Genomic DNA, 72,089 nt, shown 5'->3' on the forward strand with positions numbered 1-72,089 from the left:
TCAATCTGCGCATCAGGCAGAAACTCCTCACCCTGGGCTTCCAGGCTGTCCATCCCCTCGCCCCCTCCTACCTCACCTCCCTTCTCTCCTTCTCCAGCCCAGCCCACACCCTCCGCTCCTCCACCACTAATCTCCTCACCGTACCTCGTTCTCACCTGTCCCACCACCGACCCCCGGCCCACGTCCTCCCCCGGGCCTGGAATGCCCTCCCTCTGCCCATCCGCCAAGCTAGCTCTCTTCCTCCCTTCAAGGCCCTACTGAGAGCTCACCTCCTCCAGGAGGCCTTCCCACACTGAGCCCCCTCCTTCCTCTCCCCCTCCTCCCCGCCTTACCTCCTTCCCCTCCCCACAGCACCTGGCTATATGTTTGTACATATTTATTACTCTATTTCATTTGTACAAAATTTATTCTGTTTATTTTATTTTGTTAATATGTTTTGTTTTGTTGTCTGTCTCCCCCTTCTAGACTGTGAGCCCACTGTTGGGTAGGCACAGTCTCTATATGTTGCCAAATTGTACTGCCCAAGCGCTTAGTACAGTGCTCTGCACACAGTAAGCGCTCAATAAATTCGATTGAATGAATGAATGAATTTATTCTATTTATTTTATTTTGTTAATATGTTTTGTTTTGTTGTCTGTCTCCCCCTTCTCGACTGCGAGTCCACTGTTGGGTAGGGACCGTCTCTGTATGTTGCTTAATAAAGCTTATTAAGTAAGCGCTTAATAAATGCCATTATTATTATTATTATAGTAAGTGCTTAACAAATGCCCCAATTATTATTATTATTTTTGTGAATGACTCAACTCCCAGAGGTTCCCACTCCACCTCCCATGGTGTATGCCTGGGGCTAGAACCATATTTACCACATTCTTGGTTCAGTCACGCTTATCCCTAAGAAACCAAAGCCACCTCGCTTCCTTACAGCTATCCCTGCAATGGAGGGATTCATGGGTTTACATCTAACCAGCAATTTCCACCTTAAAGAACATGTACATCAGTAATGAAAGAGAAAAGAGCTTGGGAGGGAGGTGGAGAGGGAAACAGATCATTGTCATGTTAATTCGGTAATTCAGCACCTATTCTGCCGCACCAACTGGGCATTTTTTTTTTTTGTAAAACAAAGACTACAGTAAAAGCGGTATTCTTGAAAGCCCAAACAAATGACAGGATCCATAAATTCGCTGGAGTCCTAAGGAACATCTGGTATTAATAGTGAAGAGTGCTTTTTGGAAATGACTGTGAAGCATTAACACGGAGGTAAGAGTGAATTTTAATGCCTTGCCATGGAGGAACTATTAACAACGAAGTTGGGATTTTCCTGATGAGAAAATGGGCTGTTTTTCACATTTCTCTGGGCCTGTTGGAGTTCTAGGTCTCTCTGTCCTTATAATAATAATAATGGCATTTATTAAGCGCTTACTATGTGCAAAGCACTGTTCTAAGCACTGGGGAGGTTACAAGGTAATCAGGTTGTCCCATGGGGGGTCCACAGTCCTAATCCCCATTTGACAGATGAGGTAACTGGGGCCCAGAGAAGTTGTCACCTGCCCAAAGTCACACAGCTGAGAATTGGCGGAGCCGGGATTTGAACCCATGACCTCTGACTCCAAAGCCCGGGCTCTTTCCACTACGCCAAGCATACTCGTTCCGGTGGGGGCTCCCTGGGCAAGGACGTAGGACTTGGGAGGGATAGGAAAAGCCAGAGATGGAAATCTAGAGGATATGTGGAGAAACCATGGAAGGGACCTTTGGGGCAGTCTCAAACTGTGTGGGACATTAGCTGTCTTAATAAACCGTGACCCATTTCTAGGGCTGTGTCAATCAATCGTATTTATTGAGCACTTACTGTGTGCAGAGCACTGTACTAAGCGCTTGGGAAGTACAAGTTGGCAACACACGGAGACGGTCCCTACCCAACAGTGGGCTCACAGTGGTTTCCCCCAGAGAACCAAGAAGTTTAGGAGAGAAATCTACCTGCTCTCAGGAATTGGGTGGGGGTGGACGCGTTGCTGAGGTTCAGTCGAGAAGCAGCGTGGCTCAGTGGAAAGAGCCCGGGCTTTGGAGTCAGAGGTCGTGTGTTCAAATTCCGCCCCCGCCACTTGTCAGCTGTGTGACTTTGGGCAAGTCACTTCACTTCTCTGGGCCTCAGTTCCCTCATCTGCAAAACGGGGATGAAGACTGTGAGCCCCACGTGGGGCAACCTGTTCACCTTGTAATCAATCAATCAATCGTATTTATTGAGCACTTATTGTGTGCCAAGCACTGTACTAAGCGCTTGGGAAGTACAAGTTGGCAACATACGGAGACAGTCTCTACCCAACAGTGGGCTCTTGTAACCTCCCCAGTGCTTAGAACAGTGCGTTGCACATAGTAAGTGCTTAATAAATGCTATTATTATTATTATTATCTGGACACCTTGGTGAATGGAGGTCATTTCTGCCATTTTTCCCCAAGTGGCACCAAAGAACAGGCATTCTGATCATCTCTTGTCAGTTCTGCTGTGCTTTTCCCCCCTCAGGTATTGACATGTCTCCCTAACTTTTTGGACATGGGAATTCAAGAGGAGTTAACAGTGTTTCCTGTCCAGAATCAGTTCTTTTTCTAAGGAAGAGAGAGTGGGTGACAAGTCATCGCTATTTAATATCTCTAAACCGTAAGCTCCTTGTGGGCAGGGATCACATCTACCAACTCCATTGTACTCTTAGAGAAGCAGCGTGGCTCAGTGGAAAGAGCCCGGGCTTTGGAGTCAGAGGTCATGAGTTCAAACCCCGGCTCTGCCAATTGTCAGCTGTGTGACTTTGGGCAAGTCACTTAACTTCTCTGTGCCCCAGTTCCCTCATCTGTAAAATGAGGATTAAGATTGTGAGCCCCCCGTGGGACAACCTGATCACCTTGTAACCTCCCCAGTGCTTAGAACAGTGCTTTGCACATAGTAAGCACTTAATAAATGCTTTCATTATTATTATTATTATTATTACTCTCCAAAACACTTGGAACAGTGCTGTGCACATGGTAAGCACTCAGTAAATACCACTGAGGGATTGGATGCCCATAATGTGCTGTGTTAGAACGTACTGAAGTCTCATTCTCTTCTGGTAGAATCTAGCCTTAACACATTTTTACACCTAAAGTCTCATCTCTTGTACCTAACCAGTCAGTCAATCCTATTTATTGAGCGTTTACTATGTGCAGAACAGTGTACTAAGTGCTTGGAAAGTACAATTCGGCACCAGATAGAGACAATCCCTACCCAACAACGGGCTCACAGTCTAGAAGGGGGAAACAGATAACAAAACAAAACAAGTAGATAGGCATCAATAGCATTAAAAATTGATAAATAGAATTATAGGCATATACACATCATTAATAAAATAGAGTGATAAATACGTACAAATATACCCAAGTGCTGGGGGGCAGGGAAGGGGGTAGAGCAGAGGGAGGGAGTAGGGGCGATGGGGAGGGGAGGAGGAGCAGAGGAAAAGGGGGCTCAGTCTGGGAAGCCCTCCTGGAGGAGGTGGACTTCCTGGAATAAGCCCTCTTTTCCTCTTCCCCCACTCCCTTCTACGTTGACTTGCTCCCTTAATTCATAATCTCAGATCTGTGCTCTTTCCACTAGACCATGATTGAGTCTGTGACTCCCATGTGGGCCCGAGACTGTGTTTTCAACCTGATTATCTTATTTCTTCCCTAGCACTTAGTACAGTTCCTGGCACACAGTAGGCACTTAATAAATACCATTAATAAAAAGTCTGCCAGCCTGGAGCCATATTGGGATTCCAGGTACCCACCAAAATGTCCTGGGATAGAGAAGCAGCGTGGCCCAGTGGAAAGAGTCCGGGCTTTGGAGTCAGAGGTCATGGGTTCAAATCCTGGCTCCGCCAGTTGTCAGCTGGGTGACTTGGGCAAGTCACTTCACTTCTCTGTGCCTCAGTTACCTCATCTGTAAAATGGGGATTAAGGCTGTGAGCCCCACATGGGACAACCTGATCACCTTGTAACCTCCCCAGCGCTTAGAACAGTGCTTGGCACATAGTAAGAGCTTAATAAATGTCATTATTATTATTATTAACCCATTCCAAGAGGAGAGCCTGAAGGAAACAATAGCATTGTTGAACATGAGGTCTGGGAGATGAGGACAAGAGGGGAACAGGTCTATGTAATCCATCAGTGGCATTTATTAGAATAATTATGGTATTTGTTAAGTGCTTACTATGTGCCAAGCACTGTTCTAAGTGCTGGGGTAGGTACAAAGTAATCAGGTTGCCCCACATGGGGCTCACGATCTTAATCCCCATTTTACAGATGAGCTAACTGAGGCACAGAGAAGTTAAGTGGCTTGCCCAAGGTCACACAGCAGACAAGCGGTGGAGCCGGGATTAGAACCCGATTCCGAAGCCCGTGCTCTTTCCACTAGGCCGTGCTACTCCTCTTTTTACAATGTATGCATTGGGAAGCTATTTATTGAGCTCTTATTGTGAGCACAGCACTGTAGTAAGCACTCGGGAGATTATAATACCTTTGGTAGGGACGATTCCTGCCCTCTGGGAGGAGGAGAGAGCGGGAGAGAAAGGCCTTAAAATAAATCACAGGTAAGAGGAGGTACGTCCTGGGCAGGAGCAGACGATCCCAGGGAGGGGAGTCCTAAAGGGTGTCTTTCTTGGCACTGTGCTGTGTTTGTCTCTGGGCACAGGCTGCTGCAGCTGTTTAGTATGTGAAATTCATCAGTGCCCAGTGGGCCACAGTAAGCGTAAATAGGAACAGAGCGAACTGGCTAGGAAGCAGGCAGTCACTACTAGGACACTTTGTGCCTGAACAAACATTCGTCATTTCGACTCAAGTGAGTTGGTTCCTGGACCACTCTCTGGTGCTGGGACTTGACACTTGAGACAGACCGACACTTGGGGCTTTCAAGAGGTGACGTTCTTTCCGTTCTTCCGGAAGAAGCTGGGATGAGGACGTGATGGATGGTCTCTAGACCTAGCATGAGGAAACAACCTTGGAGATGGTTCTTTCCCAGGAGGAAGCAGAGCCCGGGGCTTATATCTTGACCTTCACCTGACCTGAGGAAGCTGTGGATGACATGAAACGTGCACTGTATATGAAAGGTTCAATCCCACAGATGGAAATCTCTTCAGAGGTAGAAGAAAATTTAAGAACCACCAGCATTAGAATAGGATCGGGATAGAAGACTATATACCTGCATATATGTATATACCTGTATATATGTTTGTACATATTTGTTACTCTATTTATTTATTTATTTTACTTGTACATATCTATTCTATTTATTTTATTTTGTTAGTATGTTTGGTTTTGTTCTCTGTCTCCCCCTTTTAGACTGTGAGCCCACTGATGGGTAGGGACTGTCTCTATGTGTTGCCAATTTGTACTTCCCAAGCGCTTAGTATAGTGCTCTGCACACAGTAAGCGCTCAATAAATACGATTGATGATGATGATGATGATTTATTTTACTTGTACTTATCTATTCTATTTATTTTATTTTGTTAGTACGTTTGGTTTTGTTCTCTGTCTCCCCCTTTCAAACTGTGAGCCCACTGTTGGGTAGGGACTGTCTCTATGTGTTGCCAACTTGTACTTCCCAAGCGCTTAGTACAGTGCTCTGCGCACAGTAAGCGCTCAATAAATACGATTGATGACAATAAATACGATTGATGAAGAACCAAGGGAATTGAGGGAGAGGCAAGATTGAGGATAGCATTTATTTCTTGAATTGACATGGGGGCCCCTGTCTGCTTATTCACTCTCCCAAGCACTTAGTACAATGCTTTGCACACAGTAAGTGCTCCATAATGAATGCTCAGCACTTAGAACAGTGCTTTGCACATAGTATGCGCTTAATAAATGCTATCATTATTATTAACGAATGTTCTTTGTGCCCGAGCGGGAACCTGACTGGCAGGGATAAGACTGCACAAGCCACTGGTACTATAAGCAATTCCTCTGTGTAGGTTCTTGGGCTTGAAGTCTCAGAACTGAGTTTTGCCTACAGTTCTCAATGGTGAGACTTCTTCTCCTTCATCATCATCCTTAACTTCATCATCACGAAGGTAACATTGCCCCATATAAAGGTGCAACTCTGAAAGGGAGGAAAAATAGTTCAGGTGAAAGAGTAAAGAGGCCAGAGAACTAGCAACAGAGGAGAAAGAACTAATGCTTCGATTGGGATATTATTTAATTAAATTTCGTGGCTAGCTGGAAGCCTACCAGGTTTCCTGATAAGGCTGGGACTCTAGCCGGAACTGACTGGTAGTAATAATAACGTTTATTAAGCACTTACTATGTGCCGAGCACTTTGCTAAGTGTTGGAAATGAGTGCACCGGGGGGGATGGAGTGGATCACAACCTCTCTGACCACTGACTGCACTTGAGGACATTTAAACACATGTGATGTCACGTGTGTGATGTCAAGCATGCGGATGGGGTGACATCTCACAAGCCATTTTGTGGCACTGCACAGAGCTCTCCTGAGTTTTATCTGGGATGGGGGGAACCCTGATTTCTCCATTGCTGCCCCTGCCCAGGGCCAGCATGGACAATGACTAAGCCTCCAGGTGAGGAACTTGGCATCATTCATTCATTCAGTCAGTCGTATTTATTCATTCAATCATATTTATTGAGCGCTTACTGTGTGCAGAGCACTGCACTAAGCACTTAATGGTATTTGTTAAGTGCTTACTATGTGCCGAGCACTGTTCTAAGTGCTGGGGGGATACAAGGTAATCAGGTTGTCCCACGTGGGGCTCACAGTCTTATCCCCATTTTACAGGTGAGGTAACTGAGGCACAGAGAAGTGAAGTGACTTGCCCAAAGTCACACAGCTGACAAGTGACAGAGCCGGGATTAGAACCCATGACCTCTGAATCCCAAGCCCGTGCTCTTTCCACTGAGCCACGCTGCTTGTGTGCACAGCACTGTACTAAGCGCTTAGCGTTATGGGCCAAGGAGAACGGAGCCTGGGAGCGAAAATTAAAAATGCCAGACCAAAAGGCACACAGGACTGTAACTGTAGTGCCTGGCATACAGACCAGCTGGGAACTGGGCTAGATGAATAATAATAATAATAATAATAATAATAATAATAACATTTGTTAAGTGCTTATTATGTGTGAAGCACTGTTCTAAGCTCTGGGGGGGATACAAGGTGATCAGGTTGTCCCACGTGGGGCTCACAGTCTTAATCCCCATTTTACAGATGAGGTACTGAGGCACAGAGAAGTTAAGTGACTTGCCCAAAGTCACACAGCTGACAAGTGACAGAGCAGGGATTAGAACCCATGACTTCTGAATCCCAAGCCCAGGCTCTTTCCACTGAGCCACGCTGCTTCTCTAGTCCGTGCTTCTCTAGTGAATGCCACCCTAGTCCAATCCCAGAGTTTAAGGAGGGTTTTAATCAGGTTCCAGGGACACGGTGGTAGGAGCCTGTCCCACTTCCCAGCGTGGGCATTGGATCATTTCAGTTGAAAAGAAAAAAAACAAGATTTCACTTACTCCCTCCGTCTCTTCGAGCCATTTTAGGAGGGAGGAGGCCACGTGCTCGGAGCCAGGGAAAGCTTGGAAGGACACGAGCCGTGTCCGTCGTGCTGTTTATTTTGGCCTTTGCTCTCAGACGCTCCTTGTCTTGCTCTGGTTCTCAAGAGCGGTAGCGCAGACCCCCTGCCTGGATTTGCTGCTAACACCGAAGGGAAATATCATCATCATCATCAATCGTATTTATTGAGCGCTTACTGTGTGCAGAGCACTGTACTAAGCGCTTGGGAAGTACAAGTTGGCAACATATAGAGACAGTCCCTACCCAACAGTGGGCTCACAGTCTAAATAGAATTTCCGCTTCTCAAAAGTCACTGCTTCAAATGAAAGGAACCAAGACAGTCTTTTCCTGTAAATATTGTGGTCACAGCATAAGAACGGCACAATAGGAGAGCCCCAAAATAGCCAAGTGTGATTTTGTTATGGGCTAACTCTGTTGTATTGTATCCTCTCAAGCGCTTAGTACCGTGCCTCTGAGCATAGTAAACACTCAATAGATACCACTGGTTGATTGATTTGATTTAAGGTGTTATTCTTCAGCTTTGGAAGTGAAGTGAGGCTTAGTTTGGGAACTTAGACTCTTGTTTGGATGTATGTAAGCTCATTGTGGGCAGGGAATGTGTCTGCTATATTATTATATTGTACACTCCCAAGTGCTTAGTACAGTGCTCTGCACACAGTAAGTGCTCAATAAATGCTATTGATTATTACGATTGAAAATGATAATAATAATTATTGTAGTATTTGTTAAATGCTTACTCTGTGCCAGACATTGTACTAGAGAAGCAGCGTGGCTCAGTGGAAAGAGCCTGTGCTTTGGAGTCAGAGGTCATGGGTTTGAATCCCAGCTTCGCCACATGTTTGCTGTGTGACCTTGGGCAAGTCACTTAACTTCTCTGAGCCTCAGTTACCTCATCTGTACAATGGGGATTAAGACTGTGAGCCCCACATGGGACAACCTGATCACCTTGTATCCCCCCAGTGCTTAGAACAGTGCTTTGCACATAATAAGCACTTAACAGATGCCATCATCATTATTGTTATTATTACTAAGCACTGGGGTGGATACAAGCAAATCAAGCTGGACTCAGTCCCAGTCCCAAATGGGGCTCACACTCTCAATCCCCATTTTACAGATGAGGTAACTGAGACACCGAGAACTTAAGTGACTTGTCCAGGGTCACACAGCAGCTAAGTGCTGGAGCTGGGATTAGAACCCATGACCTTCTGACTCCCAGGGCTGTGCTCTACACTACACCAAAAATGCCCCTCGCCGATAGGATCTTCAGCCAGTTGGATTTTCTCTCTCTCCCAAAGCAGGGAAATTGGACGGCCGTGTTTTCTCCCTTCGTGCCTCAGACCACTGATCTTAACGGCTCTGTCTGTGATGTGCCCGAGAGGCAGGGCTGAGGCGAGAGGGGTGTGCGGGGGTCACGGACCAGGCGTCCGGCTGCCGTTTCATTCATTCACTCATTCAGTCGTATTTATTGAGCGCTTACTGTGTGCAGAGCACTGTACGAAGCGCTTGGGAAGTACAAGTTGGCAACATATAGAGACGGTCCCTACCCAACAGTGGGCTCACAGTCTAGAAGGGGGAGACAGACAACAAGACAAACTATATTAACAAAATAAAATAAATAGAATAAATATGTAGAAATAAAATAGAGTAATAAATACGTACAAACATATATACATATATACAGGGAGTGTGGGGAGGAGGGGGAGAGGAAGGAGGGGGCTCAGTCTGGAAAGACCTCCTGGAGGAGGTGAGCTCTCAGTAGGGCTTTGAAGGGAGAGTAATTGTCTGCTTTGCCTTCAGAGCCAGTGACTAGTGGGCAGGACAAGCCCAAGCCGAGCGGTTAACGAGCCAGCATCCCGGTCAGCTGGCTCTGAGCTCAACTCTGGATGATGCTGCGGTCCGGGCTTTCCGCAGCCCAGCTGTGTTACATTAGCAGAGCAAGGCTCTCTCCTAACCAGGATTCCAAAATGCAATCCCAGGGAAGCTGTGCATGGCCAGAAAGTCAAAGCGCTTACTCAAAAGGTGGTGGGTTAGCCAAGACCTGCTCCCGGAGCCCTCCAGACCGTGTGACAGCCCCCTCAAGGCACTTAATTGCTCTAATGCTAACCTTCTCCCTCCCAACATCCACCAAGCTAGCTCTATTCCTCTCTTCAAGGCCCTACTGAGAGTTCACCTCCTCCAGGAGGCCTTCCCACACTGAACCCCCTCCTTCCTCTCCCCCTCGTCCCCCCTCCATCCCTCCCACCTTACTGCCTTCCCTTTCCCGCAGCACCTGTATATATGTATATATGTTTGTCTGTATTTAATACTCTATTTATTTTACTTGTACATATCTATTCTATTTATTTTATTTTGTTAATATGTTTTGTTTTGTTCTCTGTCTCCACCTTCTAGACTGTGAGCCCACTGATGGGTAGGGACCGTCTCTATATGTTGTCAACTTGTACTTCCCAATTGCTTAGTACAGTGCTCTGCACACAGTAAGCGCTCAATAAATACGATTGATTGATTGATTGATTCTCATTGGGTCTCGATCTCATCTCTCTTGCCGCCGACCTCTTGCCCACATCCTGCCTCTGGTCTGAAATGCCTTCCCTCCTCATATCCGACAGACAGTTACTCTTCCCCAGCACTTCAAAGCCTTATTTAAGGAACATCTCCTCCAAGAGGCCTTCCCTGAGTCCCCCTTTCCTCTTCCCCCACTCCCTTCTGCATCGGTCGCTCCCTTTATTCATCCCCTCTCCCAACCCGCAGCACTTACGTATATATCTGTAATTTATTTACTTATATTAATGCCTGTCTCCCCCTCTAGACTGTAAGATCACCGTGGGCAGGGAATGTGTATGTGATGTTCATTCATTCATTCAATCGTATTTATTGAGCGCTTACCGTGTGCAGAGCACTGTACTAAGCGCTTGGGAAGTACAAGTTGGCAACATATAGAGACGGTCCCTACCCAACAGTATGTTGTATTCTCCCAAGAGCTCAGTATAGTGGTCTGCTCTCGGTAAGCACTCAGTAAATATGATCTACTTGCTGACTGATTGACTTATTTTGTAGAGGGCCTTATAACTCATCCCACAATTTCTCCAGCTTAAATTCCCTCCGTTGAGAAATCCACGTTGTGTCCTCCTTCCGGCTCAGACTGCCCCTTTTTTCTTGAGCTAGCCCAGAGGGCTTGGTTATGCTCCAAGAGTCAGATTTGTGGATGTTTTTGTTTTTAATGCCTCCTGCTTCTGTTTGGGCTGGCAGCCACAGAGCAAGGGCTGTTCAGTGGGTGTTGAGGCATTGAGAGAGAGTCAGTGGAATGGAAAGTCGGTTAGAAGAATGAAGGTATGGAGAAGTTGGGGAAAGAAGGAGGGAAGTAGAAGAGAGAGAATAAAAGTGAGTGTGGAGGTGTGTTTGTGTGGGTGAGAAAGAACTTCTCAATAGGAAGCCAGCCAACTCTTATACCTTTCCATGCAGAAGAGTGGAAAGATGCTGCTTAATTAAAGTGCTGCCCTCAAGAAGAGAGGGCCAGGCGAAGATTTGGGGGAAGTGTTTACAATGGCAACCATTTGAGCCATACACCCCTCAGGACACGAGGAGGAATCGAAACCCTTTCCAGCTTTGACAGCTGCGGCGAGCGAGGGGTCTTAGCATATTTACTTGTGAACAAGATTACATATCCCCAAACCGCCAAGACTTGGCCCTAATTTGACAGCTTTCTGGCCCAGGGAACCAGGTAGTGAGTGCAGGAGTTAGGAATGGCTGTCTGATGCCAGCGTTTTGCGAGGGGGACATTACCACACAAGATGGGCATCAGTGAGGTGGCTTTATAAGGGACTTATGTGCAGCTTCACCTCCTAAATGAGAATCCTGGAACTCACAGGTGTTCTATACTGAAATGGCTCAGTTTGTTTTGCCCCTTTACTGATTGTTCTGGGAGCGAATGGGTCTTGAAGAGGCCCAAACTGAAGCTGGGGGTAACTCAACAGCAGAAGAAGAGCCATTAGCTGTCAGTTTGTGGACAGCATTCATTTCTTCAAGGGACTCTGTCATCCTCACCTGCTGGGAAAGGTGACACAGAAAAGAGACTGCTGAAGGAATAAACATGGAGAAGCAGCATGGCATAGTGGATAAAGCACGGGCTTGGGAGCCAGAAGGTTGTGGGTTCTAATCCCGGCTCCACCACTTCATCAATCGTATTTATTGAGCGCTTACTGTGTGCAGAGCACTGTACTAAGCACTTGGGAAGTACAAGTTGGCAACATATAGAGACAGTCCCTACCCAACAGTGGGCTCACAGTCTAAAAGGGGGAGACAGAGAACAAAACCAAACACACTAACAAAATAAAATAAATAGAATAGATATGTATGTACAAGTAAAATAAATAAATAATAAATAAATAAATAGAGTAACAGATATGTACCACTTGTCTGCCGTGTGACCTTGGGCAAGTAACTTCACTTCTCTGGGGCTCAGTTCCTTCATCTGGAAAATGGGGGTTAAGCTTGTAAACCCTATGTGGGACAGGGACTGTGTCCAACCTGTTTATTTTGTATCTACCCCAGATAGTGCCTGGCACATAGTAAGTGCTGAACAAATACTATTATTATTATTATTACCTCAAACCTGGGAGTCAGAGGACCTGAGTTCTAATCCTGCTCTGCCATTTACCTGCCGTGTGACCTTCGGCAAGTCACTTAACTTCTCTGAGCCTCAGTTACCTCATCTGTAAAATGGGGATGAAGACTGTGAGCCCCACGTGGGATAATGTGATCACCTTGTAACCCCCGAGCGCTTTGCACATAGTAAACACTTAACAAATGCTATTATTATTATTATTATTGTTATTATTATTAAATCACTTCACTTCTCTGTGCTCCAGTTCCCTCACCTGCAGAATAGGGTTTAGATATCTGTTCTCCCTCCTCCTTAGATGGTGAGCCCCTTGTGGGACAGGACTGTGCATGATCTGATTATCTTGTATCTTCCCCAGTACCTAGTGAAGGGCCTGACACAAAGTGAGCACTCAACAAATGCCAAAACTATTATTATCATAAGGTAAAGTTTATTAGAAAGTTCACAATTAATATTATGATCATCACCATTATTACTTTGTTATCATTAATGTGCTACCTTTTTGAGGGCAGAGAATTTGTTACTTCTTCCCAACCACCTAGTACAGTACACTGCACTAAGTGCATGTTCAGTAAATTCTACTGCTACTATTATCAGTCAATCATATTTATTGAGTGCTTGGTGTGTGCAGGACACTGTGCTAAGTGCTTAGGAGAGTACAATGCCACAATATGATAGACACACTCCCTGCCCAAAGTAAGCTTATTAATACTACTAAAACAACAAAACTAAAACAAATACTATGAAAACCTCAAAAATCTCCAGTGGCTACCAGTCAACCTACACATCAAGGAAAAACTCCTTACTCTCGGCTTCCAGGCTGTCTATCACCTCACCCGCTCCTACCTCACCTCCCTTCTCTCCTTCTCCAGCCCAGCCCACACCCTCCACTCCTCTGCCACTAAACCTCCTCACTGTGCCTCGTTCTCGCCCGTCCCACAGTCGACCCCCGGCCCACATCCTCCCCCTGGCCTGAAATGTCCTCCCTCCGCACATCCACCAAGCTAGCTCTCTTCCTCCCTTCAAAGCCCTACTGAGAGCTCACCTCCTCCAGGAGGCCTTCCCAGACTGAGCCCCCTTTTTCCTCTCCTCCTCCCCACCCCCTGCCCTACCTCCTTCCCCTCCCCACGGCACCTCTATATATGTTTATACAGATTTATTACTCTATTTATTTTACTTGTACATATTTATTATTCTATTTATTTTGTTAATGTTGTGCATCTAGCTTTACTTCTATTTATTCTGATGACTTGACCCCTGTCCACATGTGTTGTTTTGTTGTCTGTCTCCCCCTTCTAGACTGTGAGCCTGTTTTTGGGTAGGGACCATCTCTATATGTTGCCAACTTGTACTTCCCAAGTGCTTAGTACAGTGCTCTGCGTACAGTAAGTGCTCAATAAATATGATTGAAGGAATGAATGAACAACAACAACAACAGCTACTACTGCTAGTATAAAATTCTCAGGTTGGAAAGGAATGAAGGGTATATTAATAATAATAAAAAGTATGGTATTTGTTAAGCGTTTACTATGTGCCAAGCACTGTTCTTGGGGTAGAAACAAGGTAATCAGGTTGTCCCACTTGGGGCTCACAGTCTTAATCCTCATTTTACTGATGAGTGAACTGAGGCACGGAGAAGTGAAGCGGCTTGCCCAAGGTCATACAGCAGACAAGTGGCGGAGCCGGGATTAGAACCCACATCCTCTGACTCCGAAGCCCGTGCTCTTTCCACTAGGCCATGCTGCTTCTCAAGCCACGCTGCTTCTCAGTGGTACTTGTTAAGCGCTTACTATGTTCCAAGCACTGTACTAAGTGCTGGGGTTGGTACACATTAATCAGATTGGAAACAATTCCTGTCCTACATGGAGCTCAATAATCCCCATTTTACAGATGAGGTAACTGAGGCACAGCGAAGTGAAGGGGCTCACCCAAGGTCACACAGCTGACAGTGGCGGAGCCAGGATTAGAACCCATGTCTTCTGAGTCCCAAGCCTGGGTACTTTCCACTAAGCCTCACTGCTTCTTTACATTTATTCCATACTTTATCCAGAGTTGACCAGCATTCCCCCATTTAGGATTATTTAGAATCACAGGATTTACTAGACTAGATTTTACCAGAGAGCTACAGAACACACCAACTAAGCTTTTGTTCACGGCAATGCCGCCTTCACTCAACAAGATACACGCTCAGTGATCACTTCTCTTTAGCAGATTGACCTGCTCGGTGTCAGAAACCCCTGGGATGGTTATTGATTTTCTTCTTCTTTTTCATCTGATGGGCTATCGAATGGAGAGGAACCCCAGGTGTGAAAGGAACATTAAAGCCGTGATTGAGATGAAGAAATAATGGCCACTGAAATCAATGATCCTCCGTCCTCACCTTCCTCCTCTCCCGCTCTCTCTTCCTTCCACCTCTGCACCTTCCTCTTAATTCAGTGAAGAGTGGGAGGGAATGTGAACGCTCCTTCAAGACGCTCATCGATTCCATCTCTTCTCTAAGGGGGAGGAGGGAACGAGGGACTGTCCTCCGTTGCCCCCCTGCCCAGATGAATGGGATGGGGTGGAGTCCAGGGGTGAAGTTGTAGTGCACTTAATGGAATCTCCGTTAGAGCCAGCGCAAATGGGGATTTATCGCTTCCCTGGAGAGGAACCGAGTTTCCACAGCGAAGTCAGTAGCTGGACTGGAAGCCCTGTCCACAGATTCCGGACGTGGGTTTTAGGGAAAGAAACTTTGGGGTTTGGGTACTCTCTGTCCGGCCTTGAATCTCCACCTCCTGGGCTCTAGGTTTCAAATGGAGTCTGTGCGTCTAACCAAGATTCTTCTGGCTAACTAGTAGCTCTTGCCTGGACGTCCTCCCCTTACCTGTCTGACAGACCGCCACTCTCCCCATCGTCAATCAATATCAACCAGTGGTGTTTAGTGAGCTCCTCCTGTGTGCAGAGCGCTGTAATAAGAGCTTGAGAGAGTACAATACAATATAATTGGCGGACACATTCCCTCCCCATTCTAAAGGGAAAGTCCTTCTCATCATCATCATCATCAATCATATTTATTGAGCGCTTACTATGTGCAGAGCACTGTACTAAGCGCTTGGGAAGTACAAATTGGCAACATATAGAGACAGTCCCTACCCAACAGTGGGCTCACAGTCTAAAAGGGGGAGACAGAGAACAAAACCAAACATACTAACAAAATAAAATAAATGGAATAGATATGTACAAACAAAATAAATAAATAAATAGAGTAAAAAATATGTACAAACATACATTTTTATACATCGTACAAGGGAAGGAGGTACGATGGGGGGGATGGAGAGGGGGACGAGGGGGAGAGGAAGGAAGGGGCTCAAATCACGTCTCCTTCAGGAAGCCATCCCTGACTAATCTCTCCTCTCCCCATCCTATTTTCCCTAAGTAGGCGCTTGAGTCTGTATCCCCTAAACTCCCACCCCATCGCCACTTGTCTGCTGTGTGACCATGGGCAAGTCACTTCACTTCTCCGGGCCTCAGTTACCTCCTCTTTAAAATGGAAATTGAGACTGTGAGCCACACATGGGACAGGGGCTGTGTTCAACTTGATTTGCTTGTAGAAGCTCCAGCGCTTAGTACAGTGCCTGGCACAAAGTAAGGGCTTAACAAATACCATCATTATTCCTATTAACTCCCACCCATCAACCCTACAGCACTTATGTAAGTGTCTTTATTTTGCCTGTAGTTTATTTTAATGTATTTCTCCCTCACTATAGTGTAATATCCTTGAGGGGAGAGCTGTGTCTACTTACTCCACTGTATTATTCTCCCAAGTGTCTAGTGCAGTGCTCTGCACATGGTAAGCACTCAATAGATACCACTGCTTGATCACTTCTAATATTGCCTTCCATTTCAAACCACCTTTTCACCAGGAAAACACTTTGTGTGGCGCATAGACGGGGCAAGACATATCCTCTCCTTGTTACAGAGATGTAGAGAAGGTCAATGATTTTCCCGGAGTTACCCAGTGAAGCGGAATTAAGATGGGAGTTCAGAGCTCGTTCTGCTAGACAAACCTGCCTGCTTTTTGTTCTGAATCATTCCTCAAGAGAAGAGAAATTGAAGGTGAGGTCCTCGTTTCTTCAAGGTAATTATTTAGAAAGCCCGAACTTACTAGAGCTCCAGGGTCAAGTGGTATTTGATTTCAGAGAGATGCTGTTAGGGAAGCATCATGAAATTAGGGAGCTGCTGGGCAGAGGACTTGGATTCTAAGCCCAGTTCTGCCACCTTTCATTCATTCATTCAATCAATCGTATTTATTGAGCACTTACTGTGTGCAGAGCACTGTACTAAGCGCTTGGGAAGTACAAGTCGGCAACATATAGAGACGGTCCCTACCCAACAACGGGCTCACAGTCTAGAAGGGGGAGACAGACAACAAAACAAAGCACGTGAACAGGTGTCAAGTCATCAGAATAAATAGAAGGAAAGCTAGATGCACATCATTAACAAAATAAAATAAATAGAATAGCAAATATGTACAAATAAAATAGAGTAATTAATCTGCCACCTGCCTGCTCTGTGACCTTGGATAAGTCACTTTAAAAAAAATGCTATTTGCTAGGTGCCTACTGTGCCTACTATTTATCAGAATAAATAGAAGTAAATCTAGATGCACATCATTAGCAAAATAAAATAAATAGAATAGCAAATATGTACAAAGAAAATGAATAGATTAATTAATCTGCCACCTGCCTGCTTTGTGACTTTGCACAAGTCACTTTTTTAAAAAACTGCTATTTGTTAGGTGCCTACTATTTATCAGAATAAATAAAAGTAAATCTAGATGCACATCATCAACAAAATAAAATAAATAGAATAGTAAATATGTACAAAGAAAATAAATAGATTAATTAATCTGCCACCCGCCTGTTCTGTGACTTTGGACAAGTCACTTATAAAAAAATGCTATGCGTTAGGTGCTACTATTTATCAGAATAAATAGAAGTAAATCTAGATGCACATCATTAACAAAATAAAATAAATAGAATAGTAAATATGTACAAAGAAAATGAATAGATTAATTAATCTGCCACCTGCCTGCTCTGTGACTTCGGACAAGTCACTTTTTAAAAAACTGCTATTTGTTAGATGCCTACTATTTATCAGAATAAATAGAAGTAAATCTAGATGCACATCATCAACAAAATAAAATAGAATAGTAAATATGTACAAAGAAAATAAATAGATTAATTAATCTGTCACCTGCCTGCTCTGTGACTTTGGACAAGTCACTTTTTAAAAAATGCTATGTGTTAGGTGCCTACTATTTATCAGAATAAATAGAAGTAAATCTAGATGCACATCACTAACAAAATAAAATAAATAGAATAGTAAATATGTACAAAGAAAATAAATAGATTAATGAATCTGCCACCTTCCTGCTCTGTGACTTTGGACAAGTCACTTTTTAAAAAATGCTATGTGTTAGGTGCTACTATTTATCAGAATAAATAGAAGTAAATCTAGATGCACATCATCAACAAAATAAAATAAATAGAATAGTAAATATGTACAAAGAAAATAAATAGATTAATTAATCTGCCACCTGCCTGCTCTGTGACTTTGGACAAGTCACTTTTTAAAAAATGCTATTTGTTAGGTGCCTACTAATTATCAGAATAAATAGAAGTAAATCTAGATGCACATCATTAACAAAATAAAATAAATAGAATAGTAAATATGTACAAAGAAAATAAATAGATTAATTAATCTGCCACCTGCCTGCTCTGTGACTTTGGACAAGTCACTTTTTAAAAAACTGCTATTTGTTAGGTGCCTACTATTTATCAGAATAAATAGAAGTAAATCTAGATGCACATCATCAACAAAATAAAATAAATAGAATAGTAAATGTGTACAAAGAAAATAAATAGATTAATTAATCTGTCACCTGCCTGCTCTGTGACTTTGGACAAGTCACTTTTTACAAAATGCTATGTGTTAGGTGCCTACTATTTATCAGAATAAATAGAAGTAAATCTAGATGCACATCACTAACAAAATAAAATAAATAGAATAGTAAATATGTACAAAGAAAATAAATAGATTAATGAATCTGCCACCTTCCTGCTCTGTGACTTTGGACAAGTCACTTTTTAAAAAATGCTATGTGTTAGGTGCTACTATTTATCAGAATAAATAGAAGTAAATCTAGATGCACATCATCAACAAAATAAAATAAATAGAATAGTAAATGTGTACAAAGAAAATAAATAGATTAATTAATCTGCCACCTGCCTGCTCTGTGACTTTGGACAAGTCACTTTTTAAAAAATGCTATGCGTTAGGTGCCTACTAATTATCAGAATAAATAGAAGTAAATCTAGATGCACATCATTAACAAAATAAAATAAATAGAATAGTAAATATGTACAAAGAAAATAAATAGATTAATTAATCTGTAACCTGCCTGCTCTGTGACTTCGGACAAGTCACTTTTTAAAAAACTGCTATTTGTTAGGTGCCTACTATTTATCAGAATAAATAGAAGTAAATCTAGATGCACATCATCAACAAAATAAAATAAATAGAATAGTAAATATGTACAAAGAAAATAAATAGATTAATTAATCTATCACCTGCCTGCTCTGTGACTTTGGACAAGTCACTTTTTAAAAAATGCTATGTGTTAGGTGCCTACTATTTATCAGAATAAATAGAAGTAAATCTAGATGCACATCACTAACAAAATAAAATAAATAGAATAGTAAATATGTACAAAGAAAATAAATAGATTAATGAATCTGCCACCTTCCTGCTCTGTGACTTTGGACAAGTCACTTTTTAAAAAATGCTATGTGTTAGGTGCTACTATTTATCAGAATAAATAGAAGTAAATCTAGATGCACATCATCAACAAAATAAAATAAATAGAATAGTAAATATGTACAAAGAAAATAAATAGATTAATTAATCTGCCACCTGCCTGCTCTGTGACTTTGGACAAGTCAGTTATAAAAAAATGCTATGCGTTAGGTGCTACTATTTATCAGAATAAATAGAAGTAAATCTAGATGCACATCATTAACAAAATAAAATAAATAGAATAGTAAATATGTACAAAGAAAATAAATAGATTTATTAATCTGCCACTTGCCTGCTCTGTGACTTTGGACGTCAGTTATAAAAAAATGCTATGCGTTAGGTGCTACTATTTATCAGAATAAATAGAAGTAAATCTAGATGCACATCATTAACAAAATAAAATAAATAGAATAGTAAATATGTACAAAGAAAATAAATAGATTTATTAATCTGCCACTTGCCTGCTCTGTGACTTTGGACAAGTCACTTTTTAAAAAATGCTATTTGTTAGGTGCCTACTGTGTACCAAGCATTGCACTAAGCGCTGGGGTAGATACAAGATAACCAGGTTGGGCATAGTTCATGTCCCACACGGGGCTGACAGCTTCAATCCCCCTTTTACAGATGAGGTAATTGAAACAAAGAGAAATTAAGTGACTCGTCCAAGGTCACACAGAAGGTAAGTGGTGGAGCTGGGATTAGAACCCAGGTCCTCCAACTCCCAGGCCTGTCCTCTTTCCACTAAGCCATGCAGCTTCTGAGACACCGAGACCCTAAACTTCTCGGTGACTCAGTTTTCCCATCTGTAAAATGGGCATTTAATACCTTTTTCTTTCGCCTCCTTAGTCTGTGTCTGCCCTGCTTGACTTGTAGCTAAACTACCCCTCTGAACCAAGGGATCTAAGGTTTCTCTGGGAGGTGCTGAGATGAAAAGCTTGGGACCGGGATGGCTGTTTATTAACCTCCCTCCACCCACCTAACTGAGAAAAAGAGGGAGAAACTGAGGCAGGGGATTTTAAAGGAACGGTCCTAGGACAGACAGACAGAAACAGCATAGCCTGGTAGATAGAACATGGGTCTGGGAGTGAAAAGGACCTGGGTTCTAATTCCAGCTCTGCCACTTATCTGCTGTGTGACTTTGCACAAGTCATGACCTCCCTGTGCCTCAGTTAACTCATCTATAAAATAATAATAATAATGGTGGCATTTATTAAGCGCTTACTATGTGCAAAGCACTGTTCTAAGCGCTGGAGAGTCTACAAAGTGATCAGGTTGTCCCAGGGGGGGCTCACAGTCTTAATCCCTGTTTTACAGATGAGGGAACTGAGGCACAGAGAAGTTAAATGACTTGCCCGAAGTCACACAGCTGACAATTGGCGGGGCCAGGATTTGAACCCACGACCTCTGACTCCAAAGCCCGTGCTCTTTCCCTTTTTCCACTGAGCCGGGGGTTAAGAATATGAGCCCCATATGAGACAGGACTGTATCCAACCTGATTAGCTTATATCTACCCCAGCGCTTAGAACAGGGTTTGGCACATACTAAATGCTTAACAATTGTCATTATTATTATTAATAAACCTGGGCTTAATGTGGTAATAATAGGAATAATAATCATCATTTTTGTTAAGTGCTTACTATGTGCCGAGCACTGTTCTAAGTGCTGGGTTAGACACAAGGTTATCAGATTGTCCCCACGTGGGGCTCATAGTCTTAATCCCCATTTTACAGACAAGGGAACTGAGGCACACAGAAGTGAAATGACTTGGCCCAAGTCACACAGCTGACAAGTGGCGGAGCCAGGATTAGAACCCACGACCTCTGATTCCCAAGCCCGGGCTCTTGCCACTAAGCCATGCTGCTTCTGCACATAATAGGTGCTTAGCAAATACCACGTTATTATTATTATTATTGTTTGGAAAGCTCCTTGAGGGCAGGGATTATGTCTCCTAAATCTAATATACCAAATCTAATATACTAAATATACCAAATCTAATATACTAAATCTAAGATCTATATATCTTAATACAGTGTTCTGCTCAGGGTAAGTGCTCAGTCAGTACTATGGCTCGCTTGAGAGATCTTTTACGTCCTGTCCCCCCAATCTGAGCCCGTCCCGAGACAAAGCCTTGCCACCCCTGTTCTGTAGAGAAGCGGCGAGGCTCAGTGGAAAGAGCCCGGGCTTTGGAGTCAGAGGTCATGGGTTCAAATCCTGGTTCCGCCAATTGCCAGCTGTGTGACTTTGGGCAAGCCACTTCACTTCTCTGGGCCTCAGTTCCCTCATCTGTAAAATCAATCATCATCAATCGTATTTGACGATGTTCGTATTTGATGGTGATATTGTACCTCCCAATCAATCAATCGTATTTATTGAGCGCTTACTGTGTGCAGAGCACTGTACTTAAGCGCTTGGGAAGTACAAGTTGGCAAAATATAGAGACAGTCCCTACCCAACAGTGGGCTCACAGTCTAAAAGGCGGGCTCACGATAGGGATTAAGACTGTGAGCCCCCCGTGGGACAACCTGATGGCCTTGTAACCTCCCCAGCGCTTAGAACAGTGCTTTGCACGTAGTAAGCGCTTAATAAATGCCATTATTATTATTATTATTATTATTATTACCTCATCTCCAGGGCTCTTTTCGGCTTTTAGAAGAGCGGTCGCTTATTGAATTCCTGGCTTTCCTCCTTTGGCTAGCATCCTGCCCTGATGTTGTTTAATTCTGACAGTCCCATCCTGAAGAAGAGACTCCTCTGGGGCCAGCCTGTAAATCTGTTTTCCTTTACCGATTCGAAATCGCTCTTTCTATATCCAGATGCTCCGGGCCTTGCTTGGCTCCTGGTCCATCCGCGGATGGAGCCAGAGTTGTTGACTTCACCCTAAAGCAATCTGCATGTGTCTCGCTGTGGCTACGTGTCACGGGAGGCCCCTGAGCCTCGGCCGCTCTCCGTTCTGGGGTCACCGGAGAGGGAGAGGACCTCGGCTGCCCCTCTCTTTGACTTGGGAAACCGGGGTTCCTCCTTCGTAAACGGTCCGGCGGCGTTGCTTTCCGAAGTTGAAAGGATTTACTTCCAGGATTGGGTCTCATCTGATTCATTCATTCATTCAATCGTATTTATTGAGTGATTGAATTGTCTCCACCCCGGCGCTTAGCTTGGGGCCTGGTAAATGTGATGCTGTTAATAATAATAACTTGTACTTCCCAAGTGCTTAGTACAGAGCAGCAGCGTGGCTCGGTGGAAAGAGCGCGGGCTTTGGAGTCAGAGGTCACGGGGTTCGAATCCCGACTCCTCCACGTGATCTTGGGCAAGTCACTTAACTTCTCTGGGCCTCAACTACCTCATCTGTAAAATGGGGATTAAGACTGTGAGCCCCACGTGGGACAACCTGATCACCCTGTATCCTCCCCAGCGCTTAGAACAGTGCTTTGCACATAGTAAGGGCTTAACAAATGCCAATTATTATTATTACAGTGCTCTGCACACAGTAAGTACTCAATAAATACGATTGAATGAATGAATGAATAATAATAATAATAATAATGTTGGTATTAAGCGTTTACTATGTGCCAAGCACTGTTCTAAACACTGGGGTAGATACAAGGTAATCAGGTTGTCCCACGTGGGGCTCACAGTCTTCATCCCCATTTTCCAGATGAGGGAACTGAGGCCCAGAGAAGTTAAGTGACTTGCCCAAGGTCACACAGCTGACAAGTAGCGGAGACGGGATTAGAACCCACGACCTCTGGCTCCCTAGCCCGTGCTCTTTTCACTGAGCCACGCTGCTTCTCTAAGCATATTATATCTTGTACTTGTACAACTTGTACTTCCCAAGCGCTTAGTACAGTGCTCTGCACACAGTAAGCGCTCAATAAATACGATTGAATGAATTCTATGAGAAACAGCGTGGTTTAGTGGATAGAGCACGGGCATAGAAGTCAGAAGGACCTGGGTTCTAATTCTGGCTCTCCAACATGTCTGCTGTGTGACCTTGGGCAAGTCACTTCCCTTCTCTGGGCCTCAGTTACCTCATCTGTAAAATGGGGATTAAGAATGTGAGCTCCATGTAGGACAGAGATTGTGTCTAACCTGATTAACTTGTACCAACCCCAGCACTTAGTACAGTGCTTGGCACATAGTAAGCGCTTAACCAGTACCACTGAGAAGCAGCATAGCTTGAGAAGCAGCTTGGTTTATGGGAAAGAGCACGGGTTTGGGAGTCAGAGGATGTGAGTTCTAATCCCAGCTCTGCCACTGTCTGCTGTGTGACTTTGGGCAATCCAATTAACTTCTAGAATCAATCAATCGTATTTATTGGGCGCTTACTATGTGCAAAGCACTGTACTAAGACTTCTAGAAGTCTCAGTTACCTCATCTGTAAAATGGGGATTAAGACTGTGAGGCCCACATGAGACTATCTGATTACCTCATATCTACCCCGGCGCTTAGAACAGTGCTTGGCACATTGTAAGTGGTTAACAAATATCATTATTATTTTTACCATTATTATTGTTATTAATTATTATTATTATCATCATTACTATTAACTCTGTCCAGGGTACGTCAATCCAGATATTTTCCCCTGGTTGTCAGCCTTTTCTCCACTTCTACCAATTGTCGGGATGAGGAGATGCGTCGTCCAAATATACGGGTTGTTGTTTGCATCTGGAGTGCAGCGGGATTGATTGCAACGTGGGTGAACGGCGAGGAGCGAGCGTGTTTTCCGGGACTGAGAACAGGGGCGTGAAATTAATGTCACGCCGACTCAGCTTCTAACCTGCTGCTTTGCGCTCCCAAGACCCCCTGGGAGCAGGACAGAGAAGCGGCGTGGCTCAGTGGAAAGAGCCCGGTCATGGGTTCGAATCCCGGCTCCTCCACATGTCTGCCGTGTGACCTTGGCCAAGTCACTTAACTTCTCTGAGCCTCAGTTCCCTCATCTGTAAAATGGGGATTAAGACTGTGAGCCCCATGTGAGACAACCTGATCACCCCAGCGCTTAGAACGGTGCTTTGCACATAGTAAGCGCTTAACAAATGTCATTATTATTATTGTTGTATCCCCCAGCGCTTAGAATAGTGCTTTGCACATAGTAAGCGCTTAACAAATGCCATCATTATTATTATTATGACCTTTTATGGCAGGACTAAGCTCCGTAACCAGTTCTCCTCCAGTCCTAGGAAGCTCTTGGCTCTGCTGAGGTCAGACGTTCATCCTGATTCTTTCCGAGTAGGCTGCTGTTTTGCCGGGGATCATGTTGGGGTTTTGCAGCTGATTCGTTCAGGCTGAGGCACTTCATCTGCTTGGCTTGATTTATTATTCATGCGGAAGAACCGCACTGGGACACCCAGTTGGCCACTGGGAATGGCTTACATTTAGAAGAGACACAAGATTCTGATAAGGCCGAGTGAGGTTAATGCTGGGTTTGGGGAGAGGCGTGTTTCCTCTTTGATGGAAAATGGGTCCTGGGAGAAAAGACGGAAAGAACTGGAAGAATTTCATCTAGAAAAGAGAAGGCTGAGGGATGATTTAATTACTGGCTTTGAGCAGTAAATTTGAAGGGCGATTAGGCAGGGGACACTGGACAGTTTTTCCCTATTCTGAATAGGCTCGGACGAGAGGAAATTACCTTAAGCATGAGAGATCTGGCTCTGCATAAGGATAGTTTCTTCCTGGCCAGAGAGACTGACAACTGGAACAGGCTTTTTAGGGGGGTCGTGGAATATTCTCCTTTAAAAGTGGGCTAGGCAGTCATCTGTCTTCGATGGCATGCGATGGCAGGGGGATGGAGCAGATGACTTCTTGAATCCACTTCCCGGTCTTCGATTCTTAAAACGTGGCTGCTGCAGGGACTAAGGCTGGGTTTTCAGGGCGCAGACACGAACCACCTTTTATTCCTCAGAACGCAAGAACTGGGTGAGAGACGGAGGAAATGTAATGAAGACCGCTCCCCTGTACCCGCTCCCCATAGGAGGGAGGAAACAGAGGCCAAGATGCCGCCTTTGGGGGCCGTCCCGGCACAAGCTTTGTCTGTCTGTCCGTCTCTCCGTCTTGAGCTGAGATCGATCCAGAGTCCTCCTTCCTGAGCCTTCCGGCGAGTCTCATCGCTTCGGCTGCTCATGCCCGCACTCAAAGCAAAATCTTCCTTCCATAGGTTTCTCTGGACTGGTGAGAGATCCCACCATGGGTTTTCATGAAGAGTTGTCCTGGTCTCTGCCCAATAATAATAACTATACTTGTCAAGTGCTTACTATGTGCCAAGAACTGTTCAAAGCACTGGGGTAGATACGAGTTAATCAGGTTGGACACAGTCCCTGTTCCACATGGGGTTCACAGTCTTAATCTCCATTCTGTACTTGAGGTAAATTCATTCAGTCATATTCATTGAGCGCTTACTGTGAGCAAAGCACTGTACCAAGCGCTTGGGAAGTCCAAGTTGGCAACATATAGAGACGGTCCCTACCCATCAGCGGGCTCACAGTCTAGAAGGGGGAGACAGACAACAAAACAAAACATATTAATAAAATAAACTAAATAGAATACTAAATATGTACAACTAAAATGAAATAGAGTAATAAATATGTACAAAAGTATTCATTCAATCGTATTTATTGAGTGCTTACTTTGTGCAAAGCACTGTACCAAGCGCTTGGGAAGTACAAGTTGGCAACATATTGAGACGGTCCCTACCCAACAGCGGGCTCACAGTCTAGAAGGGGGAGACAGACAACAAAACAAAACATATTAATAAAATAAAATAAATAGAATACTAAATATGTACAACTAAAATAGAGTAATAAATATGTACAAACATATTCATTCAATCATATTTATTGAGCGCTTACTGTGTGCAGAGCACTGAACTAAGCGCTTGGGAAGTACAAGTTGGCAACATATAGAGACGGTCCCTACCCAACAGTGGGCTCACAGTCTAGAAGGGGGAGACAGACAACAAAACAAAGCATATTAATAAAATAAAATAAATAGAATACTAAATATGTACAACTAAAATAGAGTAATAAATATGTACAAGCATATTCATTCAATCATATTTATTGAGCGCTTACTGTGTGCAGAACACTGAACTAAGCGCTTGGGAAGTACAAGCTGGCAACATATAGAGACGGTCCCTACCCAACAGCGGGCTCACAGTCTAGAAGACCCAGAGAAGTTAAGTGACTTTCCCAAGGTCACATAGCAAGCATTCGGCAGAACCCAAGTCCTCTGACTCCCGAGCCCATGCTCTTTCCACTAGACCGTGCTGCTTCTCATTAAAAACGAAGAAAAAAAAGTAACCAATTGGTGGTATTTATTGAGCTCTTACAGAGCACTGTACTAAGCACATGGAGACGACAACAGAGTTGGTGGACATGTTCCCTGCCCATAACAAACTTATGGTCAAGAGGAGATCCTCAGGTCACAATCCTAACAATTTGGAAGAACCGAGAAGGAAGGGATTCAGGAAGCTGATATCTTAGTATGCAGGTTGGCTTTCTCGGTTACATCATTTTTTTTTAATAAGACTCTGCTACTTAGACATTCAATTGCTCTCCTGTTGCCAGACATTCAATCCATAAACTCCATCCTCATTCACTGGTAGAGCCAAGAACAGTCCACATCAAACCTTTTTGATAGTAAAGCTATAAGCACATGCCCCATTTTTCTTCCTTTTCCGCTAAGGAGGTGGGTGAAATATGGTGGCCATTTACATCCAGCTCTTTCTGCATCCCAATTTGGCATAGGGACTAGAGCATGAGCCTCATAGTCAGAAGGTCATGGGTTCTAATCCCAGTTCTGCCACTCTTCTGCTGTGTGACCTTGGGCAAATCCCTTGACTCCTCTATGCCTCGGTTACCTCATCTGTAAAATGGGGGTTCATACTGTGAGCCCCATGTCCAACCAGATTAGCTTGTATTGACCCCAGCGCTTAGTACAGAGCCTGGCATTCATTCATTCATTCATTCAATTGTATTTATTGAGCACTTAACGGTGTGCAGAGCACTGTACTAAGCGCTTGGGAAGTACAAGTTGGCGACATATAGAGACGGTCCCTGCCCAACAACGGGTTCGCAGTCTAGAAGGGGGAGACAGACAACAAACAAAACATGTGGACAGGTGTCAAGTCATCAGAATAAGTAGAAATAAAGCTAAGTGCACATCATTAACAAAATAAATAGAAAAGTAAATATGTACAAGATCCAACCTAGCCTGTTCTTCTGCTTCTTCTCCAGGGAATGCTGTCCTTACTGCTGATCCTCCCAGGTCCTGGGAAGCCTAGTGGCTTCCATGGCCTAGTGGAAAGAACAAGGGGCCGGGAGTCAGAAAGTCATGGATTCTAATCCTGCCTCAGCCGCCTGTCTGCTGTGTGACTGCCTCAGTTATCTCATCTGTAAAATGGGAATTAAGACCATAAACCCCACGTGGGACAGAGACTGTGTCCAACTCGGTTTGCTCGTATCCACACCAGCGCTTAGTACAGTGCTGGGCACATAGTAAATGCTTAACGAATAATAATTGTGGTATTTGTTAAGCGCTTACTATGTGCCAAGCACTGTATTCAGGGCTGGGGCGGATACAAGCAAATCGGTTTGGACACAGTCCCTGTACGGGGGGCTCACAGTCTCAATCCCCCTTTCACAGGTGAGGGAACTGAGGCACAGAGAAGTAAAGTGACTTTCCCAAGGTCACACAGAAAACATGTGACAGAACCGGAATTAGAACCCATGACCTTCTGGCTCCCAGGGCTGTGCTCTAATCACTGTACCATGCTGCTTCTCAATACCATCATTATTATTATTACTCCTCCTCCTCCTCAATTCAGGCTACCATGTAATCACCTCCACTGCCACCCCCCTCATCACGTTCTGTCACCCTCTGACGTCCTACATTGCCATTGTCCTATTATCCCAGCCTATCTGAGAGCTCACCTCCTCCAGGAGGCCTTCCCAGACTGAGCCCCCTCCTTCCTCTCCCCCTCCTTCCCCTCCCCACAGCACCTGTATATATGTTGGTACAGATTTACTACTCTATTTATTTTACTTATACATATTTACTATTCTGTTTATTTTATTTTGTTAATATGTTTTGTTTTGTTGTCTGTCTCCCCCTTCTAGACTGTGAACCCACTGTTGGGTAGGGACCGTCTCTATATGTTGCCAGCTTGTACTTCCCAAGCGCTTAGTACAGTGCTCTGCACACAGTAAGCACTCAATAAATACGATTGAATGAATGAATGAATATCCTCTCTTTCTCTGCCGTTTCCCCTCTGCTCCCCCCCACCATTCCCCTCACTCTGTGCCCCCTCCACTGTCCCCTTCCTATCTAACCTTGGCTTCACCGATACTGTCCCATCCAGTTTCTCTTCTTATCCCTTTGATCACTTTTTCTAATAATAATAATAATATTTGTGGTATCTATTAAGGGCTTACTATGTACCAACCACTGAACTAGGCCCCTGGGTTGATACAATAATAATAATAATAATGATAGCATTTATTAAGCACTTACTATGTGCAAAGCACCGTTCTAAGTGCTGGGCAGGTTACAAGGTGATCAGATTGTCCCATGTGGGGCTCATGGTCTTAATCCCCGTTTTACAGATGAGGTAACTGAGGCCCAGAGAAGTTAAGTGACTTGCCCAAAGTCACACAGCTGACAAGTGGCAGAGCTGGGATTTGAACCCATGACCTCTGACTCCAAAGCCTGTGCTCCTTCCACTAAGTCACGCTGCTTCAGATCACATGGGGCTAACTGTTTAAGGAGGAGGAGAAACAGGTGAATCCCCATTTAGCAGATGAGGGAACTGAGGCCTAGAGAAGTTACATGATTTGCCCAAGATCACACAGCAGGCAAGTGGAGGAGTGAAGATTAGAACCAAGGTCTTTTGACGCCCAGATCTGCGCTCTTTCCACAAGGCCACACTGCTTCCTTTTCCTCCTCTGCCTCCCATCCCTAACAGTGGTTGTCCCTAAAAATCAGTTCTGGGTCCTCTTCTAGTCTCCATCTTCACCCACTGCCCTGGAGAACTCATTCGCTCCCACGGTTTCAATTATCACCTCTACATCTCGTTCTCGCCTGTCCCGCCATCGACCCCCGGCCCACGTCATCCCCCGGGGCTGGAATGCCCTCCCTCTGCCCATCCGCCAAGCTAGCTCTCTTCCTCCCTTCAAGGCCCTACTGAGAGCTCACCTCCTCCAGGAGGCCTTCCCAGAGTGAGCCCCTTCCTTCCTCTCCCCCTCGTCCCCCCTCCATCCCCCTGCATCTTACCTCCTTCCCTTCTCCACAGCACCTGTATATATGTATATATGTTTGTACATATTTGCTACTCTATTTATTTATTTATTTATTTTACTTGTACATATCTATTCTATTTATTTTATTTTGTTAGTATGTTTGGTTTTGTTCTCTGTCTCCCCCTTTTAGACTGTGAGCCCACTGTTGGGTAGGGACTGTCTCTATATGTTGCCAACTTTGTACTTCCCAAGCGCTTAGTACAGTGCTCTGCACACAGTAAGCGCTCAATAAATATGATTGATGATGATGATGATGATGATAAGACTGGGAGCCCCGTGTGGGACAACCTGATCACCTTGTATCCCCCCAGCGCTTAGATTAGTAAGCACTTAATCAATCAATCAATCAATCAATCGTATTTATTGAGCGCTTACTATGTGCAGAGCACTGTACTAAGCGCTTGGGAAGTACAAATTGGCATCACATAGAGACAGTCCCTACCCAACAGTGGGCTCACAGTCTAAAAGGGGGAGACAGAGAACAGAACCAAACATACCAACAAAATAAAATAAGTAGGATAGAAATGTACAAGTAAAATAAATAAATAAATAGATAAATAGAGTAATAAATATGTACAACCATATATACATATATACAGGTGCTGTGGGGAAGGGAAGGAGGTAAGACGGGGGGATGGAGAGGGGGACGAGGGGGAGAGGAAAGAAGGGGCTCAGTCTGGGAAGGCCTCCTGGAGGAGGTGAACTCTCAGCAGGGCCTTGAAGGGAGGAAGAGAGCTAGCTTGGCGGATGGGCAGAGGGAGGGCATTCCAGGCCCGGGGGATGACGTGGGCCGGGGGTCGATGGCGGGACAGGCGAGAGCGAGGTACAGTGAGGAGATTAGTGGTGGAGGAGCGGAGGGTGCGGGCTGGGCAGTAGAAGGAGAGAAGGGAGGTGAGGTAGGAGGGGGGCGAGGTGATGGAGAGCCTTGAAGCCCAGGGTGAGGAGTTTCTGCTTGATGCGCAGATTGATCGGTAGCCATTGGAGGTTTTTGAGGAGGGGAGTAATATGTCCAGAGCGTTTCTGGACAAAGATAATCCGGGCAGCAGCATGAAGTATGGATTGAAGTGGAGAGAGACACGAGGATGGGAGATCAGAGAGAAGGCTAGTGCAGTAGTCCAGACGGGATAGGATGAGAGCTTGAATTAGCAGGGTAGCGGTTTGGATGGAGAGGAAAGGGCGGATCTTGGCAATGTTGCGGAGCTGAGACCGGCAGGTTTTGGTGACGGCTTGGATGTGAGGGGTGAATGAGAGAGCGGAGTCGAGGATGACACCAAGGTTGCGGGCTTGTGAGACGGGAAGGATGGTAGTGCCGTCAACAGAGATGGGAAAGTCAGGGAGAGGACAAGGTTTGGGAGGGAAGACAAGGAGCTCAGTCTTCGACATGTTGAGCTTTAGGTGGCGGGCGGACATCCAGGTGGAGATGTCCTGAAGGCAGGAGGAGATGCGAGCCTGGAGGGAGGGGGAGAGAGCAGGGGCAGAGATGTAGATCTGGGTGTCATCAGCGTAGAGATGATAGTTGAAGCCGTGGGAGCGAATGAGGTCACCAAGGGAGTGAGTGTAGATTGAGAACAGAAGGGGACCAAGCACTGAACCTTGGGGAACCCCCACAGTAAGAGGATGGGAGGGGGAGGAGGAGCCTGCAAAAGAGACTGAGAAGGAACGACCGGAGAGATAAGAGGAGAACCAGGAGAGGACGGAGTCTGTGAAGCCAAGGTCAGATAACGTGTTGAGGAGAAGGGGGTGGTCCACAGTGTCAAAGGCAGCTGAGAGGTCGAGGAGGATTAGGACAGAGTATGAGCCGTTGGATTTGGCAAGCAGGAGGTCATTGGTGACCTTTGAGAGCGCAGTTTCCGTGGAATGAAGGGGACGGAAGCCAGACTGGAGGGGGTCGAGGAGAGAGTTGTTGTTGAGGAATTCTAGGCAGCGCGTGTAGACAACTCGTTCAAGGAGTTTGGAAAGGAATGGTAGGAGGGATATGGGACGATAACTAGAAGGTGAGGTGGGGTCAAGAGAGGGTTTTTTTAGGATGGGAGAGACATGGGCATGTTTGAAGGCAGAGGGGAAGGAACCAGTGGAGAGTGAGCGGTTGAAGATGGAAGTTAAGGAGGGGAGAAGGGATGGAGCGAGAGATTTCATAAGATGAGAGGGAATGGGGTCAGAAGCACAGGTGGCCGGAGTAGCACTTGAGAGGAGGGAGGAGAGTTCCTCTGAGGATACCGCTGGGAAGGATGGGAGAGTAGCAGAGAGTGTTGAGAGCCGGGGGGTTGGAGAAAGGGGGGAAGAGACTTTGGGGAGGTCGGACCTGATGGATTTAATTTTGTTAATGAAGTAGGAGGCCAGATCGTTGGGGGTGAGGGAAGGAGGAGGGGGAGGAACCGGGGGCCTGAGAAGGGAGTTGAATGTACGGAAGAGCTGGCGGGGGTGATGGGCATGGGTGTCAATAAGGGAGGAGAAATAGTTTTGTCTGGCAGAAGAGAGGGCTGAGTTAAGGCAGGAAAGGATAAACTTGAAGTGAACGAGGTTGGCATGGTGTTTAGACTTTCGCCAGCAGCGTTCAGCAGCTCGAGCATAAGAGCGAAGGAGGCGGACAGTGGCAGTGATCCAGGGCTGTGGGTTAGTGGTGCGAGAGCGGCGAAGGGAAAGGGGAGCGAGCGAGTCTAGCTGAGTAGAAAGGGTAGAGTTGAGAGCAGTAATCTGATCATCAAGACTGGGTAGAGAGGAGAGGGCGGCGAGGTGGGGTGTGAGGCGCTCCGAAAGATGGGTGGGGTCCAGAGAGCGGAGATCTCTGTGAGGGAGTAATACGGATTTACAGGGGAAAGGAGTGTGAGTGAGGAGGCAGGTGAGAAGATTATGATCAGAGAGAGGGATCACAGAGTTGGTGAGGGTGGACACAGTGCAGCGGTAGGAGATGATGATGGTACTTAACAAGTACCACCATTATTATTATTATTAAATCGACATCTCCAGTCCTGATCTCTCTCCTTTCCTGCCATCTTGCATTTCCTCCTGCCTTCAGGACATCTGTACTTGGATATCCCACCAACTGCTCAAACTTAACATGTCCAAAACAGAAGCCCTCACCTTCCCACTCAAGCCCTGTCCTCCCACTGACTTTCCTATCCCCGTGGAAAGTACCACCACCCTCCGTCTCTCTCACACACAAGCCTGTAACCTTCACATTATCCTTGACTCATCTCTCTCATTTAACCAACATATTCAACTTGTCACCAAGTCTAGCTTCACAGCATCGTTAACACCCTCCCTTCCTCTCCATCTGAACTGCCACTATGCTGATCCAAGCACTTCTTTCCCACCTTGACTACGCATCAGCCTCCTTGCTGACCTAAATCAATCAATCAGTGGTATTTATTTAGTGCTTACTGTGTGCAGAGCACTGTACTAGAGAAGCAGCGTGGCTCAGTGGAAAGAGCACAGGCTTTGGAGTCAGAGGTCATGGGTTCAAATCCCGGCTCCTCCAATTGTCAGCTGTGTGACTTTGGGCAAGTCACTTCACGTTACCTCATCTGTAAAACGGGGATTAAGACTGTGAGCCCCCCGTGGGACAACCCGATCACCTTGTAACCTCCCCAGCGTTTAGAATAGTGCTTTCTACATAGTAAGTGCTTAATAAATGCCATCATTATTATCATTACTAAGACTTCTCTCTCTCCTGTCTCTCCAGTTCATTATACACTCGGCTACCTGGGCCATTTTCTGAAAAATCATTCAGTTCATGTCTTCCCCACTCCTCAAAACGGCTGATCATCATCATCATCAATCGTATTTATTGAGCGCTTACTATGTGCAGAGCACTGTACTAAGCCCTTGGGAAGTACAAATTGGCAACATATAGAGACAGTCCCTACCCAACAGTGGGCTCACAGTCTAAAAGGGGGAGACAGAGAACAAAACCAAACATACTAACAAAATAAAATAAATAAATGGGGTGATGGTTGCCCATCCACCTCTGCATCAGACAGAAGTTTGACCACTGGCTTTAAGGCAGTCAATCAGCTCTCTCCCTCCTAACCTGACCTCACTGATCTCCTATTACAACCCACTTTTCACACCTTACTCCTATAACACCACCCTATTTGTGGTACCTCCTTCTCATCCATCTCCCCACTGACTCCTTGCTAAAGTCTTCCTTTGGGCCTGGGACTCTCTCCCACTTCATGTTTCTTGCTTTTTTATAATGGTGTTTGTTAACCAGTTACTATACCAGCTCCACCGCTGGTCTGCTGTGTGACCTTGGGCAAGTTACCTAACTTCTCTGGGCCTCAGTTACCTCATTTGTAAAATGGGGATTAAGACTGGGAGCTCCATGCATGAGAGGGACTCTGTCCAACCTGATTTGCTTGTATTCACCCCGGCGCTTAGTACAGTGCCTTGCACATAGTAAGTGCTTGATAAATACCGAGCTAGTACTGCTACTATTACTATCATCATCATCAATCATCATCAATCGTATTTACTGAGCGCTTACTGTGTGCAGAGTACTGTACTAAGTGCTTGGGAAGTACAAGTTGGCAACATATAGAGACAGTCCCTACCCAACAGTGGGCTCACAGTCTAAAAGATAATAATAATAATAATGATGTGCCAAGCACTGTTCTACATGCTGAGGTCTACTAGAGAAGCAGCGTGGCTCAGTGGAAAGAGCCCGGGCTTGGGAGTCAAAGGTCATGGGTTCAAATCCCGGCTCTGCCACTTGTCAGCTGTGTGACTTTGGGCAAGTCACTTAACTTCTCTGGGCCTCAGTTGCCTTATCTGTAAAATGTGGGGATTAAGACTGTGAGCCCCACTTCGGGCAACCTGATCACCTTGCAACCTCCCCAGTGCTTAGAACAGTGCTTTGCACATAGTAAGTGCTTAATAAGTGCCATTATTATTATTATTACTTCTACTACTACTACTATTCATTCATTCATTCAATCGTACTTATTCAGCGCTTACTGTGTGCGGAGCACTGTACTAAGCGCTTGGGAAGTACAAGTTGGCAACATATAGAGACGGTCCCTACCCAACAACGGGCTCACAGTCTAGAAGGGGGAGACAGAGAACAAAACATGTAGACAGGTGTCAAGTCACCAGAATAAATAAAAATAAAGCTAGATACACATCATTAGCAAAATAAATAGAATAGTAAATATGTACAAGTAAAATAAATAGAATAATAAATCTGTACCAACATATATACAGGTGCTGTGGGGAGGGGAAGGAGGTAGGGTGGGGTGGGTGGGGAGGAGGAGAGGAAAAAGAGAGCTCAGTCTGGGAAGGCCTCCTGGAAGAGGTGAGCTCTACTACTATTACTACTGATAATAATAATGTGCCAAGCACTGTTCTATGTGCTGAGGTAAATACAATGTAATCAGGTTGGACACCATCCATGTCCCATAAGGGGCTCACAGTTATAAGTCCCATTTTACAGATGAGGTAATTTAGGCACAGAGAAGTTAAGTGACTTGCCCAAGGTCACACAGCAGACAAGTGGTGGAGCCAAGACTAGAATCCAGCTCCTTCTAACTTCCAGGCCCGTGCTCTATCCATTAGAGAAGGATTGTGGCTCAGGGGAAAGAGCCCAGGCTTTGGAGTCAGAGGTCATGGGTTCAAATCCCAGCTCTGCTGCTTGTCAGCTGTGTGACTTTGGGCAAGTCACTTCACTTCTCTGGGCCTCAGTTCTCTCCTCTGTAAAATGGGGATTAAGACTGTGAGCCCCCCATGGGACAACCTGATCATCTTGTAACCTCCCCAGTGCTTAGAACAGTGCTTTGTGCTTAATAAGTGCCATTATTATTATTATTGCTATCATTCAAATCCCAGCTCTGCTGCTTGTCAGCTGTGTGACTTTGGGCAAGTCACTTCATTTCTCCAGGCCTCAGTTACCTCCTCTGTAAAATGGGGATTAAGACTGTGAGCCCCCCATGGGACAACCTGATCACCTTGCAACCTCCCCAGCACTTAAAACAGTGCTTTGCACATAGTAAGCGCTTAATAAATATTATCAGAAAAAAAATTAGGCTTTGCTGCTTCTCCTTTATATCTGACAGTTCACCACTCTCCCCAACTTCAGGGGAGACAGGAAGGATGGTGGTGATATCTACAGTGATAGGAAAGTCAGGGGAAGGACACATTTATCCCATTGAAAAGTCCCTGGGTTTAGAAATGAGCTTTCCCTTTGGCCCAGGAAGACAGGGACAATAGGGGAATTCCCAGCCCTCTCAAGAAAGAAACAGCATAGCCTGTTGGTTAGAACATACGCCTGGAAGTCAAAATGACCTGGGTTCTAATCCTGCCACTTGTCTGCTGGATTGTATTTCCCAAGCGCTTAGTACAGTGCTCTGCACACAGTAAGTGCTCAATAAATACAATTGAATGAATGAATCATCATCATCATCATCAATCGTATTTATTAAGCGCTTACTATGTGCAGAGCACTGTACTAAGCACTTGGGAAGTACAAATTGGCAACATATAGAGACAGTCCCTACCCAACAGTGGGCTCACAGTCTAAAACGGGGAGACAGAGAACAAAACCAAACATACTAACAAAATAAAATAAATAGAATAGATATGTACAAGTAAAATAAATAAATAAATAAATGAATAGAGTAATAAATATGTACAAACATATATACACATATACAGGTGCTGTGGGGAAGGGAAGGAGGTAAGATGGGGGGATGGAGAGGGGGACGAGGAGGAGAGGAAGGAAGGGGCTCAGTGTGGGAAGGCCTCATGGAGGAGGTGAGCTCTCAGCAGGGCCTTGAAGGGAGGAAGAGAGCTAGCTTGGCAGATGGGCAGAGGGAGGGCATTCCAGGCCCGGGGGATGACGTGGGCCGGGGGTCGATGGCGGGACAGGCGAGAGCGAGGTACAGTGAGGAGATTAGTGGTGGAGGAGCGGAGGGTGCGGGCTGGGCAGTAGAAGGAGAGAAGGGAGGTGAGGTAGGAGGGGGCGAGGTGATGGACAGCCTTGAAGCCCAGGGTGAGGAGTTTCTGCCTGATGCGCAGATTGATCGGTAGCCATTGGAGGTTTTTGAGGAGGGGAGTGATATGCCCAGAGCGTTTCTGGACAAAGATAATCCGGGCAGCAGCATGAAGGATGGATTTAAGTGGAGAGAGACACGAGGATGGGAGATCAGAGAGAAGGCTGATGCAGTAGTCTAGACGGGATAGGATGAGAGCTTGAATGAGCAGGGTAGTGGTTGGGATGGAGAGGAAAGGGAGGATCTTGGCAATGTTGTGGAGCTGAGACAGGCAGATTTTGGTCACGGCTTGGATGTGAGGGGTGAATGAGAGAGCGGAGTCGAGGATGACACCAAGGTTGTGGGCTTGTGAGACGGGAAGGATGGTAGTGCCGTCAACAGAGATGGGAAAGTCAGGGAGAGGGCAAGGTTTGGGAGGGAAGACAAGGAGTTCAGTCTTCGACATGTTAAGTTTTAGGTGGCGGGCAGACATCCAAATGGAGATGTCCTGAAGGCAGGAGGAGATGCGAGCCTGGAGAGAGGGGGAGAGAGCAGGGGCAGAGATGGAGATCTGGGTGTCATCAGCGTAGAGATGATAGGGGAGGCCGTGGGAGCGAATGAGGTCACCAAGGGAGTGCGTGTAGATCGAGAACAGAAGGGGACCAAGCACTGAGCCTTGGGGAACCCCCACAGCAAGGGGATGGGAGGGGGAGGAGGAGCCTGCAAAAGAGACTGAGAAAGAACGACCGGAGAGGTAAGAGGAGAACCAGGAGAGGACGGAGTCTGTGAAGCCAAGGTCAGAAAGCGTGTTGAGAAGAAGGGGGTGGTCCACAGTGTCGAAGGCTGCTGAGAGATCGAGGAGGATTAGGACAGAGTAGGAGCCGTTGGATTTGGCAAGCAGGAGGTCATTGGTGACCTTTGAGAGGGCAGTTTCCGTGGAATGTAGGGGACGGAAGCCAAACTGGACGGGGTCGAGGAGAGAGTTGTTGTTGAGGAATTCTAGGCAGCGAATGAATGAATAACCTTGGGCGAATCGCTTGACTTCTCCATACCTCAGTTACCCCATCTGTAAAATGGTGATTAAGATTGTGAGCCCCTTGTGGGACAGGGACTGTGCCCAACCTGATTAGCTTGTCTCTACTCTGGTGCTTTGTACAGTGCCTGGCACATAGTAAGTGCTTAACAAATACCACAAAACCCCCGACCCCTCCATGTATGTGAATCAATCTGCAGACTGAATTTTCTTTCTCCTTTCTGGGCATTTTGGACTGTTTTCTTGCTGAAGCTGTTGGTTGCCCGAGGATGAGAGATAGCAGCCCATAAATTTTATTCCTGGTCTCTTGCAAGTGTTGCTTCTCGAGGGGATTTTCTCTTCCTGGAGAAGAGATAGTTAATGCAAACCATCTATCAACCTCTACCATCTTGAGGACTTTTTAATTAACCACTCCTAATGCTGATAGATGGCAAATATTGGATCTCCAACGCTCCCTGCTTCACTGCCCAGAGAGTTGGGTATTTTTCCCTGCAGCATGTAATTAACACCAAATTTCAAGCCTCTTTTCGATTATTGGGAACTTTTAACTCCAGCCGTTCTTGGGATGATGGAGAGAGTGGAATTCTTGGCCATAGCCTGGAAGAACTTTTCTTCCCTGCCCTTTTTTTTCTACCCTCTAATGGTCCCTTTTGCCTTCTTCCATGGGCTGTCCATCCCCTGCTTTTCACAGCTCTAAGCTTTTCAGAAAGATGTCTAAACTAAGAAAGTGTAAGAGCAGATCTTTTCATTTTCCAGCCAAAAGGCTGAGAAACAAATCCACCACAAATCAACAACTCTCAAGGACTGGAAGACATTTGGTGGGGTCCAAATAAAACATCATATGGGCAACAGGAAGTTCAAAATAAAAATGAAAAATCTGGTCCCCATCACAAATCCTCCCTGTTAGATACCAATATTTACTTCCTAAAAGGAATCATCACTGCTGCAGAGATAAATGTGGAAAGGGCTAGGGAGCAATTGGATTCTTTGGGAAGCTTTCTTCCGAGGTTTTCCCTCAGACGTGCATTTCCTGCTGCCTCCTATGCACCTCAACATGGACGCCCCACTGATGCCTCAAACTAGCTCATTGTGGGCAGGAAACGTGTGCACCAACTCTGTTATAGCGGACTCTTCCGAGTGCTTAGCTCAGTGCTTTGCACACAGTAAGTGCTCAATAAATGCAATAGATTGATGTTCAAATCTGATCTCTTCATCTTCTCTCCCAAATCCTCTCCTCCACCTAACTCATTTACCATATTTGACACCATCATCATCCTTACCCTCTCTCAACTGAAAATCTTGACTTCTTCCTTCCCTCTCTTTGGAGCCCCAAATCCAATCTGTCCCCAGTTCTTCTTCAATGTCATTTCCATAACCCACCCCTTCTTCTCTCCATACAAATGACACCACACTGGCTCACGTCCTGGTGTTGCAGACCGAGCACTGTATCAGCCTCCTCACTGACCTCCCTGCCTCCAGCGTTTCTCCCCTCCCATTCACATTTCGCTCAACTGGCACGGTCATCTTTCTGCAACAGCGTGAGAAGCTGCGTGGCTTAGTGGAAAGAGAGTGGCTTAGTGGAAAGAGCACGGGCTTGGGAGTCGGAGCATGTGGGTTCCAATCCCAGCTCCACCACCTGTCTGCTGTGTGACCTTGGGCAAGCCACTTCACTTCTCGGTGCCTGAGTTACCTCATCTGTAAAATGGGGATTAAGATTGTGAGCCCCATGTGGGACAACCTGATTACCTTGCGTTTACCTCAGTGCTTAGAACTGTGCTTGGCACATAGTAAGCACTTAACAAATACCATAATAATTATTATTATTAATAAAACATCTTTCTGCTCACATCTCCCTGCTCCTCTTCCAATGGTTAGCCATTCCTCACTGCCTCGAGCAGTAACTCCTGACCGCTGGCTTCAATTCCCTGTCTCCCTCCTGTGCTCTCCCGTCTCCCACTATACCCCAGCTCGTACACATCATTCCTCTCAAGCAACCTACCTACTGTCCTTTGTTCTCGACAACCTCTAGCTGATTCATTCATTCATTCATTCATTCAATCGTATTTATTGAGCGCTTACTGTGTACAGAGCACTGTACTAAGCGCTTGGGAAGTACAAGTTGGCTAATGCCCTTCCTCCTTTTTGAAACTTCCTCTCCTTTCAAATCTGGCAAACCAATACTCTGCCCATCTTCAAAATCCTTCCAAAAGAACATCCCTCCCCCAGGAGGCCTTCCTTGAATAATTTCTCATCTCCCCATCCTATCTCCTCCCCAACTTCCAATTCAGTATTTCCACATTGTTTAAACTGTGAGTGGCACAGTCCCTCTCCCCAGCCCTCGTAGCATTTATGTATATACTTTTATACTCTATTACTTCCTCCTCAGTAATTTCTTTTAGGGCCGATTTCCCCTGCTAAATTATAAGCTTCTTGAGGACAGGGATAATGTTTCTTAATACTACTGTACTCTTTCCAAGCATTTAGTTCAGTGCTATGCACAGAGGTGCTTAATCAATAATAATTACTGGCACTTTATTCCTGTTCCAAGACATTTGCAAATTTTTTACAATTATCTACCTTGGTCGCTCAATATTGATTGATGGATTAACTGGCCCACTTCTTAGGGAATAGTGAGCAGACATTGTGATTCTTAAGTCGTGTGAAAAGACCCAAAGAGATATATTTTGGTATTTCTTTTGTAACTTCAAGGCCTATGTGTTGTTTTCTACACCTCGACTTGTATACGTTGGGGAATTAAAAAGTTATTAGACGTGGAGATCGAGCAGACAAAGGACCCAGTAAAAGTGCTTGGGAATTTGACCTGTCACTGGGATTTCCATTTGCCCTCTTCAAGGCAGTCCAAGATGGAGTTGTATTTCGCTTTCTTTATTTTGAGGCCCATTGCATTTTTACCCTACTGTATGGTGAGCCTTTTGATTTGTCTTTTTCAGATCTCATTCCCTGATAAAATAATCTGTTACCGACCTTTCCTCAGTTTGTTTCATTTATTAAACAACAATTCTTTTTAGTCTGAACTCTGCACTTTATTAAATACTGTGGTTTTAATGAACCCTTGGATTTTAATTAACTGGTGGCAAATTCTTCCCCCCTGATTAATACGTTCTCTTGCAGCAGCCACCATTAGATAGGACATTTGTTTCATTTTATCTACTTTTAAAAGAATATACGTCTTTCCGGATATGAGTTCCACATTTCTGCCGGAATTTGGTCTCTAGGTACTAGGGGATGCTAGGTGTTATTTGGCGTGATGGGAAAAGTAAGCGTTCAATAAATATGATTGAGTGAATGAATGAAAAATCACAAATAACATTGCAATATTCCCTTCTCTTCTCCCCTCCCGGCTTTACGAGGCGTTGGTGCTAAAAACCTCCCAAATGAATGGTGGGATACTCTAGATGATAACATGGCTAACAACTCTGTTGAACTGCATTGTTGTATTGAATTGTATTGTATTGGTCTCTCCCAAGCACTTAGTACAGTGCTCTGCACAAAGTAGACACTGTATAAATGCCATGAGAAGCAGCATGGCATAGTGGATAGAGCACGGTCCTGAGAGCCAGAAGGTCATGGGTTCTAATCCTGGCTCTGCCATTGTCTGCCGTGTGACCTTGGGCAAGTCACTTCTCTTCTGTGTCTCAGTTACCTCATCTGTAAAACGGGGATTGAGATTGTGAGCCCCACATGGGACAGGGATTCTGTCCGACCTGATTTGCTTGTATCCACCCCAGAGCTTAGTACAGTGTCTTACACATAGTAAGCGCCTAACAAATACCAAAATTATTATTATTATTATTATTGATGGGGTTTGGGCTCTTAAGCAGGTCTAAGGGCAAAGTGTTACATCCTTAACTATTGGAATGGAAGTCAACATTATCCTACTCTGCTACACACTGTGTTGTCACTATTGGAAGCAGTGTGGCTCAGTGAAAAGAGCCCGGGCTTTGGAGTCACAGGTCATGGGTTCAAATCCCGGCACCGCCACTTGTCAGCTGGGTGACTTTGGGCAAGTCACTTACCTTCTCTGTGCCTCAGTTATCTTATCTGTAAAATGGGGATGAAGACTGTGAGCCCCACGTGGGACAACCCGATTACCTTGTACCTACCCCAGCACTTAGAAAAGTGCTTGGCACATAGTAAGTGCTTAATAAATGCCATTATTATTATAATATCAATCAAGTCTTAGCATTTTTCACTTACTTTTAAGTGTTCTGATCTGAGGGACTGAGTTACTGTGGATTGCTGTCCAAGTTTTAGCTTGAACTGGATCTCACAGCTCATATCTCCAATTTTTTTTGGTGGGTGGGTGGGGAGGGAGTCTTAGAAAATACAGTCTTGACTGGCATGAGAAATATAAGAGAAGATAGCCTGAAGAAGACAGGATACTTCTGCCTTAATCATTTCTTGCGCTCTTCTATCCTGAATGATTTAAGCACAGTCCCATTCCAATGCAGTAAGAATAGACTAAATGAGCCCTCGAGATCCTGACAGGCGTAGGATACTTCCAGCCTGGCCCTCGAGCCGAATGAACGCTGCTCTAGCACATACAGAACGGACAGACGTGGCTCTGAACCTGTAATTGGATCTCTGATCTCAGACGAGTTCCTGGCTGCATTGAAGAATCAACTTTTCCCAATTTTCATTTCCAGGAATATCCTGGCTTGGAATTGCACTGACGGTTTGGTTTTCAGGGTAGCGTCACCCACTTTAAATCCAGCCAGCCTTCCTACACAGCCGCAGATTTTTTGGCATCGGCAGGAACGTAATATTTTTTCATTTCATTAATCCCCCACAGCTAATGCTGTCAGAAATGCAGCCATGTCAATGGATTAGGCTATCCTTTAGATCCCAAGATGAACTGAACTTAGCTGGCTAAAGGAAATCTTTACTTCTCTGACTGGTCTGTCCTTTTAATTGGTTGTTGGTTTCAACTGCATTCCAGGCATGTTGAGTTATTCTTTTTGCAGGATTTAAATCACTCCTCACCAAACCCACTTCCCCAAGCCGTCCTTCCCCAACCCCACTGAGGCTTCCAGCCTTTCCCATCTGGAATCTAGACTGATGTCACTTGGCCCCTGTGTTAGAAGGAAGGAGAAACAGGCATTAGGTTAAAGACAACCCATGGCTCCTGGCCAAAATCTTGGGTCACCGTCCCCAAATGAGCATGTGTTGAGCACAGAGTAATGGCAGCCTAGTGTGCACACCCCCTGACTAGCTTTCTCTGAAACTAGCTAATTTGGTCATGACTGTAGAGAAGAAAAATGTACATGTTTGGTTGCCACAATTTCAGAGAAAGTGTAACAGGCTCTGGGTCAAACTTCTGCTGACCTTGGGTGCTCAGGGGCCGGGGAAGGAGTTCATAGAGAAGCAGCATGGCCAGTGGATAGAACATGGGCCTTAAACATGACCTGGGTTTGAATCCTGACTCTGCCGGCTGTCTGCTGTGTGACCTTGGACAAATCACTTCACTTCTCTGTGAATCAGTTACCTCATCTGTACAAATGGGGATTGAGACTGTGAGCCCCGTGTGGCACAGGGACTGTTGTCCAACCTGATTATCTTGCGTCTACCCCAGCACTTAGTACAGTGCCTGGCACATAATAATAATTGTGGTACTTGTTAAGCGCTTGCTATGTGCCAAGGACTGTACTAAGCACTGGGGTGGATAAAAACAAATCGGGTTGGACACAGTCCCTGTCCCTCTTGAGGCTCACAGTCTTAATCCCCATTTTACAGATGGGGTAACTGAGGCCCAGAGAGGTGAAGTGAAGCCCAAGACCACACAGCAGACAAATGGTGGATTGGAGATTAGAACTCATGACTTTATGACTCTCAAGCCCGTGCTCTGCGCACTGCACCATACTGGCAATTATTATTCTTATTATTACTATTATTATTATTGTCATCTTCACTGCTGTTTTGGGGGGATATGATGGAGAGACAGAAAGAGTGCTGGGTTCTATCTTGGGAATGACTGTGTCTGACCTGACAAAACTTGTATTTATTTATTTATTCAATCATATTTATTGAGCGCTTACTGTGTGCAAAGCACTGCATTAAGCCCTTGGGAAGCAGCGTGGCTCAGTGGAAAGAGCCCAGGCTTGGGAGTCAGAGGTCATGGGTTCTAATCCCAGCTCCGCCACTTGTCATCTGTGCGACTTTGGGCAAGTAACTTCACTTCTCTGAGCCTCAGTTACCTCATTTATAAAATGGGGATTAAGACTGTGAGCCCCACATGGGACAGCCTGATCATCTTGTATCCTCCCCAGCACTTAGAACAGTGCTTTGCACATAGTAAGCGCTTAACAAATGCCATTATGATTATTATTATTATTGGGAGAGTACAGTACAACAACAGACACATTCACAGTGCTTAGTAAGCGCTTGACGAATACCTTAAAAAAATAAAATAAAAGGAAGGCCTCAGATGGGCCCATTAGCCACCTCTGCTGTTTCCCCTTTCTCAACAGGGGAACCATGTGTTCTACCTCCAAATGACAGTGGCCTAGTGTTAAAAGAATGGATCTGGGAGGAGGAGGAGGAGGATTTGGGCTCTACTCCCACCTCTGTCACACAACCGCTGTATGACCTCTGGGCAAGTCGATTAACTTCTCTGGGCCTCAGTTTCTTTTGCTGTAAAATGGGGATTCAATGCCTGGTCTCAGACTGTGAGTCCCATGTGGGACAGGAACTATATCCAAATAATTATTTTGTTTTTACTCCGGCTCCTAGTATAGTATGTACAGCATTTAATCTATTGAACACTTACTGTGTGCAGAGCACTGTACTAAACACTTGGGAGAATACACTTTAATAAGGATGTTGATATATAGTAAATATTTAACAAACACTCTTCTCCTCCTCCTCCCCCTGCTCCTTCTGCTCCTTCTCATTCTCCTCCTCCTCCTTCTTCTCTTCCTCCTCCTTCTTCTCCAATGGAATGAGCTAAAGTGCAGGGAGATTAATAGTTTGGGAAGCTTCCCTGCTTGTGCCGGGGTGTGATCTTCTAGCTTTGTTCTGGAACTTCCCTGCGTGTTCAGATTTCAGAACAAGAAATGTCCAACTTTTATTTATTTTCAGACTGAGTTTCATTTTCTGATTCACATGCCATTAAGTTTGCCCTTTACACAATACCGGTTTTGGCTATGCCGCGGGATGATATATGGATGGTCATAAAAAAGCTATTAATTTTTGACATTATTTTACTGAATATGTTTGTTCCGTTTACATGTGTAGAATGTAAGTAGTAATGATCAAGGGCTAGGGCATTGAGGGAAACTACTAACTGGAGGGAAGTTAGCTAACTTCCTAACCTAGCTAACCTAAGTTAGGAAGAAGCGGTTAGCTAACTGCTAACTAGAGAAGCAGCATGGCTCAATGGAAAGAACCCAGGCTTTGGAGTCAGAGGTCATGGGTTCAAATCCCAGCTCCACCAACTGTCAGCTGTGTGACTTTGGGCAAGTCACTTAACTTCTCTGTGCCTCAGTTACCTCATCTGTAAAATGGGGATTGAGACTGTAAGCTCCCCGTGGGACAACCTGATCACCTTGTAACCTTCCCAGGGCTTAGAGCAGTGCTTTGCACGTAATAAAAGCCATCATTATTATTATTTTTAAGACTCTGCTGGGTTTCTGGAGCTCAGTGAGTAACCCAGCCATCATTCTTCTATGGGGCCTGGAGCTGCCATTAAAATCATGCCCACCGTAACTTGAATCGAAACCTCTAGGCGATGGACTTTGGTCCTGGGGTTCTTAATTGTGGAAATTACATTTTCTGAGAAGGATCAAGGCCCGCAGGCCAACTAGGATCTCACCTTGGCTTCTCTCTCTCCGGATCCCATTGAGTTTGTAATTAAACAAGCACTTAGTACAGTGCTCTGCACACAGTAAGCACTCAATAAATACGATTGAATGAATGAAACATCACAGAGTCGATAGATGAATGCCTGGTTGACTTTACCCCATCTCAGGTGCAGAGACTGTTCTTTGACTGGATAAAATGGTTTTGGAAAATGATCTTGAAATGTTTCTGTGTCGATCCAGTGAGCATCTTTTCAGTCTAGGGTGATAATGTCCAAGCCTCAAGGGGCTGTAAGCTCTCTGAGGACAGGGAGGGATGGTATCTTCTAATCTCCCTCGTGCCTGGTATAGTGATCTGCTTGCAAGAGGTGCTTAATAAACACCGCGGGCATGGGAGTCAGAGGTCGTGGGTTCTAATCCAGGCTCCGCCACTTGTCAGCTGTGTGGCTTTGAGCAAGTCACTTAACTTCTCTGGGCCTCAGTTCCCTCATCTGTAAAATGGGGGTGAAGACTGTGAGCCCCACGTGGGACTACCTGATTACCTTGTATCTACTCCAGTGCTTAGAACAGTGCTTGGCACATAGTAAGCACTTAACAAATGCCATTATTACTATTAAGGAAGCAGGTAAAAGAAAAAAACATTCTTTTTACCAGAACAGCAAGCGGGTTTTGTGGGATGGGTGGTTATCATCATCATCATCATCATCAATCATATTTATTGAGCGCTTACTGTGTGCAGAGCACTGTACTAAGCGCTTGGGAAGTACAAATTGGCAACATATAGAGACAGTCCCTACCCAACAGTGGGCTCACAGTCTAAAAGGGGGAGACAAAACCAAACATACTACAAAATAAAATAGAATAGGTGGGGAAGGGCAACAGTTACTATGTACACAAGCCCTAAGCTTGAAAGTCTGGGCTCTCCTTCCTCCTGATCTCCCTCTTTCCCCATCATTCCGTCTCTTCTTCCCCAATCATTCTCTGCCTCCCTCTCCCGACTCATTCCTTGTCCGGCTCCTGGAGAGTCCTGGAGCCTGGCATCTCTTTCTGTCCCTGGAATAACTACCACTTTCCTGCTGTAGCAGAGCGGGAGGCCGGGCCTGTGACTGGGGTGGCCGATCAGCTGCCCATCCACCTGCATGTCCTCGGAGATAAGGCTGGGCTGAGTCAAGGCCGAGTCTGCTCCTTGGTTGCACGTCACTGAGGGGCAGCCCAGCCCTTGCCACAGCTGTGGAGTCCCTTCGCTCGGGGATGAAAACAAAAACAAAAACTGTGGGCATTTTGGAATCATTCCAACCGGAATGGGCGATCTGGCACCTTTCCTTCACCGGTGCTTCATTCCAGTCTGTTCCACCTTTCTTCCAACCCTGGGTGAAGGTGATAAAAGGGCAGCACAAGCTTGGCCCTGCCCTAGCTTCGACCCAAAGCTGCTGATTGAGCTTGGGCAAGTCTCCCCGCCACTCCCACCCCACAGGCTGATGGTACTATCTGTTCTATCCATCCACCATCATCATCACCCATCAATCATATTTATTGAGCGCTTACTGTGTGCAGAGCACTGTACTAAACGCTTGGGAAGTACAAGTTGGCAACATATAGAGACAGTCCCTACCCAACAGTGGGCTCACAGTCTAAAAGGGGGAGACAGAGAACAAAACCAAACATACTAACAAAATAAAATAAATAGAATAGATATGTACAAGTAAAATAAATAAATAAATGGAGCAATAAATATGTACAAACATTTATACATATATACAGATGCTGTGGGAAAAGGAAGGAGGTAAAATGGGGGGGATGGAGAGGGGGATGAGGGGGAGAGGAAGGAAGGAGGTTCTAGATGAACCTCGCTAGCAGAGACCTTCCCCAAGAGAAGAGGTCTGATACAAGTCTCTGTTTTCCATTCCTCTAGGGAGCCACTGACAATCCGCTACCTCTACAGTGCTCTGCACACAGTAAGCGCTCAATAAATACCATCGACTGATTGACAGACACCCCCACCAATCAAGCAGTGGTATTTATTGAGTGCTTCCTGTGTGCAGAGCACTATACTAAGCACTTGGGAGAGTAAAATACAATAATAATAATGAAGATAATAATTACAATAATGATGGTATTTGTTAAGCGCTTACTATGTGCTAAGTATTTTTCTAAGTGCTGGGGTAGAATCAAGTTGATCAGATTCAGTCTATACTTCACTCTGCTGCCTGGATTATCTTTGTACAGAAACGCTGTGGGCATGTCACTCCCCTCCTCAAAAATCTCCAGTGGTTGCCTGTCAACCTACGAATCAAGCAAAAACTCCTCACTCTCAGCTTCAAGGCTGTCCATCACCTCACATCCTCCTACCTCACCTCCCTTCTCGCCTTCTCCAGCCCAGCCCACACCCTCCACTCCTCTGCTGCTAACCTCCTCACTGGGCCTCATTCTCACCTGTTCCACCGTCGACTCCCGGCCCACGTCCTTCCCCTGTCCTGGAATGCCCTCCCTCCACGCATCCGCCAAACTAGCTCTCTTCCTCCCTTCAAAACCCTACTGAGAGCTCACTTCCTCCAGGAGGCCTTCCCAGACTGAGCCCCCTTTTTCCTCTCCTTCTCTCCATCCCCCACACCCTACGTCCTTCCCCTCCCCACAGCACTTGTATATATTTGTACAGATTTATTACTCTATTTATTTTACTTGTACACATTTACTACCGTATTTATTTTATTAATGATGTGCATATAGCTATAATTCTATTTATTCTGATGGTTTTGACACACGTTTACATGTTTTGTCTTGTCTGTCTCCCCCTTCTTGACTTTGAGCCCGTTGTTGGGTAGGGACCATCTCTATACGTTGCCGACTTGCACTTCCTACGTGCTTAGTACAGTGCTCCGCACACAGTAAGCGCTCAATAAATACGATTGAATGAATGAATGAATCAGATCAGACACAGTCCCTGTCCCACCTGGGGCTCACAGCCTTCATACTCATTTTACAGATGAGGTAACTGAGGCCCAGAAAAGTAAAGTGCCTTGTCCAAAGTTATACAGCAGACATGTGGTGCCATAACAGAGTTGGTAGACATGTTCCCTGCCCATCTCAAAAAGCAGCATGGTCTAGTGGATATAAGCACTTAGTACAGTGCTCTGCACACAGTAAGTGCTCAATAAATACGATTGAATGAACACAGGCCTGGGAGTCCAAAGGACCTGGGTTCTAAACCCAGCTCGGCCATTTGTCTTCTGTGCGACCATGGGCAAGCCACCTAACTTTTCTGTGGCTCAGTTTCCTCATCTGTAAAATGGAGATTAAGGCTGTGAGGTGGAACAGGGACTGCATCCAACTTGACTTGCTTGTATCTACCCCAGGGCTTAGTACAGTGCCTGGCACATAGTAAGTGCTTAACAAATACCATAAAACCCCCCACAAAAACAACCTTACAGTCTTGAGGGGGAGACAGACATTTATACAGTCTAGGTAAGAGCATCCCAAACAGATACTGGTAGCTTTTTCCTCAGCAGATCTGAGATCATGTAGAACCTCAAACTCTTCAGCATCCCTGGTGATACTTCTGGAGCTTGATCTGGATATGAATGATAATAATAATAATAATGATGATGGTATTTGTTACGCACTTACTATGTGCCAAGCACTGTTCTAAGCGCTGGGGTAGATACAAGATAATCAGGTTGTCCCACGTGGGGCTCACAGACTTAATCCCCATTTTACAGGAGAGGTATCTGAGGCACGGGGAAGTTAAGTAACTTGCCCAAAGTCACACAGCTGTCAAGTGGTGGAGCCGGGATTAGAACCCATGACCTCTGACTCCCAAACCTGTGCTCTTTCCACTGAGCAATGCTGCTTCTCCGTGCCACGGTGCTTCTCCACAGTGTGAAAGGAGCAGTTCCCTTGATCTTGTTAATGTCACGCAGATAGCAATGGGGAGGGGGGTTCCAAAGGAATCATAGCAGCCCTGAAATCAGGCAAGAGAGTGTTGGTTAGAAAGCAGCTTAGCCTAAAATAAGTGGGAGGGGTGCTTAGTGAGGAAAGTTACACAAAAAATCAAATTTTTCTGTTCTACCATTATTGCAGGGGTGGTGGGAGGGGTGTCCCTTGTCCTGTTGATTCATAAAAAATCAGGGAATCTCACTTTCCTAAGAGGGATGAGGAAAGAGTCATTCATTCATTCATTCAATCATATTTATTGAGCACTTACTGTGTTCAGAGCACTGTACTAAGCGCTTGTGAAGTACAAGTCAGCAACATATAGAGATGGTCCTTACCCAACAACGGGCTCACAGTCTAGAATGGGGAGACAGACAACAAAACAAAACATGTGGACAGGTGTCAGATCAGCAGAATGAGTCCTCATTTATGCTTGAAAATTCTTAGACTGTATATAGATCCTCCAGTTACAAGATGTCTAATCTGCTTATCTCATATTTATCAACCAATTGATAGTATTTATTGAGTGCTTACTGTGTGCAGAGAACTGCACTAAGTGCTTGGGGGAGTACAGATATATTCCCTGCCGCTAATGAGTTTACAGTCTAGAGGGGGAGATAGACATATATAAAAAGAAATGATTTATAGGTATGTTCATGACTTATCCTTTGCTTAGACCGGTACTTGGCATAAAGTAAGCGAAACACTCAAAGCCCTCAGTCACCTTGTTCCTTCCTAGCTCACCTTGCTACTCTCCCACTACCACATAGTCCACCCACTTCACTCCTCTACTGCTAATCTACTCACTGTAACTTGGTATCATCTGTTTTTTGCCACCAACCACTCACCCAAATCCTGCTTCTGGCCTGAAACACCATCCTTCTTCACATCTGACAGACAATTACTCTCCCCAACTTCAAATCCTTATTGAAGGGACATCTCCTCCAAGAGGCCTTCCCTAAATCCTCCTATCCTCTTCTCCCACTCCTTTCTGCATCACCCTGACTTGCTCCCTTTATTCATCTCCCTCCCAGCCCCAGAGCACTTGTGTACATATCTGTAATTTATTAATTTATATTAATGTCTGTCTCCCCCTCTAGACTGGATGCTTGTTGTGGGCAAGGAATGTATCTATGTTGTTCTTTATAATAATAATAATAGTGATGGCATTTATTAAGCACTTACTGTGTGCAAAGCACTGTTCTAAGTGCTGGGGAGGTTACAAGTTGATCAGGTTGTCCCACGGGGAGTTCACAGTCTTAATCACTTAATCACTTAATCTTAATGTGTTGCCAACTTGTACTTCCCAAGCGCTTGGTACAGTGCTCTGCACACAGTAAGCGCTCAATCATCATCATCATCATCATCAATCGTATTTATTGAGCACTTACTATGTGCAGAGCACTGTACTAAGCGCTTGGGAAGTACAAATTGGCAACATATAGAGACAGTCCCTACCCAACAGTGGGCTCACAGTCTAAAAGGGGAGGACAGAGAACAAAACCAAACATACTAACAAAATAAAATAAATAGAATAGATATGTACAAGTAAAATAAATAAATAAATAGAGTAATAAATATGTGCAAACATATATACACGCTCAAAAAACACGATTGATTGATTGATTGATCCCCATTTTACAGATGAGGGAATTGAGGCCCAGAAAAGTTAAGTGACTTGCCCAAAGTCACACAACTGACAATTGGTGGAGCCGGGATTTGAGCCCATTAGCTCTGACTCCAAAGCCCAGGCTCTTTCCACTGAGCCACGCTGCTTCCCTGTACTCTCCCAAGTGCTTAGTACAGTGCTCTGCGTACAGTAAGTACTCTGTAAATATGATTGACTAAGCACTTAATTTGTCACATCTTATGCTGTCAGTTCATCTTCAAACCATTGAAATATCATGGACACATCTCTCCCAGAGCCCCCAACCTCCACCTGCAATAATTCCAGTAGTGTATTCATAGAGCTTTATTGGTAAAAATCCAGAAGTGGTTTACTATTGCCTCCTTCTGCGTGCAGTAAACTTGAGTCTCCACTCTCACCATGTCACCGCTTCCCAGTATAGGTGAGTTTTGATTGGTAGCAGATTGCCTTCTATTCATTCATTCATTCAGTCGTATTTATTGAGCGCTTACTGTGTTACGAAGCGCTTGGGAAGTACAAGTCGGCAACATACGGAGACGGTCCCTTCCCAACAGCGGGCTCACAGTCTAGAAGGGGGAGACAGACAACAAAACAAAACACATAGACAGGTGTCACAATCATCAGAACAAATAGAATTAAAACTTTCTGCACATCGTTAACAAAACAAGTAGAATGGTAAACATGTACAAGTAAAATAGAGTAATAAATCTGTACAAATATATATAAGTGCTGTGGGGAGGGAAAGGAGGTGGGGAGGAGGAGAGGAAAAAGGGGGCTCAGTCTGGGAAGGCCTCCTGGAGAAGGTGAGCTCTCAGTAGGGCTTTTGAAGCAGCATGGCTCAGTAGAAAGAGCACGGGCTTTGGAGTCAGAGGTCATGGGTTTGAATCCTGACTCCGCCAATTGTTAGCTGTGTGACTTTGGGCAAGTCATTTAACTTCTCTGGGCCTCAGTTACCTCATCTGTAATATGGGGATTAAGACTGTGAGCCCCCCAGGGGACAACCTGATCACCTTGTAACCTCTCCAGCATTTAGAACAGTGCTTTGCACGTAGTAAGCGCTTACTAAATGCCATTATTATTATTATTATTAAGGGAGGAAGAGAGCTAGCTAGGCAGATGTGTGGAGGGAGGACATTCCAGGCAAGGGGAAGGACGTGGGCCAGGGGTCGATGGTGGGACAGGCTGGAACGAAGCCCAGTGAGGAGGTGAGCGGCAGAGGAATGGAGGGTGTGGGCTGGGCTGGAGAAGGAGAGGAGGGAGGTGAGGTAGAAGGGGGCAAGGTGATGGAGAGCCTCGAAGCCGAGAGTGAGGAGTTTTTGCTTGATTTGTAGGTTGACAGACCAACCTGTGTCCAACCTGATTAATTTATTCATTCATTCAATCGTATTTATTGAGCGCTTACTGTGTGCAGAGCACTGTACTAAGCGCTTGGGAAGTACAAGTTGGCAACATATAGAGACGGTCCCTACCCAACAGTGGAACTTATATTTATTCCAGTGCTTGATACGGAATAAGCACTTGACAAATACAACAACAATGATGATAATAATAATAATAATCTCCTTCAGTTGGGGATTAAGGGAATAGGCTAGCCTTTTCTCACATCACCTCTTTGCTTCCTCCTAACCCCCTCAAATGAACCCCAGTTTGTAAGATCTCTGGGTTCCTACTCCGTGTGAAAGTAGCAGGCCCCATAAGAGAATAAATGGGCAATGTACAGTCATTTCACTCTATAAAACACTCCTAATGTTTTATGAAAGGGAGCTCAGAAATGATTGCCATTCAGATGTTTCAGTTACAGATTCTTTCGGTTGATTTTCTACTTTGCTAGGATTCTTGGTGTGCCTGTGGTGATTCAATTTAACCTAATGGCCTGAAGGTCAGATGCTATGTACTGCAGAAATTAAAATATTATGTTACACTATCAAGAGCGCCAATCTGTTTTTCCAATCAATAAACAGTGTCAGACAGCTGAAGAGCTGCAAGTTACAATTCCCCAATCTCGTGTACTGGGCTATTATACCTCAGCTTCGCAGTTAATCAATTGGAGAACATCTGGGAAGGGTCTTCCGCTAAATGCTTGAAGTTTTTCTCTGGCCTGAAAGTGATGGCTGTGTGATTTGGAAAGGGCCACAGGGGACTTCCAATTGGTTACTTGGAGGAATGTAGGAAGTAGAGAAGCAGCGTGGCCTAATGGATAGAGGTGGGGGCTGGGAGTCAGAAGACTTGGGTTCTAATCCTGACTCAGCCACTTGTCTGCTGGGTGACCTTGGCAAGTCACTTCTTTGTGCCTCAGTTACCTCATCTGTAAAATGGGGGTTGACTATTGTGGAAAGCGGTGTAATGAAACTGCAATAATGGAGCTGAGGCACCTGCCATTGGTGGAAACATAGAAGAGAACTTTCAAAATACCAGTGTGAACTGGGTTAGAAAACCCAGTTGTAATGGTTATAAAGGCTGAATTTTACTGCCGACCATTGAGAATGTGTCAACAAGCTCTGGTGCCTGAAGTGACCTTATCTGGGAATCAAGATGTCTATGTGAGTGATTGAAATGCGCATGTAAAGTGGTGATGTGGTGGTGGGGGGGGGGGGGGCAGCTATTGTTTGGGTATAAATAAAGCAGAAAAAGTATCTTGGACTTTTTCACTAATCACCTCGGGAGGTGCCCTGTTTGACCATTCTGCAAAATAAAATTTGGAGACCATCTGAATCATGTATGTATCTCACTGACCACGCAGAGCAATGAACAAATATAATTTTACATGTAGCACTATGAGCCCTTTGTCGGACATGACCTGGGTCCAATCTAACCATCTTTTACCTTCCCCAGCACTTAGTACAGTGCCTGACACATACTAAGTGCTTAAAAAAACCCATTAAAAAGTGGGAAATGTACTGCAAGCTGCTTTTAGAACCCCAGATTGAAACCCCTCAGGCAAGCAAGGGGACAATGTAAAGAATGTAAATGTAAAGAAGGCAGCCCAGGCAGTCTGAGAAGTTGGGAAGGAGCTGAGTAGGCCCCTGATTGCTCTCAAGGGAGCTGAGATTCCTAGATTGTGAACACCTCGAGGGACAGGGTCCGTGCCTTATTCCCACTTGCATACACTTTCCCTGTCCTCAGGACAATATTCTTCGCACAGTAAACACTTAATAAATGTGTGACCTTGGCAGACTCACATAACTTCTTTGTGCCTCAGTTACCGCATTGGTAAAATTGGGATTAAGACTGTGAGTCCTATGGGGGACAGGGACCGTGTCCAGCCTGATTTGTCTCTACCTCAGGGTGTAGTCTAGTGCCTGGCCCATAGCAAGCACTTAATGAGTACCCTAAAACAAACAGTGAATAACTGTTACTACTCCCTGAGTGTGAATGAGCCTAAGAATATCTCTCTGGGCTTTCTTTTAACTCCCAAATCCACAGAAGCAGAAAAAGTGATGAGGTAAATCCCTCCAACAGCCTACTGGTGTGGTGTGAGTGGGAGAGTGAAAGGCATCACCAGAGAGATACCGAAAAGTTGGTCTTGTAACTAGCTTTTTCTATGCTCTACTCCAGCAGGGAGTTGACTCACCTGATAATTATGGTGTGTATTGGGAGTGGGAAGGGAGCTGGGGGGAGAACTGGAAGAAAGGGAAGTTAAGGACTGAAGGAACCAATCAATCAATCAATCGTATTTATTGAGCGCTTACTATGTGCAGAGCACTGTACTAAGCGCTTGGGAAGTACAAATTGGCATCACATAGAGACAGTCCCTACCCGATAGTGGGCTCACAGTCTAAAAGGGGGAGACAGAGAACAGAACCAAACATACCAACAAAATAAAATAAGTAGGATAGAAATGTACAAGTAAAATAAATAAATAAATAAATAAACAGAGTAATAAATATGTACAACCATATATACATATATACAGGTGCTGTGGGGAGGGGAAGGCGGTAAGGCGGGGGGATGGAGAGGGGGACGAGGGGGAGAGGAAAGAAGGGGCTCAATCTGGGAAGGCCTCCTGGAGGAGGTGAGCTCTCAGGAGGGCCTTGAAGGGAGGAAGAGAGCTAGCTTGGCAGATGGGCAGAGGGAGGGCATTCCAGGCCCGGGGGATGACGTGGGCCGGGGGTCGATGGCGGGACAGGCGAGAGCGAGGTACAGTGAGGAGATTAGTGGTGGAGGAGCGGAGGGTGCGAGCTGGGCAGTAGAAGGACAGAAGGGAGGTGAGGTAGGAGGGGGCGAGGTGATGGAGAGCCTTGAAGCCCAGGGTGAGGAGTTTCTGCCTGATGCGCAGATTGATCGGTAGCCATTGGAGGTTTTTGAGGAGGGGAGTGATATGTCCAGAGCGTTTCTGGACAAAGATAATCCGGGCAGCAGCATGAAGTATGGATTGAAGTGGAGAGAGACACGAGGATGGGAGATCAGAGAGAAGGCTAGTGCAGTAGTCCAGACGGGATAGGATGAGAGCTTGAATTAGCAGGGTAGCGGTTTGGATGGAGAGGAAAGGGCGGATCTTGGCAATGTTGCGGAGCTGAGACCGGCAGGTTTTGGTGACGGCTTGGATGTGAGGGGTGAATGAGAGAGCGGAGTCGAGGATGACACCAAGGTTGCGGGCTTGTGAGACGGGAAGGATGGTAGTGCCGTCAACAGCGATGGGAAAGTCAGGGAGAGGACAAGGTTTGGGAGGGAAGACAAGGAGCTCAGTCTTCGACATGTTGAGCTTTAGGTGGCGGGCGGACATCCAGATGGAGATGTCCTGAAGGCAGGAGGAGATGCGAGCCTGGAGGGAGGGGGAGAGAGCAGGGGCAGAGATGTAGATCTGGGTGTCATCAGCGTAGAGGTGATAGTTGAAGCCGTGGGAGCGAATGAGGTCACCAAGGGAGTGAGTGTAGATTGAGAACAGAAGGGGACCAAGCACTGAACCTTGGGGAACTCCCACAGTAAGAGGATGGGAGGGGGAGGAGGAGCCTGCAAAAGAGACTGAGAAAGAACGACCGGAGAGATAAGAGGAGAACCAGGAGAGGACGGAGTCTGTGAAGCCAAGGTCAGATAACGTGTTGAGGAGAAGGGGGTGGTCCACAGTGTCAAAGGCAGCTGAGAGGTCGAGGAGGATTAGGACAGAGTATGAGCCGTTGGATTTGGCAAGCAGGAGGTCATTGGTGACCTTTGAGAGCGCAGTTTCCGTGGAATGAAGGGGACGGAAGCCAGACTGGAGGGGGTCGAGGAGAGAGTTGTTGTTGAGGAATTCTAGGCAGCGCGTGTAGACAACTCGTTCAAGGAGTTTGGAAAGGAATGGTAGGAGGGATATGGGACGATAACTAGAAGGTGAGGTGGGGTCAAGAGAGGGTTTTTTTTAGGATGGGAGAGACATGGGCATGTTTGAAGGCAGAGGGGAAGGAACCAGTGGAGAGTGAGCGGTTGAAGATGGAAGTTAAGGAGGGGAGAAGGGATGGAGCGAGAGATTTCATAAGATGAGAGGGAATGGGGTCAGAAGCACAGGTGGCCGGAGTAGCACTTGAGAGGAGGGAGGAGAGTTCCTCTGAGGATACCACTGGGAAGGATGGGAGAGTAGCAGAGAATGTTGAGAGCCGGGGGGTTGGAGAAAGGGGGGAAGAGACTTTGGGGAGGTCGGACCTGATGGATTTAATTTTGTTAATGAAGTAGGAGGCCAGATCGTTGGGGGTGAGGGAAGGAGGAGGGGGAGGAACCGGGGGCCTGAGAAGGGAGTTGAATGTACGGAAGAGCTGGCGGGGGTGATGGGCATGGGTGTCAATAAGGGAGGAGAAATAGTTTTGTCTGGCAGAAGAGAGGGCTGAGTTAAGGCAGGAAAGGATAAACTTGAAGTGAACGAGGTTGGCATGGTGTTTAGACTTTCGCCAGCAGCGTTCGGCAGCTCGAGCATAAGAGCGAAGGAGGCGGACAGTGGCAGTGATCCAGGGCTGTGGGTTAGTGGTGCGAGAGCGGCGAAGGGAAAGGGGAGCGAGCGAGTCTAGCTGAGTAGAAAGGGTAGAGTTGAGAGCAGTAATCTGATCATCAAGACTGGGTAGAGAGGAGAGGGCGGCGAGGTGGGGTGTGAGGCGTTCCGAAAGATGGGTGGGGTCCAGAGAGCGGAGATCTCTGTGAGGGAGTAATACGGATTTACAGGGGAAAGGAGTGTGAGTGAGGAGGCAGGTGAGAAGATTATGATCAGAGAGAGGGATCACAGAGTTGGTGAGGGTGGACACAGTGCAGCGGTAGGAGATGATGAGGTCGAGGGTATGACCAAGTTGGTGAGTGGGTGAGGTGGGGTGGAGGAAGAGGTTGGCAGCGTCAAGGAGAGATAGAAGGCGGGCGGCAGAGGAGTCGTTAGGGATATCCATGTGGATAGGGTGTTTTCCCAATTGCTCCTAGTCACCACTCAGGAAATTTATTAAATGCCTTCTGAGTGTGAAGCACTTATACCAGGAGAAGCAGCATGGCTCAGTGGAAAGAGCACGGGCTTTGGAGTCGGAGGTCATGGGTTCAAATCCTGGCTCCGCCACATATCTGCTGTGTGAACTTGGCCAAGTCACTTAACTTCTCTGAGCCTCAGTTACCTCATCTAAAAAATGGGGATTAAGACTGCGAGCCGGCCTGGGACAATCTGATTACCTTATATCTCCCCAGCGCTTAGAACAGTGCTTTGCACATAATAAACACTTAACAAATGCCATTATTATTATTATTATTATCATTACCAAGTGCTTGGTGGAGTAGAACAGAGATAGGGCCCATGATCACTGCCTTCAAGAAGCTTGCCATCTCTTTAAACGTCAGATCTAGCTTCAAGTACTTCAAGTTACTGTCATTCTTTAGCGCTTAACACTTACTCACTAAAGGTTATTTAAGAACTTCTTGTTGATCTGAGGCAACAAAGTAGAGAGTGTTTCTGGATATAAAGAAATTCGGGCCGAGTTGGTGTTATTCGGTTGGTGTGGTTGTGATCTTTTAGCAGGTCTAAAGGCCCAAGACAAGGCCAGTCCTATCAAGTTTCAACTGCAGAGCTCTGATGATCAATCAATCATATTTACTGAGTGTTTACTGTGTGCAGAGCGCTGCGCTAAATGTTTGGGAGAGTACAATATAACAGAGTTAGAATACATATTCCCTGCCCACAGAGAGCTTACTGTCTAGAGGGGGAGACAGACATGAATATACATAAATTATGGATATCAATCAATCAATCTGGTATTTATTAAATGCTTACTATGTGCAGCACACTGAATTAAGTACTTGGAAGAGTACAATATACCAGAATTAGCAGACACATTCCCTGCCCATAATAACCTTATAGTCTAGAGGGAGAGAGAGACATTAAAATGAATAAATAATTTATAATATATAATTTAAGTGTTGTGGGGATAATAATAATAATAATAATGGCATTTATTAAGCACTTACTATATGCAAAGCACTGTTCTAAGCACTGGGGAGGTTACAAGGTGATCAGATTGTCCCACGGAGGGGCTCACAGTCTTAATCCCCATTTTACAGATGAGGTAACTGAGACACAAAGTTAAGTGACTTGCCCAAAGTCACTCAGCTGACAATCGGCAGAGCCGGGATTTGCACCCATGACCTCTGACTCCAAAGCCCGGGCTCTTTCCACTGAGCCACACTGCTCCTCCAGCGTGAAGTGGATGGAAGTGGACAAATATCAAATTTCAAGGGTCAGAGATCCAACTGCATAGATTCATTCATTCAGTCGTATTTACTGAGCGCTTACGGTGTGCAGAGCGCTGACACAGGAGAGAGCACAAGCTGGGAAAAAAAGGGTTTAACTGGAGAAGACATCTTGGAAGAGGTGTGACCTTAGTAATGCTTTGAAGGTGGCGAGAGTGGTGGTCTGGCATTTATGGATGGGGAGGGATTTCCAGGGTAGGGAGAGGGTATGGGAAAGATAGATGAGATTGGGACACAGTGCATAAACCAGTGCTAGAGAAGCAGTGTTTTGTGCTGGGCTGTAGTAGACCAGTGAGGTGAATTATGATGGGGCGAGGTGATTGCATGCTTTAACTACAATGGTAGGGAGTTTCTGTTTGATGGGGAAGTGTATGGGCAGCCAATGGAGATTCTTGAGGAGTGGGAAGCCATGGACTGAATGTTTTTGTTGATAAATGATCCATTCAGCAGAGTGAAGTATGGACCAGAGTTGGAAGAGACAGGAAACCCGGAGGGTCAGCGAGGAGGCAGATGCAATGTTATGAAGGTGGAATTTTAGCAACGTTATGAAGGTAGAATCTACAGGATTTGGTGACAGGTTGAATATGTGTACATCAGTGCTGTGGGGCTGAAGGAGGGGTGAATAAAGGGTGCAATTCCAAGTGCCAGGACAATGGAGAAAGGGATGGGGAGAAGAGGAAATGAGGGTCTAGTCAGGGAAAGCGTCTTGGAGGAGATGTGCCTTTTATAAGGATATGAATGTGGGGAGAGTGATAGTCTCTGAGATGAGAGTGAAGAACTGCAGGGAACCTTGTCCGAAGAGAGGCTTTGGAGCTGAGGGTCCTCGAAGATTTCTGCCCCCAAGTTTGGACCAGTTGGTAATATAAAAACCTGTTAAATTAATTGTTGACAGAAGGCAGGGGCCTGCATTGATCTTCAACGAAGGTGATCTGAATGGCAGGAGAAGATAGCGGTCTCTGCTCCCACCGGCCTTGGAGGGCTGTTGGGGGAGAAAGGAAGAGTCAGGATTCTGGACGCTTTGGTGGTGATAAATAGGTGGTGAAGCTATCTAGCCAGAACATAGAATACGCATCCTAGAGAAACTCAAGTCATTTCTTTGCCTATTTGAGAACATGGGGATAGTCATAATGCTAATTAAACTATTAAAAAAAGCAAGATCCAGCCTCAAAACTTTATTATAAAGAGTCACCTTGCATGCAGATGTATGCATCTGACTGTGAGCCCATTGTCGGGTAGGGACCGTCTCTATATGTTGCCAACTTGTACTTCCCAAGCGCTTACTACAGTGTTCTTCAAACAGTAAGCACTCAATAAATACGATTTAATGAATGTAGCAGGCAAGGAATATGTTTTGTGATTCTGTCGTGCTTTCCCAAGCACTTAGTACAATGCACTGGACCCACTGGGTGCTCAAAAAATAACTATGATGATTCTACTCCTTCTCTTTCTCCTTCTCCTCCACCTCCTCCTTCTCCTCTTCCTCTCCTAATAATAATAATAGTGATGGTATTTGTTAAGCGCTTATTATGTGCCAGTCACTCTACTAAGCCTTGGGGTGGATACAAGCAAATCCAACTGGACACAGTCCCTGTTCCATGTGAGGCTCACAGTCTTAATTCCCATTTTACAGATGACGTAACTGAGGCCCAGGGAAGTGAAATGACTTGCCTAAGGTCATACAGCAGACAAGTGCCAGAGCAGGGATTTGAACCCATGACCTTCTGATTCCCAGGCCTTTGCTCTAGCCACTCCCTTATGGTGCTCTCCACCTCCTTCTCTACTACCCACCGCATTTAGATTTTAATTCCTAATTATCCAGGTATGGACTATTCATATTGTATGCTATCCATTATCCCTCCCCACCCTATATTGCTTCAGGTGGCCACGTGCTGTCACAAACACCCACCACTGACAGTGCCATCTTCAAAGTATAGGACAGCTCTGCTACTAAACAGTGCTTTGCACATAGTAAGCGCTTAATAAATGCCATTATTATTTATTTATTATTTTATTTACTATTACTACCAATACTCCTATTTACTAATACTTCCTAAATATTAATACTTCCTAATACTATTCATTCATTCTTTCAATTGTATTTATTGAGCGCTTACTGTGTGCAAAGCACTGTACTAAGCGCTTGGGAAGTACAAGTTGGCAACAAATACTACTACTAAGAGAAGCAGTGTGGCTCAGTGGAAAGAACCCGGGCTTGGGAGCCAAAGGTCATGGGCTCTAATCCCGGTTCTGCCACTTGTCAGCTGAGTGACTTCTCTGGGCCTCAGTTCCCTCATCTGCAAAATGGGGATTAAGATTGTGAACCCCATGTGGGACAACCTGATCACCTTGTACGAGAAGCAGCATGGCTCAGTGGAAAGAGCCTGGGCTTTGGAGTCAGCGGTCATGGGTTCAAATCCCGGCTCTGCCAATTGTCAGCTGTGTGACTTTGGGCAAGTCACTTCACTTCTCTGTGCCTCAGTTCTCTCATCTGTCAAATGGGCATGAAGACTGTGAGCCCCCAGTGGGACAACCTGATCACCTTGTAACGTCCCCAGTGCTTAGAACAGTGCTTTGCACATAGTAAGTACTTAATAAATGCCATCAACATCATCATCATCATTGTATCCCCCCAGAGCTTGGAACAGTGCTTCGCACATAGTAAGCACTTAATAAATGCCATCATTATTATTATTATTACTATTAGTAGTAGAAGCCGCATGGCCTAGTGGAAAAACACAGGCCTGTAAATCAGAGGACCTGGGTTCTAATTTTGGATCTGCTGTGTGTCTGCTGTGTGACCTTGGACAAGTCACTTCACTTCTCTGTACCTCAGCTCCCTCATCTGCAAAATGGGAATTAAATACCTGCTCTCCCTCCTACTTAGACTGTGATTCCCATGTAAGACCTGATTAACTTGTATCAGCCCCAGTGCTTAGTACAGTGCTTGGCACAAAGTAAGCATTTCAAAAATGCCTCAATTATTAATTATTATTTGTACTTCTTGATGGAGCTGGGAACCTCCAGGAGTGACTTTGGATCAGCAGGAAAAGCAAAACTAATAATAATAATAATAATAATAATAATGGTGATGGTATTTGTTAAGCACTTACTGTGTGCCAAGCATTGTTCTAAGTGCTGGAGTAGATACAACGTAATCAGGTTGTCCCATATGAGGCTCACAGTCTTAATCCCCATTTTACAGATGAGGTAACTGAGGCCCAGAGAAGTTAAGTGACTTGCCCAAAGTCACACAGCTGACAATTGGACATGAAAGCCCAGGAGGTTTGGGACATTCTTCTCCATTGAAGATACCACCAGAGAAGGGTTCATTCTCCTTCAAAGATTTTCAAATGAGGCTGCTAACCTTCCTCACATTCACTGAGGCTCCTTTTAGACTGTAAACTCACTGTGGTCAGGGAATGTGTCCTTAATATTCTGCTATAGTAATAATAATAATAATAATAATAAATAATAATGGCATTTATTAAGTGCTTACTATGTGCAAAGCACTGTTCTAAGCACTGGGGAGGTTGCAAGGTGATCAGGTTGTCCCACATGGGGCTCAGCCTTATTCCCCATTTTACAGACAAGCGAACTGAGGCACAGAGCAGTTAAGTGACTTGCCCAAGGTCACACAGCAGACAAGTGGCGGAGCCAGAATTAGAACCCACAACCTCTGACTCCCAAGCCCGGGCTCTTTCCATTAAGCCATGCTCCTTTCACTACCTTCATGTCCCTTGAATTCAAGACCATTTCTGGAGGAGGCGAGGGTGGATTTGGCTCTAAATAATCCAGAGGGCAATTCACAACTTTATCCTTCTATGGAAAAACTTGCTTTGGGTTTGCAACATAGCCAACCAAGAGGCAAGAGCGGAATAGCCACTTTGGTCACAGGCTGGGATACCATTTTTGCGAGTAAAGTTCACTTTTAGGGCCACCCTTCTTTCTTCCAATGACTTCATAGGTAAAATTGAGATAGATCCATGTCATCTTTAAGATAAATTTGATTACATTTCCCTCTAAACCTCTTCGGTACATTATGTGAGCTCTTGAAACACAGGTCAGTTGATATGCAACCTTAAATAAAATGTATATTGTAATTAACTTGATCTGTAATCAATACCTGTGTAATTGCTTTCTTATGTTTCTAGCCTATCCCTAGGGACTTTGTATTGTGAATGAGACCTCAATTTATAAAAATGCTAATTGACGCTAAACATGTCACCTGACATTCCATCCTACTTACTGTCCTGTTACTGCCGGACGAGTGCCCATTTCAAGTGATAAGAAAACACTGTGAGGACATGGCAGCCTCTAAGATAAATGCTGGGAAGGTGTTATTCTGCAGTTTGGACTCATGGCAAATCCCATAATCTAATCATTCTGCCAGTGATACTCAGTGACATTTAAAGTAACTCAGCTTTCTGTATAAAAATTACGTGGAGGTCATATTGGTATTCTTTTTATTGTTTGCCGAACGTAGGACTTTAATACCGCTATTTTTCAGGGTGGGAGGAAACTTTTCTTTTAAACAGAATAAAAGGATTACGTACTGTATGCAAGAACCAATAACTGTCACCAGAATACTTAGCATTAACAAAGCCTCCTGCATTTTCCAAGTTTCTGATGAACATTTAATTCGTTCACCTTCAAGCGTCCTTTAAAGAGGACTAGCATTAAAATGGAAGGGGAGTATTAATGAAAATGTTCCCTCCCCGCTTACCTCCCAACTCCCATCTATCTCTTCCCCTGCCCCAAAAGCGCTTCAGGTAAGGATGATGGCGAGACTGCACTGCACTGGTCGTCAGTGGATTTAATAAAATGTAAAGCTTTTAGAGCTCTTATACTAGCTCAGCATATTTTCCCCGCTGAACTCGAGACAGTTCTCCATACCTTGGGATGTTGGCTATCCGACTTCAAATCAAGGCAGTATTACTAAGCCAAGAGCCATTCCCTCCGGAAGAGTGTGAGTGATCTGCTGTGCGTTAGTGACTCCAGGTCAGACTTTAGCAGCAAAAATCAAGCCTGTCGAAGGTAATCTTCATGAATGGATTTTCATCTCACTGTAATTCAAATTAGCGTCGGGTCGTCTTCTCTTCCAGTAACTTCCCAAGCAGACAAATCTGAGTGGACAGAGGGGCGAGATGTCCGAACTTGAGCTCTCTGAAAGATAACTGGTGATGGGGCACAGCTATAAATCTCTTCCTATGATGATAATGCAGACTCTAATTGCTCTAGGCTCATTGCTCGCCACTCTCTAGCAGATGGTAGAACGCTTGTCCTTTAAGACTCCTTTATTTTCTGGGAAGGATATTTGAGAGACTTAGATGGGAACTGGCCAAGTCTCGGACAAGGAAAACATTTCAATTGGGCCAGTTGAAAGGCCTTTTCTGTGCTTCTCCATCTAGTAGGAGGAAATGAGAAGTGACACTTCTCCCTTGTCCCAGCTGCTGGAGTAATCAAAAAGTTTGGAAAGTTGGCCATATATAACAAATTCACTTGTGAATTTCAGGGGCACTGTGCTCTGCTAGGCTAAGAGACTCAGTTTCTCTCTCCTGCCTCACCAACATGTTTCAGTAGACTAAAGGTTAATGATGATGACACCAACAACAGCAATAATAATAATGATAATAATAGTGGTATTTGTTAAGCGCTTACTATGGGCCAAGCATTGCATCAAACACTGGGGTAGATACAAGATCATCACACCGTTCCTGTCTCACATGGGGCTCAAAGGCTATTTATATTAATGGTATTTTTTAAGTGCTTAGCACTGGTGAGAAGCAGCATGGCTTAGTGGATAAAGCACGGGCCCAGGAATCAGAAGATCATGGGTTCTAATCCCCACTCTGCCACTTGTCTGATGTGTGACCATGGGCAGGTCACTTTACTTCTCCGTGCCTCAGTTACCTCATCTGTAAAATGGAGATTGAGACTGTGAGCCCTGCATAGGACAGGCACTGTGTCCAGTCTGATTTGCTTAGTTCAGTGCCTGGCACACGTGAGTACTTAACAAATATTATTATTGTTATTCTTATACAAGATAATCAGAGCAGATGTAACCCCTCTGGGACCTCACAGTCTAAGGGGGAAGTCAGAACAAACATTTCTCATTTTAAAGATGGGGAAACTGAGGTGCAGAACAGTTAAGTAACTTGCCCAAGGTCACACAACAGGCAAGTGGCAGAACTGAGACTAGAACCCAAGTCCTCTGACTCCCATTCCTGTGCTCTTTCCACTGGTGGTCTCATTATCGAGTGACTTCTGAGTCCCAGACATCGTACTAGAGACTAGGGGACATGTTTCAGAATCAGAAGATGTGGTTCTCACCCTCGAAGAGTTTACAGCTTAATGGGAGAGAAGAACAGGCAAAAATTCCCACACGTATTCATTCATTCAATCATATTTACTGAGCACCTACCGTGTGCACGGCATTGTACTAAGCATTTGGGAGAATACAAGATAACAATAAATAGACATATTCCCTTCCCATAATGAGTTAGATACACGTATGAGAACATAGATGCATTTATGAGAAGCAGCGTGGCTCAGTGGAAAGAGCACGGGCTTTGGAGTCAGAGATCATGGGTTCGAATCCCAACTCCGCCACATGTCTGCTGTGTGACCTTGGGCAAGTCACTTAACTTCTCTGAGCCCCAGTTCCCTCATCTGTAAAATGGGGATGAAGACTGTGAGCCCCACGTGGGACAACTTGATCACCTTGTTTCCCCCCCAACGCTTAGAACAGTGCTCTGCACTTAGTAATTGCTTAACAAATGTCATCATTATTATTATTATTATGGATGCAAATAACAATCCAAGTGAGCCGTTCAGAAATTTTGAGTTGACCTGCAGTTTGAAGGCCACACTGAATGAGATTGTGTCCATGGGAGTGAATGTCATGCTGAGAATCACTTAATACACCATGCTTTGAAACTGTAGCAATGCAACTTTTTTGATTAATTGCCATCCAGGTGATCACTGCTTAACTATACTATCCCTTCAAAGCCCTACTGAGAGCTCACCTCCTCCAGGAGGCCTTCCCAGACTGAGCCCCCTCCTTCCTCTCCCCCCCTCCTCCTCCCCATCTTCCCCGCCTTACCTCCTTCCCCTCCCCACAGCACCTGTATATATGTATATGTTTGTACGTATTTATTACTCTATTTTATTTGTACATATTTATTCTATTTATTTTATTTTGTTAATATGTTTTGTTTTGTTCTCTGTCTTCCCCTTCTAGACTGTGAGCCCACTATTGGGTAGGGACCGTCTCTATATGTTGCCAACTTGGACTTCCCAAGCGCTTAGTACAGTGCTCTGCACACAGTAAGCGCTCAATAAATACGATTGAATGAATGAAATGAATGAATGAACAGTGAAGGGGGATAGGTAGGAGAAGCAGAGTGGCCTAATGGAGAGAGGGCAAGCGTGGGAGTCAGGGGACCTGAGTTATAATCCTGGCTCTGCCACCTTCCTGCTGTGTGACCTTAGGCAAGTCACTTAAGGTCTCTGTACCTCAGTTTCCTCATCGACAAAATGGAGATTCAGTACCTGTTGTCCCTCCTGTTTAGACAGTGAGCCTACAAAGGACAGTCATCTTCTTGTACCCACTCCAGTGCTCAGTACAGTGCTTGGTCCATTGGGGAAGCAGCGTGGCTCAGTGGAAACAGCCTGGGTTTTGGAGTCAGAGGTCATGGGTTCAAATCCCGGCTCTGCCAATTGTCAGCTGTGTGACTTTGGGCAAGTTACTTCACTACTCTGTGCCTCAGTTTCCTCATCTGTAAAATGGGGATTAAGACTGTGAGCCCCTCGTGGGACAACCTGATCACTTTGTTACCTCCCCAGTGCTTAGAACAGTGCTTTGCACATAGTAAGTGCTTATAAATGCCATCATTAGTATTATTATTAACAAATACTGTGGTTAATGTTATTATTCCTACCGGCTGGACAGGCCCTTTGCTTTGTTCTGCATTTGTGGTGATAGTTTGCACAGGCTTGGGAGTCAGAAGGTCATGGGTTCTAATCCCGGCTCCACCACCCATCTATTGTGTGGCCTTGGGCAAGTCACTTCTCTGGGCTTCAGTTACCTCATCTGTAAAATGGGGAGATTAAGACTGTGAGCCCTATGCAGGACAGGGACCATGTCCAACCTGATTTGCTGACACATAGTAAGTACAGCCCCTGACACATGTAAGTGCTTAACAAATAGCACTATTATTATTATTATTATTATTATTATTATTATTATTATTATTATTATGATGATGAGACATGGGTTGCAAGTTGGCTGGTAGGAAGAATTGGTGCAGTCTGAGGTTTTAGACCTTGCCTGACCTGATTATCTTGTAACTGCCCCAGAGTTTAGTACAGTGTTTGGCACACAATGCGATGAACTATCCAGGGGGGAGGGGGGATAAAATGGGAAATTCCTCTTGGAGGGGGTGATTTTATAGGAAGACTTGGAAGTGGGGAGGGGTGCAGTTTGGGGATTTGAGGAGGGTTCCGTGAAAGGTATTAATGATGTCAGAGATGAGAGTTGTGTGCCAAGCGGTAGTAGAAGGCTAATTTAGGAGGAGTACAGAAAACAAGAGAGGGTAATGGGAAGAGAGAGTGGATGGATGAAAATAAAAAAGAATACAGTATTTTTAAGCCCTTACTATAAATCAAGTACTGCAGAAGATGAGAGATGTTCACATCAGACCAAAATCCCGTTCCTCACAGGGTTCACAATCTAAGCAGTGGGGGGAGCAAATACCTTATTCCCAATTTACAGATGAGGAAACTGAGGCCCAGAGAGATTTAAGTGACTTGCCCAAGTTCACCCATCAGGCCAGTGACAGAACTTGGATGAGAATGCTGGCCTACTGACTCCCAATTCTATGATTTTGCCATGGAAGATCTTGGGAAGTTCTACTGCCTTCCCAAGAAGGAGGGAGACAGCTGAGGGAAGCCATAAAGTCAATAGATGGAAGATTTTGTTGCATGAGAATCAATCAATCAATCAATCAGTCGTATTTATTGAGCGCTTACCGTGTGCAGAGCACTGTACTAAGCACTTGGGAAGTACAAGTTGGCAACAACTTGAGAAGAGAAATGGGTAGGTATTGGAGACTTTTGAGGAAGGGACTGGAAGATAATATGAGCAGATTTTTCCCTATTCGGTCTAATAAGACTGAAGAAGGAAAACTTTTGAGACAGGGAAATCAGAAAAGCAGAAATCTATTTGTGTGGTTATCAAGTCTTGAAAATGAAGATGGAAGCTGTAAGTGTGGAGAGGAGTAAAACAATCTGTGAAATATTGCAAAGGCAGATTTGGCAGGATTTTGAAACTCACTTAATATAGAAAATGGCAGAGAGGAATTAAAGATGACCCCAAAGTTGCCAACTTCTGGAAGGGGAGGATGGTAATGTTTTAGACCATGGTGGAGAAACATTAGGAAAGGAAGAGAGGAAATGAGCAACTCAGCTTCTTATTGATTGATTTTGGATGCCAGCGGGTCATCTGTGTGGAGAAGGCAGGAAGAAATAGGAGACTGTAAAACAGATGAGAAGATAAGGTGGTGTGGTAGATTAGGGAGTCATTTGCAGAGAATTGGCAGTAAAATCATTCAAATGGGAAGCAGCATGCCTGAATGGAAAGAGTTCTGGCCTGAGAGTCAGAGGAGCTGGGTTCTAATCCTGACTCTGCCAGTTGTCTGCTGTAGGACCTTGGACAAGTCACTTCACAGTACCTTAGTTTCCTCATATAATTATAATAATAATAATAGCATTTATTAAGGGCTTACTATGTGCAAAGCACTGTTCTAAGCACTGGGGAGGTTACAAGGTGATCAGGTTGTCCCATCAGGGGCTCACAGTCTTAATCCCCATTTTACAGATGAGGTAACTGAGGCACAGAGAAGTGAAGTGACTTGCCCAAAGTCACACAGCTGACAGTTGGCGGACCTGGGATTTGAACCCATGACCTCTGATTCCAAAGCCCGTGCTCTTTCCACTGAGCCACGCTGCTTCTCCATATGTAAATGGGGATTCAATTCCTGTTCTACCTCTTATCCCAGTGCTTAGAACAGTGCTTGACACACAGTAAGCACTTAACAAATGCTATTATCATCATCTAAGCTGTCATTTCTGCCAACCATGAGGTCAAATGCATAATCAGTTAATCAGTGGCATTTATTGAGCACTTACTGTGTGCTGAGTACTATACTTAGCTCTTGGAAGGGTACAATACAACAGAGTTGGTAGACACTTTTCCTGCCCACAACAAGTCTACAGTCCAGAGGAAGCTCTATCTATCCTTTTATCTATCTATCTACCTATTATCTATTTATTCATTCATTCAATCATATTTATTGAGAAGGAGCATGGCTCATTGGAAGGAGCCCAGGCTTGAGAGTAATGTGTTCTAATCCTGGCTCTGCCATTTGTCAGCTGTATGACTTAGGGCAAGTCACTTAACGTCTCTATGCCTCAGTTACCTCTTCTGTAAAATGGGGATTAAGACTGTGAGCCCCATATGGGATGACCTGAACCTGAATAGCATGTATCCCCCCAGTGCTTAGAACAGTGCTTGGCACATAGTAAGTGCTTAACAAATACCACCATTATTAGTATTATATTATTATATTATTTACTGAGTGCTTACTGTGTGTGAAGCAGTACTATACACTTGCAAGAGTACTAATAACAATTAAACAGACACATTCCCTGCTCATAACGAGCTCACAGTTTAGATGGGTCAGACATTGATTTAAATAAATAAATTACAGATATGTACATAAAGGCTGTGGGGCTGGTGGGGGGGAAGAACAAAGGGAGCAAGTCAGGGTGATGCAGAAGGGAGTGAGAGAAGAGGAAAGGAGGACTTACGGAAGGTTTCTTTGAGGAGATGAGCCTTCAGTAAGGCTTTGAAGGGTTGGCAGAATAATTGTCTGTCAGATTTGAGGAGAGCGAATTCTAGGTCGGAGGCAGAACATGGGCCTGGGATTAGCAGCGAGAAAGGTGAGGCTGAGGCCCAGTGAGAAGGTTAATGTTAGAGGAACAACGTGTGTGGGCTGGGTTGTAGAAGGAGAGTAGCAAGGTGAGGTAAGAGAGGGCAAGGTGGTGGAGAGCTTTAAAGCTAATGCTGAGGAGTTTTTGTTTGATGTGAAGGTGGATGGGCAACCACTGGAGTTTCTTCTATCTATCTATCTATCTATCTATCTATCTATCTACCTATCTAACTACCTACCTATCTATCTGTCTGTCTGTCTGTCCGTCTATCTATCTATCTATCTAATCTATCTATCTATCTATCATCTATCTATCTATCTATCATCTATCATCTATCTACCTGCTCACTGTGGGCTTCAAAGCTCTCCATTATCTTGCCCTTCCTTACCTCACCTCCCTTCTCTCCTTCTATAGCCCAGTCCGCACACTCCACTCCTCTGGTACTAACCTTCTCACTGTGCCTCGTTCTCGCCTTTCCCGCCGTCGACCCCCAGCCACATCCTATCTCTGGCCTGGAATGCCCTCCCTCCTCAAAATTGCCAAGCAGGCACGCTTCCCCACTTCAAAGCCCTACTGAAGGACACCTCCTCCAGGAGGCCTTCCCAGACTAAGTCCCCCTTTTCCTCTGCTCCCCCTCCCCTCCCCTTCACTCTGACTCTCTCCCTTTGCTCTACTCCCCCTTCCCTCCCCACAACACTTGTGCATGTATGTATATATTTATAATTATAATTCTATTTTTACTAATTATGTGTATATATCTTTAATTCTATTTATTTGTAATGATACTACTGATGTTTGTTTACTTGTTTCGATGTCTGTCTCCCCACTTCTAGACTGTGAGCCCGATATGGGCAGGGATTGTCTCTGTTGTTGAATTGTACTTCCCAATAATAATAATGATGGCATTTGTTAAGCACTTACTATGTGCAAAGCACTGTTCTAAGCGCAGGGGGGATACAAGGTGATCAGGTATGCCTCGTGGGGATCACAGTCTTAATCCCCATTTTACAGATGAGGTCACTGAGGCCCAGAGAAGTTAAGTGCCTTTCCCAAAGTCACACAGCTGACAAGTGGCAGAACTGGGATTAGAACCCATGACCTCTGACTCCCAAGCCCGGGCTCTTTCCACTGAGCCACAGTGCTTCTCTGCTCCCAAGCACTTAGTACAGTGCTCTGCACACAGAAAGTGCTCATTAAATGCGATTGAATGAATGAATGAATCTACCTATCTCCCTTGGGCTCCATCTTCTTCACCAGTACTGGAAAATTGGTACTCTGAGTCCTTGCAAGCTCAATGGTTGGTGAATCTTGTCAGAATTAGGTGACACAGGAAAGGGATAAATAACCGCTTGCCAGCCTTAAAAGCAAGCAGTCTCAGGGGCAACAAGGTTGTGTGATGTGCCTGAAGCCCTTGGGAGGCTTGATTCAGAGGCAGAGTTGGAATCAGAGCTCCCAGCAGGGAGTTTCTATGTGTGTGTCTGCCTCTGGATCATGGGATCAACCCACTCTTTCTCAGACTGTCTTTCCCTCCATCTCTCAGGAGAAGCTTCTGCTAGCAGAAAGTTGTTGGAAGTTGATTCTCCCCCTTGGCTTCCCCTCCCCCCACCCCCAATCTCTTACCTAGACTTCAGAAGTAGACATTATATAATATAATTATATTATAATTAATATACTATACTATACTGTACTATACTATAATATACTATACTATAATATAATATAATAATAACAATTGTAGTATTTGTTAATCGCTTCCTATAGGCTAAGCACTGTACTTAATGCTGGGGTAGATCGAAGATAACCAGGTTGGACATAGGACCATCTCTATAAGTTGCCAACTTGTACTTCCCAAGCACTTAGTACAGCGCTCTGCACACAGTAAGTGCTCAATAAATACGATTGAATGAATAGTCCCCGTCCCATGTGGGGCTCACATTCTAAGTCGGAGGGAGAACAAGTATTGAATCCCCATTTTGTTAATGAGGAAAAGAGTCACAGAGATGTGAAGTGACTTGCCCATGGTCACACCGCAGGCAGTGGCAGAGTCGGGGTTAGAAATCATTGGATTTCCAGAGCTGCGCTCTTTCCACTAGACCACACTGCTTCTCATCTTCTTATTACTTATCATCCCAAGTGACTCGTCCCAGTCCAAACCTTTCCAGCAGGATGAAGCCAGCCGAGGTTTCCGGTTCCCCCCAGGGTCACTGGGGTTGGATCGGACGGATTGATCGTGACAGACTAACTAGTTGTTGGTCAGGAGGCCCTTCCAGTATAGCTGAATTGAAGGTTGCTAAATGGAAGATGCGGTCCCCGTCAGACCCTCAGGATCGCTAATACAGAAAGCCTCAAGACCAGAGTCCAGAACTCCATACATCCATGGGCTGGGACCAGAGGACGATCTCCAGTGCCACTTCACTCCTACGAGACCAAGGTTCATTCATTCATTCAATCGTATTTATTGAGCGCTTACTGTGTGCAGAGCACTGTACTAAGCGCTTGGGAAGTACAAGTTGGCAACATATAGAGACGGTCCCTACCCAACAGTGGGCTCACAGTCTAGAAGGTTCTTCTGCCCATCCCCAGAGGAGGCCTGAATGAGTCCTGAGGACCTCCTCTCCCCAGTTGCATGTCCAGTCTGCTCAAAGCCCTACGGCCACAACCCCCTGGCAAGCACATAGCTCAGGGTAGGATGGCTGAGGGGAGAAT

This window comes from Tachyglossus aculeatus, chromosome 3 (assembly GCF_015852505.1).
Source record: "Tachyglossus aculeatus isolate mTacAcu1 chromosome 3, mTacAcu1.pri, whole genome shotgun sequence".
Classification (NCBI taxonomy): domain Eukaryota; kingdom Metazoa; phylum Chordata; class Mammalia; order Monotremata; family Tachyglossidae; genus Tachyglossus; species Tachyglossus aculeatus.